The following is a 72,089-nucleotide window of genomic DNA, read 5'->3' as shown; positions in this document are numbered from 1 at the left end:
ATTTTTTCCGGCCATAGTCACTAATGTCTCCTAGGATCAAAACGTAAGCAAGCGTGGAATTAGCCATTCTGGGTCAATTTTCACCATCGAAGAATATGTCGCTCTCTCTTTTTTTCTGGCTTTTGGCCCATATTGACATTTGACCTACCATGCATTCTGTAATGTACAGCGGTCGACAATACATTTAAGAGTTGGAAAAATCAAAGATGAAAACAAACCATATCACATCAACCTACACAAGCACAGCTCTACTGCGGACAAATTAGTCTGAATGTAGACAGCAGTCCTCTTGCGGTTAGGGAAAAAACGGAAAAAACTGAAATAACCAATTATAGAACCAACACCCACAATTCAAAAATACCCAAAAAGAAAATTTAAATCCCATTTAATCGAACGTCAAACTTAGTCATTTTGATTCTACAAAGGCAAAAAACATAACCAAAACACAAAACTATAACTCAGAATTTCATAAAATCACAATTGGGAAAAAACCACTGAATGTCCTACAATTTGATGCCATAATGCATGTCGAAAAATGAAAAAAAAATTAAGATGATAATATAAAAGGCAAACAACAGGAGAGTCAAAGATTCGTACGTAATCAAACAATCCGACACGCATGTGATTCAATATTAACACCAGAACCCACCCTAATTGACCCCAATAAGGCAATAACAAAGCTTCCACACCTAGAATACTCTAAAAAGAAGAGAAAACCATAAACAGTCACGCACCTGATTCGCGAGTCCAAATCAAGATACAGTCTTCGAAAATGCGGGTATCCGATCCAAAATCTTCAAGAACAAACGATAGTACACAAACGTCAAAGGAAATGAGTAAAACAAATGGAGACGACGAAAGACAACGATTGAAGACAAGAAACTCAACAATGGAGCCAAAAATTCATTACCTTTAAGCCAAGAGTAGAAGAAAACGCTAGAAATGGAAGAAAGAGAGACGAAACGAGAGTTTGAGAGAGAGAGAGAGAGAGAGAAATGCAGAGAGCAAAATGCAGAAAAACTTGCAGAAAATGGAAGAAGAGAAGGCTACATCAGGGCTAGGGTATTTATAGAGTTTCGTTCTCCCAATGACGTGCTCAACAAGGAAACTCGGTTGTTGAATCGGGAAACACCACGGGAAACTTTCAAGGCCCCAAACTCTCTCCGGTGGAGCGTGTACTCCACCCTCCAACCTTTGGCCACGTGGACCCCGCGATTGTCTCAGGCGCGTGGAATGGCAGAGAGAATAGACCATTTTTGTTCATAATGGATGCGCCATAACGTTTCGCTCTCTTACTATTAGTTTTTTTGAATTAGAAAATGGGGATGGTTACCGGGACCACCGGGGGAGGGGAGGACACGTGTCGGGGAGGCTGTCGCGGGCCATGCGCGTGAAGACACCTGGTGATTACTCGAGGCTGACGTGGCCACGTTTTGGGCGGGACCCGCCATGTAGGGGTGGTCGAGTTTGAAGGTGATGTCGCTTTCAGTGACAGCTGGGTGGTCGTCGGTGAGTGTTGGGATTGTCCACCCGGCCACATTGGGGCCGGAGGAAGGCTGAGCCGCATGATCTGCGGACGTGGGAGGGGGCTGGGGCAGGGTGTCACGTGCGGGGGGGGAATCTGGAAAAGTTTGTCGCTGTCTTCGTATAAGGCTGTAGGAGGGGGAACACGTGCGGGTAGGAAGTGGACCGAAACGGGGTTCGTTTTTACCGGGTCAAAGACGTAGACAAGAGAAGACAAAAGGAAAATGACTCGAGAGGGGGAAAAAAAATGGTGGGGTGGGAAAAAGGAAAGTGCGATTGCCATTTAAGAGGGGGAGGTGCTTTGGGTGGGATCCAGTGACGGTTGGTGATGTTTTGGAAGTGACATACGAATCATCTTTTTCAAAGGACTTTTGTGGCCTGTTTTATTTTACTCAATTTTTTAATAAAAATGGAATGGTAAAAAAAATCCAGTGGTGTGGGAAAAGTCATAGTGAAAACTTAAAAAGTAGGATCATTGTCTCTGAGAAACTACGCCATCACTTTCCAATCATCTACTTTTTCCTTTTTGAGTACTTTCCCCCTACTTTACCAAGACTTCTTTTTGGGTTGGCTGTGTCACACCTACTACTTATTCCACTAATTAAGTACATATTAATATAGGGGTGGCTATTTTTAATAGGCCTAGTAGATGATGACACATTTAAGATCAATAGGATTGTACCAAAAGGTGTGTTGAGGTACCCATGAATGATATTTCTTATTGTCTTTAATTGACTGAAGGTGTTAGGTAGTTCTTAGAGGGAGACTTTAGGGCATGTCCCAAAAGTCATGATGGGAGTTCAATGACCTATGATTGGGTTACACTACCTCATGTTCTTCTTTTTTTAATCAAATTTTCCAAAAAGAAAAAGTAATTGATTAGACTTTGCTATGCCTATGCCCTTCTAAATTTCATTTTAAACTTGCAGATTTGATTTCTACTCCTAATAATTCTAATTATGGCTAATTTTTCTCAAATTTTGATGTTTTTTTTGCTTTCGAGTGTAAGAAAATGCTTGGAAATTTATTTTATTTAATAAACATTCAATGATTACAAAATTTGAGACATTTAAACATTTGTCAAGGTCTCATATGGAAGAGCTTTTGGTTGTGTTTTGTTCTTGAAAGTACTAAAAAAAAAGAAAAAAAAATATTAAAGAAAATAATTCTCTTATATTCGATTATCTTACGAAAAATTTCATAGAAAATCAAGAATTATAATAAATAATTTGATTTGAAGTAGCAAATAAAATTAATTTCTCAACTTTAATTCTATTTTTTATTTTTCTTCATGTTTTTTTTATATTTTTTTTCTTTATTTTTTTTCTCTTGTATTTTCCCCCAATATTTTTTTTAGAACCAAACATAACCTTTTATTTTTGTTTTGACAAACTGAAATTGAAATTAAAATCAAATATAATAAAATTTAGTTAAAAACTTATACATTTTCAAATTATTTAATCTTTATATCGATGAATTAGAATAAATAATTTGATTTGAAGTAACAAATAAAATTAATTTATCAATTTTAACTCTATTTTTTATTTTCTTTAACTTTTTTTTCTTTTAATTTTCTTCTTTATTTTCTTTCCCTTACATTTTCCCCCCCTTTTTTTTTTAGAATCAAATATATCCTTTTATTTTTGTTTTGACAAGTTGAAATTGAAATTAAAACCAAAGTGATAAATTTTGAAGAGCTAAAAATTTTGTTAAATATTGAATTCTTACAAAGTCAAAATATAAGAGAAATAATATTTTTCTAACTTTTTGTAGACCCCCATTTTGGACACATTTTCTTACCATTTCCTACAGCTCATTCTGGCCGGTTGTCACTCTTCTAGGAGGCCACGTGCCTTCTTAGGATTGGTCACTGTGGAATCACTATAGTGGAATTGATGGACCAATCAGGGAAAGACACCTCTAAAAGAAAAGAATTTTCTAGAAGGAGTCATCGAGTGGGAAACACATTGAGCCGAAAATGCGGGGTCCATACTTTTATATTGATGTTTTTTAAATAATGGGCTCTCTCAAAAAAAAAAAATAGTCAAGTAAATATAGAAATTCTTATTGAGTTTAAATATGACCTTAATTATTTTTCCTTTTTTTTTTTACACATTTTTTAGGCCATTATTGAGAGAAACTTGAGGAGGGTTAAAAGGAAAATTGGTCTACCAATTCAGATCTAGCAAATAATGTTGGATCCCACAAGTGATGGTGTGAATATGAACAAACTATTCAATAACCCAAGGGTGATTTGACTGGACCCTCCATAAATTGTGGTTGGGTGACAACTAACTCAATGTGAAATTTTTTAATAGAAAAAAAAAAAAAAAGTCAAATTTAGAATAATTCAAATAGACACATTTTTTAATGATTTTAGGTTCTAAACTTCAAAAATGAAATTGGGTTCACAATCTTCAACATTTATAGCCTGTCTCCAAAGTCATTCAAAAAGGAGAAAAAAAAAAAAAAAAGGTCTGAATTTAAATAAGGTGTTGCTTTTTCTCATATGCTACCTACTACCACATGTTGTCATCTACTTTTAAAAATGTCTTTAAGTCACTTTACAAGTTATTTTCTTTCCCCTTTTAAAGCGAGTTCTATGCGTGTCCATAACGTCTACTAACCCTAGTTTAAAACTTCCAAAGCTTTTTGAATGTATTTACAACACATTTTCTATTAACTTAGTCATTAAGTCTTCTCATATTGTCTATTCAACTATCTAACTAACCAACATAGTCGACATGACTCAATCAAATTAAGTGAATGAGACTTATGGTTGATTACGAGCCGCCCCAATTAATTATTAAAAAAGGGGGTCGTAATTCTTAACACATCATGCCAACACTAAACAAAGACGTTGACAAATAATATGGAATATAGCGTGTTAGTGTCACGAAAAGATTGATAAAATTAATTAAATTAATAAACAAACTTTAATCAAGTAATAGCATGTTGCTCGTGTTCTTCTTCTTATTATTCTTATGGTCTATTGCAACATAGTAAAGGGCAAAACAGGTATTAGTATTTGTTTTATTTTGTGAGATCATTGAAACAAATATATAAGTATTTCCAAAATCCAAGTCATTTAATATTTGAAATTAATTTTAATCATTAAATTTGAATTGTTAAGAATAAAAATGTGTTTGATAGTGATTTTAAGAAGTGTTTTTATAATATTTATAATATTTGAAAGATAAAAATTTTCAACACAACAACAGTCTCCCCGTGCACTTGGCCCTGTCTCGGCTCAAGCCCTCGAGGGAGCATGTTGCCTCGAAAAAACGTGTCAATGGCCAACATCGTGACTCACCCTAAGGGGCTCACCCATGCCTCCCGCCCAACATTGCCCATCAAAAGGCACACGGATGCCCCTCCTCGTGCACTCGACCCCGTCTCAGCTCGTCGAGAAGCTCTCAAGCCCTCAAGCGAGTATGTCAATGTCGCAGCTCACCCCGGGGGCTCACCCATGCCTTCTGCCCGACGTTGCCCATCGAAAGGCACATGGATGCCCCTCCCCCCATGCAACAAGCGCCCTTCCCATGCACTCGGCCCCATCTCGACTAGTTGAGAAGTGTTAAAACTACTAAAAACACTTCCTAAAATTATTGTCAAACGCGATGTAATTTTCAAATATCCTTTGTATATTATAAGATGACTCATCAACCGAAAAAAATATAAATTTAAAATATTCAAAAAAATATTTAAGATAAGAAGTATAATTTATTTATTTATTGGTTCTCAGTGATTTCAATAAGATATGAAATAGATTTCATAAGCTATAACTCAATTATTAGGATTAACCTAACAAGATCGTTTTACACATGCTGTCTACTCAACCCTCAATGATACAAAAATGAGTGCTTTCCACAATTTTTCTTTGTGAGTGACAAGTAGATTAGAAAGTTGATCTAATTGAATGATTGATGATGAAAAAGACATATTTAAAGTAAAAATAAAATAAATTTAATAGAATAATATTTAAATTAACCTTTGGAATATTAAATGTTGGAATCAATAATCTTGGATAAAGTCATAATTATTAATAAAGTCCATTACAATAATGAAAATAACTTTACAAAACGGAAATGATCTCAATTTAAAATTCAATCTTTATTTTCATTTTGTGAGTGGCTCCTAAGAAATGAACCAAAATACCCTTTTAAAATTCAAAGTCATTTTTATTATTTATGTTTCAACCATTTCTTTCAATTTTTATTTTTAAAGTCCATTTAAATTTTTTATTAAGAAAATACAAAAATTAGATTTTTATTAAGAAAATAAATAAATTAAAAAAAATGTTAATAAAGAAATATAATATCCCACATCACTGAAAGGGAAGAAATTTCATTATACATAGTCAACTTTTTTAATTGTATTTTGAAGAAGTAAAAGTCTATGGAGTTTAGAATAACTTATAATCTATATAGAAGGAAGGCCCATTATGAGATTTTATAATGATGTTGTATGAGAGTGATTATCTCCATGTTGTATACGAGTTATTGTGATATTGATTAGGAAAAAAAAGTTTCTATTTATATGAGAGTGAATCTTTAAGGGAATAAATTCTTATTTATATTAGAGGAAATAGATCATTAAAGAAATTTTTATTCATGTAAGAGGAGATAGGTCTTTAGGGGAAAAGGTTCCTATTTACACGGGAGGAAATCGATCTTTATAAGAAATGATATGGTTTGGAAACAAACTTGCATAAAATTAGTTATAAATGATATATTTTATCAATAATTTTAAATTGAAAGATAAAAAGGAAAGTGAGACCAAATTTCCATGCATGATGGTGAGATTGAGTTTGAAAATAGTTGATTCTAAAAATGGGTCAATTTGATATAGACATGTTTTAAAACAATCGAATACTCATTGGATCTACAATGAATAATATCTACATAGATTAAGACAATAACGGAAGAATTTGTTTTTCGAATGACTTTAATAAAAATGATTGTGATATCTAACACCCGTTAAAGGAAGATAATTCTATTTACACGAAAAATCACAATTCTTTACAAGAAATTGAAAGGCCCCGAATCTTTACAAGAAATGATATAATTTCAGAAGAAACTTGCATGAAATTACTTATAAAAGATATATTTTATCAGTGATTTTAAATGGAAGGGTGAAGAGGAAAGTGAGGAGAAGTTTCTATGCATGATAGTGAGATTGGTTGGAAGGGGTTGATTCTAAGAATGGGGGGTGGGGCAGTGGCTGGTCATGTTTCGGAAGTCACCTACGAATCTTCTTGTATTGGAAGACTTCTCACCAGTCCATTTAATACGTTTGTGGTCAAAGTCTTTGAGTTTTTAATTTCCTTTCTCATTCGGAATTTTCAGAATCGAGAACAACTTCCAAGTGGCTCACATCCTCAAATTATGTCCAATCTTCACATCCCTACCCCCAAGCCCTCTTCCTTTCAACTAGCCATAATATTCTCGTCTTTGTTAATGGAATTTGTCATTATTTTCCATTTCAAATAAATCAAATATATATAGAAATGAAAACTAATAATAATAATAAAAAAAATAGAATCCAAGAGATCCATCATCTAAAAAATCGTTCTAATTCTTTTAATTGATTTGGAGATTTTCTATTAGTAACTTTACTTTGAATCTTGATTCGAACCCAATCCAAATTAAGTTCGAATTGAAAAACTTAAACTAAATCCAACTAAAGTATTAAAAATGAGTCGATCCAAAAATCAGGTTAAATTGGAGTTGGATAGTACTGGTCCATCTAAATTGCATCTTAATTTATTATCGTAATTTTTAATTTTTAATAACAAAAAATTCATAACTTTGATATTTATGAAAATATTTTCATTAATTAGTCATATACAAAAATTATATAATTTTTGTAAATATATTTTTTCAAAAAAAAAAAAAAATCTCTCTAGTAAGGTACCAAAAAATAAGGGTTTGTCCTAAATTTTTCCTATTGTATTTTGTTTTTTTTTTTTTTAAATGAATTCTCTACGTTTATAACTCCTTTACATGCTTATAATTTTCATTATTTTAACTTCATCTTGTATATTACAAATTTTCACGTTCTCATCACAATTTCAACGTCTATTAAAATCATAAAATAGAGACAATGAAAAGAATTGACAAATTAAAATATGAGAATTTTATTTTATTTTTATAAAATTTTAAAAATATGCAACTTGGGGTGAAATGAGGACAAAAGTGAGTGGGGATTGAAGTGGAAATTGAAATAAAACGATTTTGGAAAAATCTGGGTGAATGCATGGAGCTTGTCAAAGTTATTGTAACCCCATAATAGTGATCTCTGGTGGTCCTTAGGGGACTGTCAGAGGACCACCACAAATCGACTACTAAAGAATCCTCTTCAATTGCCTCATTCCCCTCTTATTTGGTCTTGTAACTGTCTTTCTTTGTTTGTTTGTTTTTTCCTTCTTTTTTTTTTTTTTCTTTTTAAAAAAAAAAAAATATTTTGAATAAGATTGGGAAAGATTTAGCAAATTGGGAGTGTAACAGTCCATTTAAAAAGAAAAATAAGTATAGCTTTCTGCATGTGTAGACAAAAGTGGGGGAGTGGGGCCGAGCTTATAGGCCCAGAATGCATTCAAATTAGAATTTGCCTCTTTCAGACAGTTTAAAATCTCTGATTCTTAGACTCAATACTAACCAACTCAGCAATTCGGTTGGTTGGTCGGATAATCCTAAAGAATGTGTCACTATTTTCTAAAGATAAGATAAGGAACGAGTTTTTAGCCAAGAATTAGATCTGAAGTGGTAGTTCAAGCCCACAGCCCATGCACATAATTGGGCTTTGTCTATATAAAAGTTGTTGTGGGCCAAGCCCAACATATGCCAGAGTAATTAAGCACCATGTTTTTCTGTATTTGTCCTGCTTTGCTCATAGCTCCATGTTATAAGCGGCCCACCTTAATTCAAACACTCAAACTACATCTGATTTGTGTCATGCTTTGGTCATAGCTCCAGCTCTATGTTCATCCTATGCCTTTGCCCAAACCATTGCGTACTTCTAATGGTGTCTTACACTCGTCCATGCCATGCCATAGCCCACATAATGAATTTTCTCTAATTATAGAAAATCTAGAAAAATGCCCAATTACCTGGAACATTCATCTTAGACTTTTAGCAAGTGAGGAAAATTATGGAAGTGCCCAAACCTATAACTTTTGTCAAAGCCTAAGTGAAGATGCTAAAAAATTCCTAGTCTTCTTGTTTTTGAATAAAGAGTGGGTTTTTCATACGGGGAGGACTCAATCTCTTTTTGTTGCTTGTGATTTTTCCATGTAGGTGCATGTCTTTTTATGAAGGGGTTGGCTTTTCTGCAAACTTTGTCAACTTTTTGGCATACGAGGACAATAATAGTTAGGCTCATTTTGTCGGACGTAGGTCGACCGGTCAAATCAACTTGCAAGTTTGGATTCTTTGAAAGTTGTTTCTTTTCATGGTCCTTATTTTGGGAAGAGGTAAATTTGTGCATCATCGGGTCTTGAGGTAGACCACTCTCCTAGTGGCCCCATTTTTGGTAGCTCCGCTAAGCATGCCACATCACATGATGCTATATCATACACCACGCACACAAGTCATTCAACATGCGTATGCAATCTTGTGCGTAGCCGACTTTAATCCTTCAAGGCTTGCCTCACGCAAGCACTCACCGATGTGGTACCACCATACATGCCCATGTTGTGACATTGACTTCCAATAGTTAGGGTACTCATTGCATACTTTTAAGGGCTCCTAGATAGATAACGTCTTCAATGATACAGGTGAAGCACTGCAGCAAAATCCTTGAATTTCCCTATACCATTCATCCCACCAAAACCCATCTTAATCACTAATTGAATTCTTGACTGAAAATTATTCCAAATACATCTTCTGCTCCATAAGTTGCCGCTGTATAAGAGAAAAACAAAAGGCTACAAAAACTGCCTGCCTAGTTTTTTGGTCGGGGTTGAGGCAAGTTGGAACAACCCAACCTCAAGCCAAGTTGTCAGAAACAAATTAATGCAGAAATGCATTTCAGAACATACAATTTAGGATTAACTACTAATCAGATTGATTCAGGTCAACCAGGACCAAGAATAAAACCCAAAACCAGTTTAACTGCACCAGGAGGTTCACAAAGTACACAGCTCTGTTTCAAACACTACAGGCACAAAAGTAATAGCACAGTCAACAACTCTCCTAAAATCCTAACAGCGGATGGATGAATAGGAGAGATGGAACAAAATTTCCCTCCAAGAGAGAAACAAGTTAGTCTTCTACATCTTCCGCATTGATGACTAGACCTACATTTTCCTCTATAACAACATGCAGACAACAAAGAGAATCCCAGAAAGAGGTAGACTGTGTCATGTTTACCATTTTCTTACAAGCATGCCTCGAAGGCAGCACCATTCTCTTCTTGATCTAGCATTTGGACAACCTGTGCCACACCTTCAGCAAGTTCCTTCTGAATGACACGACTGGGCATATCAAACATCCTCCTCCTCATTGAAAGAGTCCTCCCAGGAGGCAGAGGGTCCACCACCTCAAGCATTGCTTCCAGCTCGTCCACTATTGACCTCTTTGCAGCTCGCACCATGAGATCAGCTCCCTAATATAGTGCAAACCAACAAAAATAAAAAATTCATATAAAGAATAAACTTCCTTTAATGGTCTGATTAGTTGCAGAAGGGTTGAAAACTCTGAATATTCCTATTGAAACGAGTTATTGTAAGATCCTTAGGTTCAGGTTTTTCTCCCACGACTTATGGCTATCAAGACAAACAGCCATAGAAAGGTATCATCAGGAAATGGTTGGAAAAACCAACCAGTCTTTGGTTGTTTGGAACACTGAAAGGTTTATATGCTTTGTTGAGAATGAAAGGTGTAATTCTTCACTATAATGAAGATGTTCCTCCACTGTGTGAAGTGAACTCTGAAAAAAGACTAGTTAGATGCAGGGTTTCATCACTACAATTATGGTACATAGGGGTATCTCATTTATTGGCTTTTTTTTTTGATAGGTAGGAATCTCATTTATTAGCATTGACACACTCTTTTTACCAATTGTATCTCCACTAAATTAGATAACAGCCAAAAATAGCAATCAAATAAAGTTAGGAAACGTAATTCAGCAGTACTGCTGGAGTACTGCATAAGCTTTGAATGATTTGTGATGGTAATCATAATTGCAGGCATATTCAGGTCATCCAAATATTTAGCTACTTCCCATCGTTCTAGAAAATTATAGATGAATCTGTTTTTAAGAACATATTGATTTTATTCCACTCTAAATGCAAAAATAGAAGCAATAACTTCAATCAAGATAAATCATTGACTCACAGACTAATAATATGTTAATCAACACCAACTAAAACTAAGAACAGATGAGCAGCCAAGAACATGTACACATCATATCATGTCCAAATACTTATACCCCAAAATACATACATACATACATATATATATATATATAAATCCTTTCATGGCCAAGCCCTTAGGACTCTCCATGGGGACCCAAACCTTAGGGTGCTAACCACGCTCACAACAACTAGCATCGAGTAAATCAAGGTATTTAACCAATGGCAGGATTCAAAGCTGGGACTGCAAGCCTCTACCACACATCCTAACATTAGCCTTAACCCCCCAATATTTTAACTAGATATACTTCTTAAAAAACAAACATCAGAGTAATTAATAAATAAGAAATTTCATGTGTGGGATGCCATATACTCCCAAAGCCCAAATCGATCTAGCTGGCTGATCAAGTACTAATCAACGGCAACTACAACAGATTTATAACAACAGATCATCTTTCACATCACTGATGGTTGAGAAGTATTACCAGCTTCATAAAATGTAATGATAAGCAAAAGAAGGTTTCTTACCTCAATATCATCTACATGTATGAGCAGGACAATGATCTTCTCAGAGATCCTCTGGCGCTCCTCTGCATCATCAGTTACACGACGGCGATAGTTGTTAAACAATACTCTGATCTCCTTCAACTTGGCCTTAGCAACTGCCAGCTCTCGAAGGGCACGAAGAGCCTGAGATCTACGTATCAGATAAGCTCTGAAGCTCATTTGGATCATAATTGCTGCATCTTGTGGCGACAATTCCTTTTTCTTTCCCTTGCTTTTCACAGCTCCAACTCTCTTGGCAAAGGCCTTCCTCCAAACCACAACAGAAAACAAGGCCTCAGCATATTGAAGTTGTAGAGTTCATCTCCTCACTCATAGTCCTCAAAAGTCTCAAATTTTGCTATGTCAGCATCAGAAGGACAAGCACCAACCATTTGATGTACCCCCATTTAATTGAGAAAAAAAAGAATTAAAAGGAGCTGCTTGACATGATTAGCTTCTAGTTCAGAAAATATAAGCTTAATTTTTAGTTTTTTCATAATTTTCCAAGCTCATGAACATATTTTACCAAAATTGAATAGCAACCCATGTAATCAATCTAATGTCTATTACATTAGTTTATATGTGAGGAAACAGTTCTTATTAACTCTTCCTAGGATGCCAAGGTAGGATTCAATGGCCACTAACTAGTGAGAATTTTCAGGAGAGGACCTTAATTCCAAATAGCTAAAGTTGAGTTTCATCTCCTCTTGTATGGTTCTTAGTTGTCAGGCTATGTTAGCAATTAATAATTTGGAGCCAGCATATGACAGGGCAACTAATCAATAGAAAGAAAGTCATCCTAATTGGATACGTTTTAGCCATTCAATTACAATCAAATTCTTATTGGTGCCGTAGAATTTTAAAAAGAAAATAAGATTATGATAAACTAACAACCAAAAGTCATTCAACCAAGCTAATACAAAGCCCACTTGAGGGTATGTGACAAACACTTAGCATGATTCTTCAAGATTCTACAGCTTGTTCTAAATATTTAACTAAAATTGAATAGCTAAAACTCATTTAATCAAGCTGATTCCTTTACAAGTAATTATATAAGTTGAACAAACATTTGTTGCAATTCTTCACGTTTTCACATTTTATGCTTCTTGGCATATATTAATTTGTATTTCAAATAAAGGAAAGACAAATGACGTATGGTCTAAATATTTAACTAAAATTGAATAGCTAAAACTCATTTAATCAAGCTGATTCTTTTACAAGTAATTATATAAGTTGAACAAACATTTGTTGCAATTCTTCACGTTTTCACATTTTATGCTTCTTCTTCTTGGCATATATTAATTTGTATTTCAAATAAAGGAAAGACAAATGACGTATGGTCACAAAAAAGCAGTAAGGAATCCACACAGCATTGGAAGTCGCCAAAAGGAACTAAATAATCTACATATCTTTGGAAGTAACACAATCATATCACCCATTATTCCATGTTGAGAGCCAAATTTAATGACCATTGAGGATTCTACACAAGAATATGAAAAATATAACCCTTTAACCAAATCAATTGTGCATTTTTATTTGCTCCCCATCCATTTTATCACCTGACAACTAATATGACATTATCACATCAACACATTACTTTGTCTTATGGAAAATACTACAGTACCAATTCAATACCCACCAAACTTTGAATATGAACCATTGAAAATATATGATGAAATCTAGTCATTGAACAAAGGTACAAATATATGGAACAAGGTACATATAAATGGGACCAATGTACAAAGGAACAAGGCCAAATACAAACTAATGGAACCAAAGTACCATTAGATGATACCAAGATACAAGATAATGGGACCTCATGTATGGCGCAAACCAAATAAGATCAGGGTATAAAACAATGAGACCTGAGTTGCACACGTGGCATTACCTGATTGATGATGCCTTTTCGATAGATACTGATATAAGCATACTCCGGGTTTGATCATACTATAGGATCGAAAGATACCCTTTTCAATATGTACCAAAAAAGCATCACCAATCAGGTGGTGTCACGTGTACAGCTTCGGGTGCCATTCCATTATACCCGAAATCCATGTTTTGTACCTTATACAATGGTTCCATTTGTTCATTAGTTTGTACTTGCAGTCACCACATACATTCAATGGTTGATTGGGAGAGTTGGGTGAAAGGGTACCATAGTATTTTCCATATTTCTTATTTAAGGATTATTTGATTGACAGGTTCATTGAAAACCCAATTTTGAAATCTAATCTTTCATCTTATTTTGACATAAATACCCTTATTATTTTCTTATAAAAAAGATTATTTCTTTAAAACATAGTGTAAATACTTGAAATAGTTAAAAACATTTATGTCAAAAAAAGATTACCCTTCAAATAAAAGGGTGGGAAAGGATAAATTCACAAATATGGGAAGTATTTTAAGGGTCTCCAACGGGCGGGCCAGACCGTAAATAGGAGGCCCGTGGCCCAACTCGGGCCGGGCCATGCTAAAATGCTAGGCCCGCAGCCCGACCTATGAGCCCGCGGGCCGGGCCGACGAGCTTTTTGAATTAAGCCAAAATATGACTTTCAAAAAAGTCAAGGGAAGGGAGAGGGGGGGATTTGAACCCCTCCCCTCATGTTTAAACTTTAAGCTTCTAACTACATTCTTTTTATATTTATTAATTGAGTTAATTATATATATATATATATATATATATATATATAAATAAAGTATATTATTTTTTTAAAAAAAAGTAAAGGCTCCAACGGTCATGTGACCATTGGAGCCTAGCTCCAGCCCATGTGACCGTTGGAGCTAAGCCTCCAACGGTCACATGGCCAATTATTTTGAATTTTGAATTTTTTTTAACCTTCCTATAAATACATTTTCTTCCTTTTCATCAAATTCTCTATCTATTTCTCTCACATTCTACAATATTTCAAATTCTTTTATTTTTCCCTCAAATTATACAATATTATTGGTGGTGCAAAATAAGCATTGGTGGCTCCAAGAGTTCAAATTTGCTAGGAATTTCTGCATCGGTTCTCTAATTGAGTAACATACTTCACCCCTACTACTTTAATTTTTTGTTACATTTTTTTTTATATTTATTACTTTATTATTTTTGGCATAATATTTTATCAACAATTATAATATGGCAAGTGCTTCTTCATCTAATCCATGTGATGAAATATCATCAAACAAAAAATTTACTTCAAATATATGAAATTTTTTTGATAGAATAGAAATAATTTTAGAAAATAATAAAAAAGAAATAAAAGCAAAATGTAAAATTTCTTACTGGTGGCTCAAATGCAGGCATAAGTCATTTAAAAAGACATCATGAAAATTGTAAAACTAAAAATAATGTAGATATTAGAAATTATATGCAATTAGGTAAAAATGAAAGTAGAAATTTAAAAACATTTTCTTATGATGAATCTAACTGTCGTGAAGAAATGATTGATTATATAATAAGAGTAGAACAACTTTTCAACATGATGGAAACTCATGATTTTGCAGGAACAATTCAACGAGGTATTAATCCTCAATTTAAAGGTTGGTTTGGAAATACAGTTAAAAGAGATATTATGAAAAAATTTTATACACAAAAAGAAATTTTAAAATTTTTTTTTGCAAATTTTGAAGGAAATATTTGTTTAACATCTGATATTTGGACATTTTTAACTCACACTGGTTTTTTATGTATAACTGCTCACTACATTGATAATGAATGGAAATTAAATAAAAGAATAATTTCATTTAAATTAATAAATGTTCCACATAGTTTAACATCATTTATTAAAGATGTTATATTTTTACCACTATGTGGAGCATTTATTAATTTAAATGAAATTATTTTTTTATTTAATTTCCATTCATTATCAATGTAGTGAGCAGTTATATATAAAAAACCAGTGTGAGTTAAAGATGTCCAAATATCAGATGTTAAACAAATATTTCCTTCAAAATTTGCAAAAAAAATTTTTAAAATTTCTTTTTGTGTATAAATTTTTTTCATAATATCTCTTTTAACCGTATTTCCAGACCAACCTTTAAATTGAGGATTAATACCTCGTTGAATTGTTCCTACAAAATCATGAGTTTCTATCATGTTGAAAGGTTGTTCTGCTCTTATTATATAATCAATCATTTCTTCACGACAGTTAGATTCATCATAAGAAAATGTTTTTAAATTTTCACTTTCATTTTTACCTAATTGCATATAATTTCTAATATCTACATTATTTTTAGTTTTACAATTTTCACGACGTTTTTTTAAATGACTTGTACCTGCATTTGAGCTACCAGTAAGAAATTTATTACAAATTTTACATTTTGCTTTTATTTCTTTTTTATTATTTTCTAAAATTATTTCTATTATGTCAAAAAATTTCATATATTTGAAGTAAATTTTTTGTTTGATGATATTTCATCACATGGACCAGACGAAGAAGCACTTTTCATATTATAATTATTTAAAATATTATGTCAAAAATAATAAAGTAATAAATATAAAAAAAAAATGTAACAAAAAAATATAGTAGGAGTGAAGTATGTTACTTAATTAGAGAACCGATACAGAAATTCCTAGCAAATTTGAACTCTTGGAGCCACCAATGCTTGTTTTGCACCACCAACAATATTGTATAATTTGAGGAAAAAATAAAAGAATTTGAAATATTACAATGAGAGAGAAATAGAGAGAATTTGATGAAAAAATGAAAAGGAAGAAAATGTATTTATAGGAAGGTTAAAAAAAAAAAAATCAAAATTCAAAATAATTGGTCATGTGACCGTTGGAAGCTTAGCTCCACCAGTCACATGGGCTGGAGCCTTTAATTTTTTTTTAAAAAAATAATATACTTTATTTTTATATATATATAACTAACTCAATTAATAAACATAAAAAAAATATAGTTTAACGGGTTAGAAGCTTAAAGTTTAAACATGAGGGAAGGGGTTCGAATCCCCCCTTCCCTTGGCTTTTTTGAAAGCCATTTTGGCTTAATTCAAAAAGCCCATGGGCCCGGCCCGGCTCGTTGACTAGTCAATGGGCCCATAGGCCCGGCCTGAGCTGGGCCGCGGGCCTCCTATTTACGGCCCGGCCCGGCCCACCCGTTGGAGACCCCTAATACCACATTACTACTTACCACATTGCTAAATAGGTCACTATGTGAGACTATGAAATATTAACTCAGAATTGGTCTCTGATTCAGATGACAAGTAATGAAATGAAAAAGAACTACGTACTAGGACCATAAACCTGCACCAAGATGGCATTTAGAATGAATAGAGAGCGAGGATCAAATCCAGCCTATACACTAACGAACCTGTCTTAAAACCACAGCCCCATTATCAGCAGCCTCTTCAATCTCCACCACACGCGTCCTTCCCAGCTCTTTCTTACATTTCTCCTTTTTCTTCTCTTTCACAACTCCACTGCACTCCCCTGCCGCGCCACTCGATACTTTCCACGTGTACGTCCGCAGGATCGGAGCCTCATCTCCTTTCCCCTTAATCTCAGCCGTCCATTTGTAGTTCTTTTCCACTACCTTCTCCTCTCTTTTCTTTTTAGCTTTCCCTTCTTTGATCTCCGCCATCCATTTGTACTTCCTATCAAAACCGTTCTTCGCCGGACTGTTGATCTCCGCCGTCCAGGTGTACTTGCGATCTCCTCCACAAGTTCGGGCTTTTAGGAGGCGATCGAAGCTGAGCTCCAGCGCAGAGACGCGGTCAGTGAGGCTCTGCAAGTAGAGTTCACTCCCGACTCGGCGGTGAATCCTCTTGTAGGAGGAGCAGAAAGGCGTCGTTTTCTTGATCTGAATCAGATCAGTGACGGTGTCAAAGAGTTCATAGGGGTCGGGGCCAGGTTTGAAGAGATCGAGACCGTAGAAAAGGTCGTCATCATCTTCAGCAAAGAACAAGGGTTTAGGGGCGAAAATGGAGGTTTCCCAGCGGGAAATACTTGGATAGGGCTCGAAGAACTCGATTCGACTGAACCTGCTCATGATGGTCTAAAACGCCGCGTTTAGGAGAGAATATGGACAGGGAATGAAATATAGGGTTTGTGAGGTAGAAGAAGAGGAAGAAGGGAGGATTAAAAGAGGAGTGGGATCCGAGGAGGGTCAAAAAGATAGCTGACAGGGGTAAATTTAGGAATTCACGTGATGAAATCGCCAGCTAGGAGAAGGAATATTAGGAATATTGGGTTTGGTGAGTCTTGGATAAGGGATCGCCGCGTCCGTGATGTGGAGAAGCGGATGAGGTTATTGACAGAAATAACCCACATTAAAGCAGAAATTACAGGGACAGGGATCCAGCTGGTACGATTTTGGATGATCGACAGAGTGGAGGAGAGTGGAGTGCAGAGCATGTGGGGGAGTGGGTTTTCAGACTTTTTGACTGTACAGCCGCACAACGGGACAAATTAGCCGAAAGGCAATGGTGTTTGCGGGAACGATTTTTTTTTTGTTAGAAATATTATTGCACTTTTGTCAAAAGGCCTATCATTACTTTTATTATAAATATAATATTAAAATATTATTTTAATATTATAAAAACATAACATAAGGGTAATTTTAATATTATAAAAATATTATTAAACATAAAAAGTTTATAAATTAAAATAAATTTTTACAAAAAATAATATTTTTCTACCTTTAATATTAAACTTTTTTCAAAATCATAAACTCTTTAAAAACAAAAAATCAAACAATCACAAACTTTTATTTTCAAATTTAATAATTTCTTCAGATATATATTGAATTAGTTTATTGAAAACATCCCAAAGTGGCATAAAATATAATTGTTTAAAAAACAAAGGGCATTTCAAGTGCCACGTAAACATCTGAAGTGAGCTATTTCTCTTAGTTAATATATAAATAAATTTTTTTTTAAAAATGCCAACCCATATCCATGTTGTCATGACAAGTAGACAAAGATGAATGGGAATTGGATTTCCTAATTTTAATTTTTGGAATTAAAAATAATTTATTAAAAGAAATCAGATATTGACTTCCTTGTCTGTACGTGTTTAAAGTTACAGCTGGGCTGTTTACTTTCTCTCCAAAGTATTTACTCCTCGAAATAAAGAATCCGACATTGGTAATTTATAAGGGCCCGCATGGTAGAAAGTTAAACAAAACAAATGGTGTGGGCCCACGTGCTTATGGCTGCTAGTCCATGAAGAGTTTTGGACCAATATGATATCAACTTAAATTCAGAATCGGTGTTATCAACTTAAGCTTAAAACTATAATTAGTAACCATGATTTATACTTTAAGCTCAAAATCATTGACAATATTATAATTTTATCAAATAATTTGATCACATGGACGCCCACATGGTTGAGAGACAGTTTAATTTTTTTATGTATAAAAATTTATTTTTTCGATAAATTCGATCAATGAATCTAAATTCATATATTACTTGAATTATATTATTGCAACTTGAATGGGTTGATTGTGTTGATGGTTAATCCGACTTCACTCGAATTAAAAAACAACAAATCAGAATCCACTCAACTCAACCCGACTTCTAACATGAGGTACTTGACCTAAGTTCAACTCAACCTCATTTTTATAAGTTTAGGTTGAAATTAGACTGATTGGATTAAACTTAAGTTGATTGGGTTGATTGAGTTATATAATTCAAACTTTGTAATAGTTTTTTTAAAAAAATATTTTTTTTCTACATATTTATAGAAAAAAGTTTAAATAGTAAAATGGGATAAAATTTTAAAATAATAACAAAAAAGTAAAAACAAATTTATATATTTTTATAATAGATGATATAATATAATTTAATAATTTTTAAAACAAAATTAAAAAGAAAATAGATACTCTTATACATTATAAATATTAAATCGAGTTCAAATTGGGCTCAACTTGTTAAACCTTAATTTGAACCCAACCCAAATTAAGAATGCGTTTGACAGTGATTTTAGAAAGTATTTATAGTATTTTTTACAATTGAAAATTTTTATCTTTCAATTTTAGAAATACCAAAAACATTTCCTAGAATTACCATCAAACATACTCTAAGTTTGAATTGAAAAAACTTAATCCAAGTCAAACCCAAGCCTTAAAAATGATTACCCAAATCCTATCCAAATGTTAGATTAGGTTCAAATTGAGTCGGGTCAACCCAACCATGTTTCACCCTTAATGAATTTATATTTTTGTATGATCCATATCAATATGTTTTTAGATAGTATTTTATTCAAAATATTTTGATTTAATAGAAGCTTCAATATTAAGTTTTCAAGTACAAAAGTAAGAGTAAAAAAGCTTGATGTAATTGGGAGCTTAAATTTTGTCTCTTGAACATGTTATTTTATTAAGCATTTACTTAGCCAGTAATCATACATTGGAGTTAAATGGTAATGGCAATAGCGACATACTAAGAAACGTGTTTTAGATTGACTTGCTATACATTGGAGTTTATCTCCCAATGGGAAAGAGGGTTGATAAAAAATGACTTTTCTTTTCATGCATTTATTTTTTACCTTAATAACATTTTTTTTAAAATTCGATGATTTTATTTTTACACAATTCATTTTATTTATATCTAAATTACATTTTTCATACCTAAATTACATTATTTGTATATTAGTACTTAGGTTACTTTTTTCATACCTTAAGTCATTTTTTTTTGTACCTTAATATCTAAATCACATTTTTTGAACTTACTATTTAGGTCATATTTTTCGTACCTAAGTCATATTCTTTATACTGAAGTCACATTATATGTACCTTATTACCTAAGTTATCTTTTTTGTATCTTAGTATTTAAGTCACTTTTTTCATTCCTTAATACTTAGTCGATTTTTTTTATACCTTAGTATCTAGGTCATTTTTTCATACCTAAGTACTAACATTTTTTTTTTTATACCTTAGTGTTTAGGTCATATTTTTCATACTTTATACTGGGTCATATTATTCGCAATTTAGTATCTTAGCTTAAGTTACATTATTCGTACCCTAGTATTTAGGTTATTTTTTCACATCTTAATACTTCAATCATTTTTTTCATATCTTATTATCTATGTTATTTTTTTGATACCTTAATATGTAGTTCACGTTATTTGTATCTTAATACTAGATCATATTATTTATATTATCATTTGTACCTTATTTAGGCAGCATTTATTGTACTTTAATACCTATGTGATATATCACAAATTTTTTTCACATGATCATATTAGTGAACCAATCATATGCCCAGTAAAATGAAATAAAATTTGAAATTAATCCAACTTACACTATATTCCCAAAAGAAAATAAAACTTAAAGGAATAGGAAAGAAAGAAACCGATAATTTTAGGCTATGTGATTCCCAACAAGTTTTAAAAAAAGAAAAAAATATTAAAAAAAATGATTTTCTTATGTTTGATGTTATTGTGAAAAATACGAAGAAAAGTTAAATATAATTAAAATTATTAAAAAATTAATATATTTTTAAATTATTTAATTTTTATATAAAAGAGTTAAATAAGTGGAAAAAAAAGTTGAAGGGGTACATAAAAATAATTTATTGACTTTTAAATTTATTTTTTATTTTTTTCACCTTTTCTTTTCTTTTAATTTTCCTCTCAATTTTTTTCCCTCTTATTTTCCTTCAAACATTTATGGGAACCAAACAAAGCTTTAATTGTTGATTTAATATTTTAATTATTTCAACAATGAAACAAATAATGCATTTTTAAATCAAACTAAGGTTTTAATTTAAAAATGGTAATATCAATATTAAAAATATTTTAATATCCTAGTTTGGTTCTCCTCTTAGGCATCCATAGTCTTCTTACCTTTGTTTCCCAACTCTATTTTTCCCCAATTCCATAGAGTCCTTATCATTAGAGATTAAAATCTCCAAATCCAAGGGTTGATAGTAAAAAACATGATATGTGTATGCAAATTTTTAATTATATTGCTTTTTATCATAAATGTTATTTTAAAAAATAAAACTATAATACATTTTTCAGACCAAATACAACCTAAATGGTTCAAGATGTATGAAATCACATTTTATACTTGTGGTATAAAATGACATTAAGTATGTACCATGGACCCCGCATTTCAGCTCATGCATTTTCCACTTGATGACGAGCTCGATTTTTGTTTGAAAATGATTTTCTTTACTAAAAGAAATGACTTGGAGTCGCCACTTATTTTTGTTTTACTTTAAAAAGGGTAAACAAAATAAGAAAGAAAACCCTAAATGTGACTCCTTATTTTGGAAAAGGTGGTCTGTGAAAAACCGGATCAGACTCGAGGGTCAGGTTACTCATCGAGAAGGTACGGTAAAGATCGTAACACCCCTCTAAGTCCCTAAAATCGGGTCTCTACTAATAAAATGAAGCTGACGTGGCGATCAATAGGAAAATCAACGGATACTCAAATCGACCATGCACACATGGGAATCAAAACATGCATAGAGAATGACCAGAATGGGAATGGATGCGTACTTGGGCCACGAACGAGCAATGCGCTACCATAAAAATGGGGTCAGTGTATAATAAAGAGTACAAAACATATCACATGTGTCACCAAATAGAAATTAAAACTGTTCAAAGGAAAACTGAATTTTTAAAATTTATTTGAAAATTGGAGTCTTAAAGATTATTTGAAAATTTGAGTTTTAGAGATTATTTGAAAATTGGATTTTTAGAAATTAAATATAAGAATGAGAATTTTAGAAATTAAATTAAAATTGTAGCTTTGAGAAATCAAATTGAAATTGGAGTTTACAATTAAAATTTTGAAAATGAAGTCTTTGGCATTAAAAGTTGGAGAGAACTAAGAAAATAAAAGAAGAAATGGCCTTAGCATGGCGAAACGTGTAAAGCATGTCACTTAAGGAATAAACAAATAAAATAAAAGGCACCACAAAGTTTTTTTTTTTTTTTAAAGGACAATATAATGCAGATTTGAAACCTTTTAATATTGAGGCGCAGACATCTCCCTCACATGTAACTTACCTACAACCATCACAACCATGTCTTTGACAAACAACAAATACCAAACATTAAAAGCCTTGAAATCACTTCTAATATAAGCACAGTTAGCTATATATTGATTGACAGGAAGCATAAACAACTATACAGTGAAAATGTATCATGATTGGAAATTAAATTTTAATGTTAAAACTACCATTCTGACCTAAAAGCCTATAATCAATAAACAATGTATATATCAAGCCAACCAACAATTAGGCTAATATCCTAACATTTTTTTACACGTAGCATCCTATCACACATGAAGGCTTTAATACCAAAATTAAACTACCATTTTAATCCAAAAGCTTTAGCTATTAGGTAGCTAGCTTCCACTAAAAGCCTCAAGATATAACTCAACTAGTACTCCACGTTTCTGATAGCTCCATCACCTCCTGGAGCACATCCACACCAATGTGTTTAAATAACCTATAATATACCTTTTGTAAGTCAATAAAGACCATTGCTTCCTTGAAGATCCACTAAACTAAAAATTTGGAATAGCATGTACATGCCAGCAATTTCTAGAGAGAAGAAAGCCAAACTGTTTCAATGGTTAAGATATGCTATTTTAGAGGAGTAACAAAGTGAATTAGAAAATCTAGTCTTCCTATTTCTTCTTGACTGCCTCACCTCGCATTGTTGCTTGAGAAAATCAAGAGGAAGCAATTGGCAGTATGAATTTGACAATAGACATGGCAAAAAATAAAAAATAAAAAATAGCGGGTAATACATTTCATTCAACCAGCCAGAGAAAGAACCATCATGATTACATAAGGATGAATATTTCACAGAAAATAGCTCAAGGAAAACAGTTAGGGTACTTATGGATAATTGTCAAATACCGTATCAAGAGAATCAGCTCTAAGCGTTGCAAATTTTTGATTCACTAGTAATTGCAGAGTCCTCTGGTAATGCAAGCTGTTTCTTGACAATGGCACACCTTCTCCACCGTCTCTGGTTTCGCAACACAAGAAACCTTTAAGCGTAGTGGCAAACGCTATGACGTAAGCCTTCCCCTTCGATCAGAAAGCAAAAGTGATTTCAAATTAGAGATATTTGTTGTTGCCTGAGTAATTCCCTTCGAGCAAAAGTGGCTTGGCTTCCAGCAAACTGTCATATGTTCCTCGTTCTCTCTGTAAAAGCTCTCCCCTCTGGTCCAATCCCCTTAGGCTCCTCACTCGCTTCTTTACTCGTTTTTTCCTCTTCCTCTCTTTTCCCCCAGCCACCTCTCTGATTCTCCCTCTCAGTCATAAAAAATCCCAACAACCTCACCCCCTCTAGTAATCTCTCCACAATAATGAATACCCCCCTTCTCCAAAAAGTCCTGAACGTTTTTTTTCCTACTCTCTCCATCTTTCCCTATTCTTCTCCAACTCTCAATATCTCTTGCCCCCCCTCCCCCACCAGAAACTCCCCCTCCGAAAAAATATCTTTCTCCTGGCAGCCCTCTACCTGCTTTCCTATGCACCCCTCATCAATCTCCATCCTCAACCACCATCATGGGTCAGCTGCTGAAGGATCACCACATGTCCATGCATGGAGCTCTATGGGAGGTCCCCCCACCCTCACTGAAAATGCTCCCTGGCTTCTTAATGAAAGCCAACAAAACAATAATAAAAAAAACTAAAACCCTTTGGTTTATAAAAAAAAAAAAGGGTCTACAGTACCTATAGTATGGTACAAAAAAAACAACATATGGATTGTAGGATACTTCAGTACAAGTAATGGAGATGTAGGATGCTTTAATATTACTGCATTTTGTTTCTTCCAAAAAGGGCTCATCCTGCACTCCAACATGAGATACTGATATTTTCTAAAATGATTTTCTAAATAATAAATAATATTAAAAATAATAAAAATAATTTTATTTGAATTTTTAATACAATAAAATAATATGATAAAAATTAAAATTTAACATTTTTCTTATGGTTGCTCCACATTGGCTTATGGAGATGATGACAATTGGGATATATGATGCTTTAGGACAAGTAGTTGTTGCATTGTGACCCGTGGAAATGATAGTAATGGAGATCATGTCTATTTATTAGCAAATGTTTGGTTTGTATTGGCATTTTTTTAAAATATAATTCATTTAGGAGGAAGTTAACAAATTAATGACAGGAAAACATGTAAAATTATTTTTATAATAATATATATATATATATATATATATATATATATATATATATATATATATTGACTAAATTTGAAAAGTTGAATGAAATTAAAGAAAATGAAAATATATCTACATTATTTTTCTAATTATGGTCAATAATATTTTAAAACATAAAAAGAAAAATATAATTATATTAATTAGTGTATAGGAAAACATGGGCTACAAAGACTACTTGGTAATAGATTAGTTTATAAGAAATATTTGAGTTATGTGAAACTAATTATATTAAACATTTTTTCATGTAGAATGATCTATTACACTGTAGTACATATGGTCGCATGCTTAATATAATTTAATTGGTAACGTATTAATCTATAAAAAAATTGTTGAGTTATGTAGAGTTAATTATACTACACATTTTTACCTATAAATCAACTTATTGAATTGTAGTGCACATGAATCGCACACCTAATCCAATTTTATTTAATTAATGGTTCTATGTTGAGCCAAAATCCAAAACATTTTGAAATGTCATGAAGATTCATATCCACTAATTTAATTTAAAAGAAAATAAGATTAAAATACAATAAATAGTTAACTAATAAAACTATTTTACAACAATATTTATTTTAGCATAAAACTAGTTTAACATGAAATAACTTATATAATATAAACTTTAACCTTAATAAATATAAAATGAAATATGACTCTTGATTTAAAAATAAAATAAAATCAAAGTTGAAATAATTACAAAGAGTTGTGAGCTTTGAAATAAAGCGATTAGTGGACAAGACACCCTATTCGATGATATGTTCATTGTGTTGATTCCTTCTCTCACCAAAACTATTTTTTTTTTCTTTTGTGATAACGTTTTTTGTATTAATATATAAAAAGACAATTCATTATCACTAGGTGTTGCATCATTTACTACAATGATAATGCGAACGAGGATGAACACATCTCTTTCTATGGGGCTCGATGCATTACCTTCCTTGGGAGAGTGGTGCACCAAATGCCTACATCATTTTTATGTTATACGTGAATGTCCCAACTAATAATAGATAAGATCCCTATTCCTAGTATCATGAATATAATTTACCATATACTAACCAAAACTTTAGCAGTATAAGATAGATGAATGATGATGGTGGAGGTGGCTCCAATTGAAGTTGATGCAAATACAACTGATCTAATGGAGGTGATAGCTACATTGTGGCTGTGGAGATGATGACAACAGGGATGTAGGATGCTTCAGTATAAGTAATAGGGATGAAAAATGCTTTCATATTACAACACTTTTGCAAAAAAAGACCTCGATCCCACACTCCAACACAAGATATTGATATTTTTAAAAATGATTTTCTAAATAATTAATAATACTAAAAAAATAATAAAAATAATTTTATTTGGATTTCTAACACAATAAAATAATATGCTAAAAATTAAAATTTAACATTTTTCTTAAAATTTAAAGGTGGTTGCATCACATTGGTCAGTGAAAGATTATGACAATGGGGATACGTGATGCTCTAGGATAAGTGGTTGTTGCACTATGACCTGTAGAGATGATAGTCATGAGCATCTTGTCTACTTATTAACAAATGTCTAGTAGAATTCCAAGACATTTTATTAGCATTTTTTTAGAATTATTCATTTAGGAGGAAATTAATGAATTAATGTCGGGGAAGGATGTAAAGTTATTTTTATAATAACATATTTTTGTTTAAATTTGAAAAGTTGAATGAAATTAAAGAAAATGAAAATATACCTATGCTCTTTTTCTAATTATGGTCAATAATATTTTAAAACATAAAAAAAAAATCAAATAATTATATTAGTTAGTCTATAGGAAAACATGCACTATAAAGACTATTAAGTAATAGATTAGTTTATAAGAAATATTTGAGTTTTGTGGAGCTAATCTTATACATTTTTCCTAGTAGATTGATTTATTGCATTATAGCATATGTGATTACATCTTAATATAATTTAATCGGTAACATATTAATCTATAAACAAAATGTTGAGTTATGTAGAGCTCATTATACTATACTGTAGACCCCTCTTTTCAAGCCAAGTGTTAATGGCTTGTTGTTATTGTTCTATTATTACTATTTTTATAAGTTGAAACAAAAGGCATTTCATGACCACCCGAGAGAGTGGAATTTTTTCCATTTTTTAAGTAGGGTGGGGAGGAGGGGTCTTTTTGGAGAAAGACCAGCTGCATGGACACGACCAAGAGCATGGCTCACCCATGGTGGTGGGTGAAGATGACACACTTGCTAAGTAATGCACAGTGGGAGTGGGTAATGGCTTACGGGAAAAGAGAGGAATAGGGGAGAAGATATTTAACTGAGATTTTTTTCCTTTAGCTAGGGGGTGAGAGCAGATGTTTTTTTTTTTTGGGAGTTAGTTTTGAGAGGAAAAACAGAAGCAAAGTAGAAGAGGAAGGGGTTTTTTGATCTAGGGAAGAAGAGAAAATACGGGAAGCTGAGTAAGCATTGCTTGAGAAGTTCAGGTATAGCCACTATGGATTTCTTTACTTTGGATTTCTCCGCTTTCCTTCTTTGTTATTGTTGATTTTGAGTATAATTTGTTGTTGGTTTGGGTGTGGATGATCATAGGCCACAGACTTGTTGTTGATCTCTTGGTTGCTGTGATTTTAGTTATAGTTGATTCATGTCTCATTTCCTTTAGTTCTATTTGAGCATGATTTGTCTATGCTGTAACTCTCCTATAAAATGTTTGAATAATACTTGTGTTCTTGTTTAAAATCTGTTGATTTCACTCACCTTCATCTGAGCTCAGTGATTGGTGCATGACATGAGGCTTGTATGGGTTCACTTTGTTTCAATTATCTGTACTCTGTTTTGCCATTTTCCCCTGCTCTTGGTATTCATACATGGTATGCATTGGATGTGGTATTTGCGTCAAGAAATGCCCATTTGAAGCACTTCAGATCATCAATCTTCCAAAATATTTGGATAAAGATACCACTCACCGTTATGGACCAAGCGCTTTTAAATTGCAGGGACTACCAGTGCCCAGGTCAGGTCAAGTTCTAGGTTTGGTTGGAACTAATGGTATTGGAAAATCTACTACCCCGGTGTTCCGAAGTGGACCAGAGATTGAGCTTGTCTTCCTTCATGGTGGATTTTGGAAATGCAAACCCACACCCAAGCTCATTGCCTACCTTCTCATACCTATTTCCATACTTGTCTTTCATAACCTCCCATGCATATCACCTTTCTTTTTAACACCACGTGCCCTTCATACCTATACTCCAACCATCTCACTAACCTATTTCTAGTCTCGCACCTCCATCCTTCATGCATATTGTTTCACCTTTATACCTATCCTTCCCACCCTGAGACCTCATCTCTTCCCGTCCATTGGCTTAACAGTCACTCCTTCATCCATAGACGTAGTTGTTGCTGAAGATGATTTGATTTCTCCATATGTGGTCAAGAATCTGACCACAGAAAGCTTTCACATTGATGGGGGTGGGTTCTATTCAATATGGGGCACCACTTCTTCTCTACCAAGGCTTTGCAGCCTTGAATACGGGCGAATGGTTCACATCCAAGGGAGATTCTACTGCATGAACTACAACCCATTCAGTGTTTTGGCATATGACATAGCAGCCAACAATTGGTGGAGGATTCAAGCTCCAATGAGAAGATTTATCCGGTCCCCAAGCTTGGTGGAGAGTAGAGGGAGACTCATTATAGTTGCAACAGTGGAGAATAGCAAGCTTAATGTGCCCAAAAAGCTTGAGGATTTGGGGTTTGCAAGCTTTTGGAACAACATGGGTGGAGATTGAGAGAATGCCACAACAACTCTACCTTCAATTTGCAGAGGTTGAAAGCAGCTAAGGGTTTGACTATGTAGGTCATGGAGAGCTTGTTGCCATTATGATTTGAGGTTCAGACAATGCATTGTTGTTTAACATCTATGGAAAGACTTGGCAATGGATTCCTCCATGTCCTTTCCTTAGTGGGAGCAGCGGCAGTAGCAGTAGCAATGGAGTAGGTTGTGAATTGCACGACTTTGCATATGAGCCTAGGTTTGCCACGCCAGTGACCACCTTCCTTGATTAGCTCACACTTCCCTTTCAACCTTTTAATGGATAGTAGGATCTTACAATTTTTGATGGGAAGCCTTCACAATCAACCCGGGGCCCACACTTCGCATGGCCACCTTGGCATGCAGTCCATCACCACTCATCATTTTATTTATTTATTCATTTGCGCTTTCATATTATGATATTAAAATCCAATTCTCCAACTTTCCAATTTCCGAACTTGATTTCCAATTTCAAAAATTCTGTTATTCACTTTCATTTGTTTAAATATAATTTTTGTTAATTATTAATATTATTTCATATTTATTTATTTATTTATTTATTTATTTCTTTTAAAAATCTCGATCATTAAAGTTCAATTCTTCAAAAATCCAACTTCTAAATTTAATTTTCAATCTCAAAAAATTCTACTATTCACTTTCATTCGTTTAAATATCATTTTTGTTAATTATTAATAATTATTCCATATTTATTTATTTATTTCTTTTAAAAATCTCGATCATTAAAGTTCAATTCTTCAAAAATCCGGCTTCCAAATTTAATTTTTCAATCTAAAAAATTTCACTATTCATTTTCATTCGTTTAAACATCATTTTTATTAATCATTATTATTATTCCACATTTATTTATTTATTTCTTTTAAAAATCTCAATCATTAAAGTTCAATTCTTCAAAAATCCAACTTCTAAATTTAATTTTCAATCTCAAAAAATTCTACTATTCACTTTCATTCGTTTAAATATCATTTTTGTTAATTATTAATAATTATTCCATATTTATTTATTTATTTCTTTTAAAAATCTCGATCATTAAAGTTCAATTCTTCAAAAATCCGGCTTCCAAATTTAATTTTTCAATCTAAAAAATTTCACTATTCATTTTCATTTGTTTAAACATAATTTTTGTTAATTATTATTATTATTCCACATTTATTTATTTATTTCTTTTAAAAATCTCAATCATTAAAGTTCAATTATTCAAAAATCTGACTTCCAAATTTAATTTTCAATATAAAAAATTCCACTATTCACTTTCATTCATTTAAATATCATTTTTGTTAATTATTATTATTATTCCATATTTATTTAAAAAAATCTCAATCGTTAAAGTTTAGTTCTTCAAAAATCCGACTTCCAAATTTAATTCCCAATATAAAAAATTCCACTATTCACATTCAGTTGCTTAATGATTATTTTCGTTATTATTATTATCATCCCATTCATTCATTTATTCACTTATTCATATATTTAAAATTCCATCTCTAAATAATTTTTTAAATTTCCAATCCCTAAGTTCAATTTTCAATTTCCGAAATCCTAACTTCCGCAATTATTTATCCAATCGTTTTATTTCGTCATTATTATTATTTCATTCATTTATTTATTCATTTATCCCTTTATTTAAAATCACCAAACTCTCAAATAGTTTTCAAAATTCCATTTTCTTTCAAATTTAATTTCTAAAATTCTCATTTTTACATTGAATTTCTAAAAATCCAATTTTCAAATAGTCTTTAAAGCTCCAATTTTCAAATAATCCATAAGACTCCAATTTTCAAACGAATTTCAAAAATTTAGTTTTCTTTTGAATAGTTTTAATTTCTGTTTGGTGATGCATGTGATATGTTTTGTGCTCTTTATTGTACACTGACCGCATTTTTATGATAGCAAATTGCTCATTGTGGCCCAGGTACGCATCCATTCCCATTTTGGTCATTTTATGTGCATGTTTCGATTCCTATATGTGCATGATTGATTTGAGTATTCATCGATTTTCTTATTGATTGCCACGTTAGCTTCATTTTAATTAGTAGAGACCCGACTTTAGAGACTTAGAGGGGTGCTACGGTCTTTACTGTACCTTCTCGATAAGTAACCTGACCCTCGAGCCCGATCCGATTTTTCATAGACCACATTTTCCAAAATAAGGAGTCACACTTAGGGTTTTCTTTCTTATTTTGTTTACCCTTTTAAAAATGAAACAAAAATAAGTGGCGACTCCAAGTCATTTTTTTTAATAAATAAAATCATTTTCAAATCAAAATCGAGCTCGTCATCAAGTGGAAAACGCATGAGCCAAAATGCGGGGTCCACAAAATGACGACTCCACTGGGGATCGAAAGAGGGTCAAACTTGAACCTAAGATGAAGCAAATGTGGCGTTTGATGAGTCGATCAATGGGTACTTGTCTTTTGATTGCATATTGAGAGCTCCTGAGTTTTCACTTTGGACATTAACATGTTGATCGTGTTTGTTGATCGTCTTGATTGAGGATTCTAATATAGTATTTCTTTTTGCGCTTCATTGATATATTTGTTTAAGATACTTGACATGCTGATTACATCGTTTGCTTATCTTGCTTTGCTTAGCGTAGTGATTCTGGTTTTTGCCATGATTGTTCTGATCGTCTTGCATGTATAGATTAATTTTTATATACCGTTTGATTCGACATATTGATTCCCTTGCTCGTATATTATCTCGATCATCTTCGAGCATGATGTCTGTATCACTTTTCATCTGATTGTCATAGTTTGTATGTGGACCTGAGTGATATATCCTATACTCTGCTTGACTGCATGTTGCATGACTGTCCTCCTTCTACATGATTGCATGTTGCCTGTCCATGTGAGCCGCACATCTATCCACTTACCTCCAACTCTCTTGGTCTTGGTCATTCCTTTCATTCCGGTTCTCACTATTGCAAGTGTGAGGCCTTTTGTGTGCTTGTTATTATGACCGAGCTAGAGATTAGGAGTAGGGTCTAGCGACGGGCTATACCGATGTTTGGGAGCATTCTGGAGGTGACCGACACTTTGATGTCGATTGGAGTCCGATCATTGAAAACCTGTATAGTCTTAAGCTAGGTTTCGTGGATATTTGTGTGGTCGGTGTGTTTCCTTTTTTGTTTTAGTTTCCTAGGGTTTTCGGATGCACCCACACCGTTCACTATGCACTCTAATTGACCATTGAGCATTGAGAGTTCGAGAGGTTTCACCATAGGAAACCCCCTGGGATGTCGAGGTAGTGCATGTGTGGAGGTGAGGACCACCTTGCATGGAAGCGCTTCATCTCTTCGGAGGCATGCAGGAGGTTGCGTACCACCGGAGGCTATGATCGCTTCTGCTAGGGATCTTTTAAAGTCCACCCTTATCCTTTTAGAGCCACCTTGACCTTGTAGGTTGAGCCGTAGATCCTTCGATTAGGACTCGCTTTCTACACGTGGGTGCATCCGAGGGCTTTCAGAGCCTCTATAGTCACAATTTGGATTCCGATACTCCTTCTTTAGTCTCCAATTGAGAGTGCACGAAAATCAGTATGAGTTTGAATACGGTCAGACAGTCCGTCTTCACTTGGATACCTTGCTTGTTTCCGTTTAGGTTATCATTTCTTCCATGTTTTCCCCAGGCCATATCCTTATTCATTTCTTCATGCTTTGTAGGATCAGATCTTTGTTCTCAGTCTGGATTTACCTTCTTGGATCAGAGTAAAGGGGAGATTGGTTCGATTTTTAGAGAGATCGAGTATGGATCAGCAGGTCATTACATTTGATTAGTTTACGGCCACCATGGCTTCTATCCAGGAGGCTCTGGTTAGTCTCAGGCAGGAGATTGGCAACCAGCAGAGCAGATCGCTAGTAGTTCAGGATGAGACACTTCATGATTCGTTACCACCTCTACCGCCACCACCTGTTTCGACAGTGCCTCAAGCCTCACCTTATGTATTGCATGGGCATTATGAGGTTACTCCACCTGTAGTCGTTCAAACCACAGTCGTTGATGACGCTCATGCACGTATGGACCGTATTGAGCAGCCCATGAGACAGTTGAGAGTATCTAATTGCTCCGCTGTTTGAGATGATCTCGAGGGTATGCCGGTGGCCAGTTTGTCGGCTAAGTTCATGATGCCCAACATTGAGAGGTACACGGGCATTGGTTGTCCTCACATCCACCTTAGACTCTACAGCACAGTGATGAGAGCACACGAATTAGATGAGTCACAGATGATCACTTTATTCCCACTATCTCTGAGTGGGACGACCCAACACTGGTTTGCATCCTTGGAGTCCTCATGACTCCGGACATAGGACGACTTGGCCCAGGAGTTCTTACGATAGTTTTCATTTAACACTATCGTAGATGTATCGAGGAAAGAGCTCGAGGCTCTGAGACAAAGGATAGATGAGTCCATTTCGTCATTCATTTCCCGCTGACGCGGGAAGATTGCTGAGATCATTGATAGGCCTTCAGAGAGATCAGATACAGATGGTTTTGAGGAGCCTACAGCTTAGGATTTCCAGGCATGTGGTTGGGGTACCATTCACAAATTTCGGTTCTCTGGTTTTGGCTTTATATGATGTCGAGGACGACATCTCGAGAGGATTGTGGTCAGATTCTTCCCCTAGTGATGTTAAGGGGAAGAAACCATTCGGAGGACAGAGGTCAGTTGATGTGAGCGCCATCAGTTCTTCCAATCAGAGGCCTCCTAGGTGCCATAAGCTAGTTCCACAGCTTCCCGGGACTCATCCTTCTTATGTGCCTCATCAGTACAGGTCACGAGCACCTCGTCCGACTTATGATCAAACTTACATGCCTCAGACACTAGCTTTGCCTTACTATGCCATCCAGGGCATTGAGAGACCACTTGTCTCATATACGGCCATGGGACAACCATGCTATGCTGCTCAGTTCGTCGCGAGACCTACGACGCCCTATCCTAGACCTAGAGCTCAGCAGACTTCTGCTCCATTCGCTTTGAGGACATAGAGACAATTCTCACGGTTGGGCATGCTGTTGAGTCAGGCTCTTCGGAAGCTTATAGAGGCCGAGTAATTGACTGCTCTCACTCCTAAGTCACCACCCCAGCCTATTTCACCTCAGTTCAGGATGGATTTGGACTGTGCATACCATCAGGGGCCTAGACATGAGACCGATCGTTGTACCGCTCTCACGCATGCCATCCAGGATCTGATCGACTAGGGTTTGGTTCACTTGGGTCATCCAAGTGTAACCATGAACCCATTACCGGCTCATACTACTCATGCGGTTCCCCTTCCGGCCAATAGCATGCACTCCATCGATTTTGTTGAGTTTGATGATCATATTCGTATCCTTAGCTGGGATGATTCTGAGGCAGAGCCCATAGTGTCAGATGGGATTTGTGAGATGAGCGGAGTGACTTTGGGGCCTCGGATGCTCGTTCATTTCAGATTAGTTCTCAAGGCGGCATTAGTACAGACGACCACTGTTGAGCCACTGACTTTCCCGCATTATAATGTTCAGCTTTCCCGCATTACAGTGTTCAGACGCCTTTTGTTTTTTGCTTCCAGATGTCGATGAGGTTCAGGTTCCGCATGTTGATGATGTTCACACTTCTAATGTACAGTATGTTATCCGCGGGGGCAGGGTGGTACAACAGCAGCCCCCCACAGCCGTTAGACCCTTGGAGGTGACGTCATCCCAAGAGAAGGTCAGGAGGGAGGATGATGAGATTTTGAGGCAGTTATAAAGCACTCAAGCTCGCATTTCTATCTGGAGTTTGTTGGCATCTTTTAGTACTCACCGAGATGCATTGATTTGAGTCTTGAGCAAGATTAGAGTTGAGACCACTACTACTCTTGAGGGATTGATTCATATGGTGACAGTTGGTAGAGCCACATGCATCGTATTCTCTGATGACGACTTGCCATCGGAGGGCTCGAGCCACACTCGTCCCCTTTATATATCTATTGGTTGTTCAGGTCGTTGAGTCCCATCTGTCCTTTTGGACAATGGCTCGGCCCTGAACGTTTGTCCTCTGGCCACTACCATCGCCCTTAGCTATGCACCTTCTGATTTTGGTCCCTCTACTCAGACCGTTTGAGCATACGACAGTACATGGAGGGAGGTTATGGGCACCTTGGAGATTGAGCTACTGATAGGTCCAGCTACATTTGTTGCTATATTCCATGTTTTGAGGATTCCTGCATCCTTTAACCTACTTTTGGGTTGACCTTGGATCCACAGAGCTGGGACCATTCCTTATTCCCTTCATTAGAAGGTGAAGTTCATTCATGATGGCTAGGTCGTCGTAGTGCAGTCCGTGGGAGACATGTATATTTCTGCCGAGCCGATACTTTAGATCAGTCACAGTGATGACGACCTACTCTTGACCGGATTCACATTCGACGAGGTGCAGACCCTAGAGATAGAGGATTTATGTCGAGACTTTGTGGCCATGTCATTTGATCAGCACAGTAGCACGGTGGTGCTCGACATGATGATGGGCATGTATTATCTTCCCGGCATAGGTTTGGGGCGACATTAGCACGGGCCTAGTGAGTTCATGGCTTTCCCGGATCACGATGTACCATTCAGACTCTGATTCATTCCCACTGAGGCCGATTATCGATATATGGTGCGATTGCGCAAGGAGAGGGTGAGGGTTCGGCTAACTCACACATCGTTTGATTATCCTGTTCGCCCGTACACCTTGAGCTTGACAGGTTACTTCGTGAGGGCATTGGAGCCACAAGCACCATCGGATGGTATCATTGGGGGACTCAGTATTACTCAAGAGACTGAGCTTCAACGCCTCGTCCAATAGTAAATATTGAGTGACGAGCCCCTGACACTTCAACTTCTGCGTTGATCGCCCTTCCCTCTCGATCATTGCTTGTGATGTACTTCGTGAGGGCATCGGAGCCACAAGCACCATCGGATGTACTTCTGCGTTGATCACTCCTCCCTCTCAATCATTGCTTTTGATGTACTTCAAAAAGCGGGTCAAACCCAAATCATTACAGATAGGTGACTTGGTTCTAAAGGTCATCAAGGGATTGATCAAAGATCCTAGAGGGAAATTCAGACCCAACTGGAGCGGGCCTTATTTCATCAAGGAGTTGACCCGAGAGGGCGCTTCATGGTTGATGGATTTAGATGGAAACCAAGTCTCGGAGCCGACCAATGTGGATCAACTAAAGAGGTACTATGTTTGAGACCATGGTTGCAGGATGGGTGACCATCGTTTTGGTTAGCCATACACCCTTTCACCATTTTGATGTATAGTCTGTTGCTAGCCCATTGAGCCTCGTGCGCGCGTTATAGTCTTTCTTTCTTATCGCTTTGCTCACATTTTCACACCGGGATAGGGGCCCTTTAGTGTATGCATTCATTGTTTAGAAGTTCCATGAGCCTTGGACCTAGGGGCGCATTCTTCTCATTATCTTTTCTCATCACTGCATCCTTGCATTTCATCTCATCTCATTGGTTGTGTTATTCGTCTCTTTTTCTTTATTCTATCTGCTAATTGTCTAGCATCATGTTCTCCCACACCGAGTGGTGATCCTCCTCAGTTCATTACATTGAGGGTAGTCATGTCATTTCCACTATTTATCCCACGAACATTGATCTAGGGTTCCTCAGTTTGAGAAGGTTATCTCATCAGAGATAGTTTTTATTACCTTAGCACTTGACAGTGTGTTTATCCATTATTGATATCATCTTTGGGGCTTATTTGGTTCATGTTTGGGGTGTGTACATTTGTATATATGTAAAAAAAAAAAAAATGATGAAAATGAAAATGAAAAGAAAAATAAGCACATGTGTGTGTGCATAGTATTCTCGATCATTGAGTGTGTATATTGATATCCAAATTATCGAGTATGTTTGTTGTTGAGAGTTCGTATGTGAGCTCTCTGAAATCTTATGTTATTTGTATTTGCTTTGTCATATCTCTTTGAGAGTGAGATGAATGACCTTCTCCTAGGGACTCCGGGTCATTGTCATTTCCATCATTACATTCATTATTGATGTGACTTCACTTCATGTTTGATTTGAGTTAATCACCACATTTCTTCATATATTTATTGTTTCGCTGTCATCTTCGTCATTGCTTGTGATTCATCCCATTCGCTTCACCTCCCTTGTCTTTTCTTACACTGACCTATTCCAGATTTGATATTTCTCTTCCATCGTTCCTGCATATCTCATTATCAGTTTGATTTGCCTCATTATCTTATTATTGATATTATGTTCGTGTTGGGCACCCTCAGGTCTATGGCTCACGGACTTTTCTATACATGTTGTGTTTCATACATGAGGGCATGAGTTTTTTATCATTGGGTATTTGGGCCTAGTTTCCTTTCATTTCTATTACCCTATCACCCTAGCCTATGTTACGTCCCGTATCTTAAGACCACCCTGAGGCCATGGGATCAGATGTCGTATTCGACAACCTCTACTTGGACAGATGTTTGAGATCTGGTTGATATTTAGATATCGTTATGCTTCTTCTTTTGGGAGTCGCCTCTTTGATGTTTAGATCTGATTCAATTGTGTTTGGATTACCGGGATCGCGCGTTTGATGAGGGATGATTCAATGTCGCTTGTTTTTTTTACCTGTCGTACATCTGATGCCATACTAGGGCATATTCCGTTTCGGATGATGTTTATGGATCTTCATGGAGTCATCTGATCATTTTTACTTGTGAGATGTGCATCAGGACGATGACCTATTCACCATTTTTATGATGATTCCTAAGTAGAGACTCTTGGTAGCCATCCGGTTAGGCCCGCACTTCTCGGCATTCCAATGTCACCATGCTTTCCTCTGTGAGATGCCTTTTGGACGCTTGGACCCGATTTTGTCATGGATTTGGATGACCAGGATCATGCGTTTGATGAGAGATGGTTTCATGTCACCTGTTCTTCCGACCTGTTACATATCCGATGCCATACTAGGGCATATTTCCATTACGGATAAGATTTATGGATCTTCACAGTGGTCACATGTTCGACGATAGATGATTTCATGTCACTTGTTCTTCTGACCTGTCACATATCCGATGTCGTACTGGGGCATATTTCCATTTCGGATGAGATTTACGGATCTTCACGAAGGTCACATGTTCGACGATAGATGATTTCATGTCACCTATTCTTCTAACTTGTCGTACATCCGATGCCATACTAGGGCATATTTCCATTTCAGATGAGATTTATGGATCTTCACGAAGGTCACATGTTCGATGATAGATGATTTCATGTCGCCCGATCTCCGACCTATCATACATTCGATGCCACACTGGGGCATATTACCGTTCTGGATGAGATTTACAGATCTTGGTGGAGTTGCTCGCTTATCCCCATTTGCGAGACGTATGTTGAGACGATGATCTATTCGCTATCTTTACGATGATTCCTAAGTGGAGCCTCTCGGGAGTTGCCTAATTAGGCCTGCACTTCTAGACACTTAGATGTCATTATGCTTTCTTCCGGGAGACGCCCTTTAATCTATGGGTCTGATTCAGTTGTAGACATGGATGACTTGGATCGTGCATTCGATGATGGATGATTTGAGCTCATCTGATTTTCCGACCTGTCACATTTTTTATGCTACACTGGGGCGTATTCCCCATTTCAGTCGAGATTTGTAGATTCCCCACTGATTTGCATGATCATCCTCAGTTTTGAGATACACATCAGGTTGATGATTTGATTTCATTGTGTCCTGATACTCCGTGGAGCCTCTCTTGAGTCTTTAAGCCAGATTCACATTTTCTGATATAGTCGTGATTCTTGGACAGAGTTATCTCAGGTGCGTGGATTCCCACATCACCATTTCAGCGGAGTACATCTTAGATCCTTTATATGTCCCCCATGGAATTATTCTCGACTTATCAGGACTGACCTGATATATTTGACTTTATACTGGGGCATATTTCCCTCATTCAGTTGCGGAGACGATCGTTCTCTCACAAATTTGTTATAGTTTTTCATCACTCGGCCGAGAGATATTGTATTTGCTTTGCTGGTCACTATTCTCATGTTTTTTATCGAGACGGGTTTTCAGCGGAGCATGACATTTAGATTATTCTCTTGAGACTCTGTCGAATTATTCGTTTCAAATGACGATGGACTCCGACAGTAGGGTATTTCGAGTTAGAGTTGTCTGACTCATCATGACATCTCGTCAGGCATCGTGATCAAGTCGGATGGGTTATGAGACTATGTTCGCAGTCGATTTGATCATTCTGACTTGCTAGTAGAGCATATTTCGAGACTCGTGGAGTCCTTTTCCACCATTTCCATTGGATTAAGAGTTACAGCAGCATGCTACACTAGGGCATATTCCACTCCTTCATTATTTCCTTGTAGTTTGGCATTCAGAACCACTATTCATTCTCGGTTTACGACATTCAAAGTCACCCCTTTCCAGCTTAGCGTTAAGAGCCACCATGTCTTTTCAGTCACGATGTTCAGAGTCATATTTCTCAGCTTGACATTCCTAGTTACTAGTTTAGTTGGACATTCAGAGCTTTTGTTTTAGCTTGGCATTCATCGATGTTTCTTTTAGTTTGGCGTTCAGAGTGTTCATTTTCATTTTGGTGTTTAGAGTCGTTGATCATTTTTTCAGCTTGGCATTCAAAGCCACCATGTCTTCTCGTTTATGACGCTCAGAGTCATCTTTCTTAGCTTGACCCTTATAGCTATTAGTTTTAGTTTGGTGTTCAGAGCCACGCCTTTAGTTTCAGCGTTCAGAGCCACCATCATCTCGGTTTCAGCGTTTGAAGTCATCATCGTTTCACAGTTTCGGCGTTCAGTACTGCATCTCTAGTTTCAGCGTTCGAAGCCACCATCCTTTCTCATTTTGGCGTTCAGAGGCACCATTTATGCTTAGTTTAGCGTTTAGAGTCACCATCCCTTTCTAGTTTGGCATTCAGAGCCACCGTTTCTTTTCAGTTTGGTGTTTAGAGCCACACCTTCATTTCAGCATTTAGAGCCATTACTTGTCTTCTAGTTTGATGTTCAGAGCCATATCATTCCTTTCGACGTTTAAAGCCATTACTTGTCTTTTATTTGGCACTCAAAGCCATGTTTTCAGTACGACACTTGGAGTCCTCATGTATATCTTTCATTCGATACATCACCATTTTCCTCCATTACAGCGTTCAGAGCCATTAGACACACTCCTTCGGGCCTTTTTAAGTCATTTCATTTATTTAGTTTTGGTGTTCTGAGCCGTTTTTTTTTCATACCCATTCATGCATCTTAAGTCATTTCTTTTCTTTAGTTTTGGCGTTTAGAGCCACTATTCTATTTGACGTTCAGTGCCACTATCACATTTTTCTTTTAGTTTGGCGTTCAAAGCCGTTATACATATCCATGCATGCATTGTAAGTCACCATTTTCTTTTCTCCCGTTGACGTTTAAAGTCATTCCTCCTTACCCATATCATTCAGAGTCACAGTCCTTGGCATTCATATCCACTGACATTACACATTTGACCTTCAGGGTCTTATATTCACCCTCATTGTCCTCACCTCATCACCCTGTGCTTATCGCTTATTCATCATTGCTCGTCCAGATTCCTCCTTTCACTGCACATGTCATGGTCCTTCGAGGTCATGCCACTTATATTGGTCATGTTGTTGGGCACCCTACACTTGGTACTTTCATGTCGTTCCATTGGGGCAGTCTTCTTAGGACACGCTCTTTATTGTACTCCAGAGTGGTTTTACCATTACTCATCTTTGATACGGTCTTTCAAGTCACTTTTGGAGACGTCTTAGAGGGAATTTAGACCCTCAATGTGGCTTCAGAGACATTTTGAGACACCCACCTTTTCTTTTAGGATCAGAGCCTTTGTGTTTGTCTGTTGGTCTGAGTGAGTTTGTGTTTCACTGGTGTCCTTGTGGGGGTCTCCTTGGTTCTTCGGTAGAGTTCACTTCATTCTACTCATCCTTCACACTCTCATTTCATTTCGATGTTCATATTCTTTACACTTGTGAACTCTACCGAAGAGGGGCATATTTGTAGACCCCTCTTTTCAAGCCAAGTGTTAATGGGTTGTTGTTATTGTTCTATTATTACTATTTTTATAAGTTGAAACAAAAGACATTTCATGACCATCCGAGAGAATGAAATTTTTTCCATTTTTTAAGTAGAGGGGAAACCCCTTTTTGGAGGAAGACCAACTGCATGGACACAACCAAGAGCATGGCTCGCCCATGGTGGTAGGTGAAGATGACACACTTTCTGAGTGATGCATAGTGGGAGTGGGTAATGGCTTGCGGAAGAAGACAGGAACATGGAAGGAGACATTTAGTTGAGATTTTTATCCTTTGGCTGGGGAGTGAGAGTAAACGTTTTTTTTTTTGGGAAGTTAGTTTTGAGAGGAAAAATAGAAGCAAGGTAGAAGAGGAGGGGGTTTTTTTATCTGGGGAGGAAGGGAAAATACGGAAAGCTGAGTAAGCACTGCTTGAGAAGTTCCGGTAAGGTATGGCCACTATGGATTTTTTTACTTTGGATTTCTCCGTTTTCCTTCTCTGTTATTGTTGATTTTGAGTATAATTTGTTGTTGGTTTGGGTGTGGATGATCATAGGCCATAGACTTGTTGTTGATCTCTTGGTTGCTGTGATTTTAGTTATAGTTGATTTCTGTCTCATTTCCTTTAGTTCTGTTTAAGCATAATTTGTCTCTACTGTAACTCTCCTATAAAATGTCTTAATAATACTTGTGTTCTTGTTTAAAATCCTTTGATTTCACTCACCTTCATCTGAGCTCAGTGATTGGTGCATGACATGAGGCTTGTATGGGTTCACTTTGTTTCAATTATCTGTACTCTATTTTGCCATTTTCCCCTGCTCTTGGTATTCATCCATGGTATGCATTGGATGTGGTATTTGCATCAAGAAATGCCCATTTGAAGCACTTCAGATCATCAATCTTCCAAAAGATTTGGATAAAGATACCACTCACCGTTATGGACCAAGCGCTTTTAAATTGCTGGGACTACCAGTGCCCAAGTCAGGCCAAGTTCTGGGTTTGGTTGGAACTAATGGTATTAGAAAATCTACTGCCCCGGTGTTCCGAAGTGGACTAGAGATTGAGCTTGTCTTCCTTCATGGTGGATTTTGGAAATACAACACCACACCTTATAATATTTTTCCTTTAAGTGAGGATATCATGGATGCCAAGAATGAAGAAGAACTCACCATTTAAGATGATATTGTTGTTGCTGGACAAGATTTTGCTGCAGGTCTAGTTAGGATGGGAATCCTTCCTAGGATTTGTTATCTGTTGGAGACCGATCCTACAGTAGCTTTGGAAGAATGCATGATTTCTGTACTTATTGCAACAACCAGACATTCCCCAACATGTGCAAATGCAATCATAAAGTGTGAAAGGCTTGTTCAGTCGGTTGTTGGCAGATTTGCTGAAAAGGACAACATAGAAGTCTCAGGGAAGTAGATTAAAGCATTGGTTGGTTTAAAGAAATTAGAAAAGTCAAAAGTCTTCTGAGAATGATGAAAATAGAACAACAACGAGTAGCAAATTTTGGCACAGGAGAAAGCATTATGTTGAGATTAATATTGATTTACTTCAAGTTGAGTTATATCAGAATGTTGCTCTGCTAGTGGAAGATGCCCATCTCAATTCAGTCCCCGATCTTGCTGATTCCTTTTCTGGTTCAAATCAAGGGTAAGATGTAGCTCAAGTTCAGCAAAATATGAGCCCAAGCCAATCACTTAACATTAGTAGCCTGAACCATCAGTTTGTGTCCCATACCCATCAAGCCAAACCTTTGCAAAACCTATTACCCTTCCTACCCAACAGCTTTGTCCCATGCAAACCCGCCTAACTCATCCTATATACCCATCACCACCTTTTCTCTCTCTATATTACCGCTCATACCCACGCCCAAGCTCATTGCCGACCTTCTCATACCCATTTCCATACTTGTCTTTCATAACCTCCCATGCATATCACCTTTCTTTTTAACACCACGTGCCCTTTATACCTATACTCCAACCATCTCACTAACCTATTTCTAGTCCTGCATGTCCATCCTTCATGCATATTGTTTCACTTTTATACCTATCCTTCCCACCCTGAGACCTCGTCTCTTCCCATCCATCGGCTTAACAGTCACTTCCTCATCCATAGACGTAGTTATTGTTGGAGATGATTTGATTTCCTCATATGTGATCAAGAATCTGACCATAAAAAGCTTTCACATTGATGGGGGTGGGTTCTATTTAATATGGGGCACCACTTCTTCTCTACCAAGGCTTTGCAACCTTGAATCCGGGCGAATGATTCACGTCCAAGGGAGATTCTACTACATGAACTACAACCCATTCGGTGTTTTGGCATATGACATTGCAACCAACAATTGGTGGAGGATTCAAGCTCTAATGAGAAGATTTCTCTGGTCCCTAAGCTTGGTGGAGAGTAGAGGGAGACTCATTCTAGTTGCAACAGTGGAGAAGAGCAAGCTTAACGTGCCCAAAAAGCTTGAGGATTTGGGGTTTACAAGCTTGTGGAACAACATGGGTGGAGATTGAGAGAATGCCACAACAACTCTACCTTCAATTTGCAGAGGTTGAAAACAACTAAGGGTTTGATTGTGTAGGTCATGGAGAGCTCGTTGCCATTATGATTTGAGGTTCAGACAATGCATTATTGTTTAACATCTATGGAAAGATCTGACAATGGATTCCTCCATGTCCTTTCCTTAGTGGGAGCGGCGGCAGCAACAGTAGCAGTGGAGTAGGTTGTGAGTTGCACGACTTTGCATATGAGCCTAGGTTTGCCACGCCAGTGACCACCTTCCTTGATTAGCTCACACTTCCCTTTCAACCTTTTAATGGATAGTAGGATCTTACAATTTTTTATGGGAAGCCTTCACAATCAACCAAGGGCCCACACTTCGCATGGCCACCTTGGCATACAGTCCATCACCACTCATCATTTTATTTATTTATTCATTTGCGCCTTCATATTCTAATATTAAAATCCAATTCTCCAACTTTCCAATTTCCGAACTCGATTTCCAATTTCAAAAATTCCGTTATTCACTTTCATTCGTTTAAATATTTTTTTTTTAATTATTAATATTATTCCATATTTATTTATTTATTTCTTTTAAAAATCTCGATCATTAAAATTCAATTCTTCAAAAATCCGACTTCCAAATTTAATTTTTCAATATAAAAAATTTCACTATTCACTTTCATTTGTTTAAACATCATTTTTGTTAATTATTATTATTATTATTCCACATTTATTTATTTATTTCTTTTAAAAATCTCGATCATTAAAGTTAATTCTTCAAAAATCCGACTTCCAAATTTAAGTTTCCAATCTAAAAAATTTCACTATTCACTTTCATTCATTTAAACATCATTTTTGTGAATTATTATTATTATTATTCCACATTTATTTATTTATTTCTTTTAAAAATCTCAATCATTAAAGTTCAATTCTTCAAAAATCCAACTTCTAAATTTAATTTTCAATCTCAAAAAATTCTACAATTCACTTTCATTCATTTAAATATCATTTTTGTTAATTATTAATAATTATTCCATATTTATTTATTTATTTCTTTTAAAAATCTCGATAATTAAAGTTCAATTCTTCAAAAATCCGGCTTCCAAATTTAATTTTTCAATCTAAAAAATTTCACTATTCACTTTCATTCATTTAAATATCATTTTTGTTAATTATTATTATTATTATTCCACATTTATTTATTTATTTCTTTTAAAAATCTCAATCATTAAAGTTCAATTCTTCAAAAATCTGACTTCCAAATTTAATTTTCAATATAAAAAATTCCACTATTCACTTTCATTCATTTAAATATCATTTTTTTTAATTATTATTATTATTCCATATTTATTTATTTATTTATTTAAAAAAATCTCAATCGTTAAAGTTTAGTTCTTCAAAAATCCGACTTCCAAATTTAATTCCCAATATAAAAAATTCCACTATTCACATTCAGTTGCTTAGTGATTATTTTCGTTATTATTATTATCATCTCATTTATTCATTTATTCACTTATTCATATATTTAAAATTCCATCTCTAAATAATTCTTTAAATTTCCAATCTCTAAGTTCAATTTCCAATTTCCGAAATCCTAACTTCCGCAATTATTTATCCAATCGTTTTTATTTCGTCATTATTATTATTTCATTGGTTTATTTATTCACTTATCCCTTTATTTAAAATCCCCAAACTCTCAAATAGTTTTCAAAATTCCAATTTCTTTCAAATTTAATTTCTAAAATTCTCATTCTTACATTTAATTTCTTAAAATCCAATTTTCAAATAATCCCTAAGACTCAAATTTTCAAACGAATTTCAAAAATCCAGTTTTCTTTCGAATAGTTTTAATTTCTGTTTGGTGATGCATGTGATATGTTTTGTGCTCTTTATTGTACACTGACCCCATTTTTATGGTAGCACATTGCTCATTTGTGGTCCAGGTATGCATCCACTCCCATTTTGGTCATTCTATGTGCATGCTTCGATTCCCATATGTGCATGATTGATTTGAGTATCCATTGATTTTCTTATTGATTGTCATGTCAGCTTCATTTTAATTAGTAGAGACCCGACTTTAGGGACTTAGAGGGGTGCTACGGTCTTTACCGTACCTTTCGGATAAGTAACCTAACCCCAAGCCCGATTCGATTTTTCACAGACCACCTTTTTCAAAATAAGGAGTCACATTTAGGGTTTTCTTTCTTATTTTGTTTACCCTTTTAAAAATGAAACAAAAATAAGTGGCGACTCCAAGTCATTTTTTTTTAATAAATAAAATCATTTTCAAATCAAAATCGAGCTCGCCATTGAGTGAAAAACGCATGAGCCGAAATGCAGGGTCCACATATACATTTTTACATATAGATCTACTTATTGAATTGAAGTGCACTTGAATTGTATGTCTAATCCATTTTAATTTAATTAGTGGTTCTATGTTGAGCCAAAATCCAAAAGATTTTAAAATGCCATAAAGCTTCAAATCTGCTAATTTAATTTAAAAGAATTAAAGGATTAAAATATAATAAATAATTAACAAATAAAAATGTTTTACAACAATATTTTTTTAGCCATAATACTACTTTAACATGAAATAACTTACAAAATATAGACTTTAACTTTAACAAATATAAAATAAAATATTACCTTTAATTTAAAAATAAAATAAAATCAAAGTTGAAATATTTACAATGAGTTGTGAGTTATGAAATAAAACAATTAGTGGACAAGATACCCTATTCGATTATATGTTCGTTTTGTTGATTCATTCCCTCACCAAAACTTTTTTTTTTATATTTCTTTCTATCACTATTCTTTCGTGATAAACGTTTTTATGTATTAATATACATAAAGATAATTCATTATCATTAGGTGTCGTATCAACTGCTATCATGATGATGCGAAATATGATGGGGGCATCTCCATTGGTGGGGCTCGGTGCATTTATCTTCTTTGAGGGAATGGTGCACCAAATGTCTACATAATTTTTATGTCATTTGTGAATGTTCCATCTAATAATATATATGATCACTATCTCTGGTATCATGAATATATTTGACTATCTCCAAAGCCAAAACTTCGACAATATAGGGTGGATGAACAGAACGATATACATGAGTTTTCATATTAGCACTATTAGGTTCAACACTATTTACAAACAAGAAGGGTACACACATCCATAAGTGTTATCTCCCATTGCTTAGAGACTTGACTCAAACATCTATGTATAGTTGGGGCAGTGCAATCATAGCATTCCTATAGAGGGGGTTATGTCCAACAAGTTTGGATGGTGCCATAAATATTGTTGGATGTGTCACACTATTGCAAGTATAATTAATTGTTCATATTATATAACAATTTCTAGTTGCTTCAAGTTTATAATTTAAGTAACATTATTAATGTTATATTTTATCCAATTGTGGTCTTAGGAGAGACTCTAAGTGAGTTGCCTTATGGGCTAATCGTGTGGAGCATATTGCAATGACACCACTTATGATGAGTACTAAGTAGTTCCATGATCCATATATGGAATGGTATCGACGCATTACATGACATTTAATCACATCTCCTTTTTATAGGGATCAAATGAGGTACTACAACAACAACCACTTAGTTGTTGGTAAGATTTTTTGACTTATAAATGGTTTCTTAAATTATAATTAATAGACAATCATCTTTAAATGTTTACTTTTTTATTATTGTATATTGAAATGAAATTATGATAAATTTTAAACTTAAATTGAACTTGTATATATGTGATATTATATATCACTTACATTATAGTATAATATATATATATTTGCAAATATGATTTCATATTTTATTGGTTTTAAATAAATATAATTTTTTATATTTAATTTTTAATTAAATAATTATAATTTATATTAAATATAATGTCAAATGTTTTAGTAAAATTAAACAAAAATATTTTTATATCAAATTAAAAATACTAATTATTTATTTTAAATAATCATGTAAGTTTATTAACCACTTACATATTTTTAATAAATATAAAATAAAAATAATATAATAAATTTACTTAAAAAACAAAGTTAAATATTTCAAGTGAATATATATATAATTTAAGTCAACACCATAGTTGGCCACTACGACTTTAAAATCAAGTTCAAAACCATAATCACTAACCGTGGATTTAACTTTAAACTTAAAAACATAGTTAGTGACTAAGGTTTTAAATTTTCTTTAAAATGGTCATTGTCACCAACTACCGTTTGCTTAACGTTAAAGTAGTAGTTGGTAATTATGGTTTTGACCACTTCAAAAAAAAAAAACCCAAAATTCTAGTCATTAACTACGGTTTTATGGTTTTATGATGTGGATACTTACATGGTAAAGACACACTAAATTGAACATTATTTTACACTCAGATTTAGTTTGTAACTTTTTTTTTTTTCTAAAATGGGTTATTTTTGGTCAAAACTCCACTTGGCCTCTCATTGCACTCATGCACATCACACATAACACTTGGATACACAGCTACTTCCCAAATCCCATTGCATTTTCACTTTCTTTTAAAGGGTCTTTTTAGGTATAAAAATTTATATACTAATTCAAACTCATTTAGCTTATTTTAACTTCTCAATTTTAAAAATTATAAGTTTCTAATTAATTTTAATCATATTTTATTTTTTCATAATTTTTTACAATACAATCAAACATGTTCTTAATATAACCTAAAAGAAAAGGTATATATGGCAGTGATAATCTTGTCAAACAAAGTCTATTTAATTAGATTATATTCATCACCATGTTTGTTAATTAAATAATATAAATATTATATTATATTAAATATCATTATATTAATTATGATTAATTAATTTTTTAAAAAATAAAAAATTTAGATATAAAATAAAAAGTAATTAATTACTTTTTATTTTATATCTAAATTTTTTATTGCAGTGTAACCATATGTATGTATAGAGTTTTTATGATATTACAATATATTTTTAAACACATATATTTAAAAGTTTTAAAATTTTGTTTTATTTTTCACTAAATAATTTTTTTATAATTGTTATTAAATAATTAGAAAATATGTAATATTGTATCTAGATTTTTTTATTACAGAGTAAATATATGTATACAATTTCTATGATGCTGCACTATATTTTTAACCACAAATACTAAAAAGTTGTAAAAATGAAAAATAAACTGACGGGCATTCTGGTAATTGTGCTTCTAATGTCCAAAGTAGATAAGGTTTTGTGAGTAAATATCATAACCAGGCGTTTGGAAAGTTCTGCAAAGAGCGACAATGGAATGCTGCTCATTTTCAACAACCACGCCGCTAATATCCCCACCTTCATCGACTCCAGCACTCTACATCTCCCAATTCCCAATCTCAACCCCTAAATTATACTCAAAAAACCGTTTGTTACACTCAACGCCGCCCTGTGCAAGCTTGAACCGGCCTAAAGGGTTTGGGCCTTCACCCAGGAAAACAGAGAAGAGGAAGAAGCTAAAGAAAAATTACAGTGATGATGAAGACGAGGAGGAAGAAGAAGAAGAAGGCGCAGAAGCAGAGGAGGGCGTAATTCCTGAGATAGTGACGAACAGGATGATAAGCAGAATGGGGTTTTCAGTGGGGATTCCACTGATGATAGGGCTGTTGTTCTTCCCTTTCTTTTATTATTTGAAGGTGGGGTTGAAAATTGATGTGCCGACATGGGTGCCCTTCATTGTCTCCTTCTTCTTCTTTGGGTCGGCACTGTTGGGAGTGAGTTATGGGATTGTGTCCTCCAGTTGGGATCCATTGAGGGAAGGCTCCTTTCTGGGTTGGACTGAGGCTCAGAACAATTGGCCTGTTTTCTGGCAGTCTCTTTGGGGCAGATCTGGTAAGAAATAGTATGATTTTGTTTTTAATTTCATGTAATTTTTTATTTATATGAAAAATTAAGAATCATAATGCTTCCATCATTGAGATCTTCCTTGCGAATTATTGTATTTAAATATCAAAATTGGTATACAGAATTCATCCCAGAAATCATTAACTGGCCATCTACTTTCAAGTAGGGGCAAGAAAAAATTCATGTCTGTAATCAAAACTAGAAAATTGCAGAATCACCAAACTCACCAGAGCCACCCCAACTACCAGAACCCCACACCCTCCCCCAATCAAAACTCTCTCCCCTTCCTCCCTCCTCACATCCCTCTCATCCCTCTCGGCCTCTCTGGCCACCGCCTCCGTCGCCTCCTTCTTCTCTTCACCCGCTCCTTCGAAAAAGCCTTCCGGGTCTTCATAAACAAGCGACCCCATCTCCCAACAGCCATCTCCTGCATCATCATTGAGACACGATTCGGTGCAAGAACATGCTGACCCCGTTTCCACATGGTCCGGCGCCGAGGTTCTGAACTCGTCCCAGGCATGAAAGGCGGACTCGAGTTCGGTGAGTCTCTGCGCAATGTGGCGCAAGTGGTGAGGCCTTTTGGGGTGCGAAACGGTTTCTGCAGACAAAAGGTTGTTGAAGAAGAGGAATCTTTGTTGGATGCTCTCCGCCAGGAGTTGGTGGCAGGGTGTCTCTGAGGGAAGAGAGATGACTTGGTTGAGTTGTGATTCGAGTTCTTGAAGTTTTTTCTGCAAAATTGCGTATCTCTTCGCCATGTTGGAACTCCGCATCACAGTTTCAGTTATTTCTGATTTTCAGAGAGTCGCGTTGAGTTCGTTCAAGGGATTTTGACGGTTCAGTATCAGCCTCAACCGTCTCACAAAAATAAAAATAAATTAAAATTAAAGCGAGGAATTAATTTGACATATAGCCAATAGCCAATGAAATCATTAACCAACTTTGATGTGTGTGATGGGTTGCGGATTTTAAGGCATTAAGAGTGTGTTTGACGGTGATTATAGGAAGTATTTTTAATTTATATTTTAAGTATTAAAAAAAATAAAAATAGTTCATAAAATCACTATCAAATGTATTTTAATAATACTTTGATATCTCATAATACTTCAATGTTTCTTTTAAAAACATCTCATTTTCTTAACTTTTCTTTTTTACCATTAAATCATATCTCATATATATATAAAAGGCATTTTTTTAGTTTTTACTTTATCAGCTCCCAATCTCCCACCCGGAGTCTCCTTCCTTCCTCAAATACTCATTTTAAATGTTTTCATCCTTCTTTATTTATTTCCTAATTTATTTCTCTCAATTTTTAATTTATATCTTATTGCTCATATCAAATTTTTTTCTCTCCGCTTAGGTTTACTATTTCTTTTTCTAATATCATACTTTTTCTAATTAAATGAAAATTAAGTTCTTGATATATGAATTGGTATAAATAAAACTTAATTATAGTATAGTTTAAATTACCATTATTATAGAGAATTGGAGGTCTAATAACCTATTTCCTTATCAAACAAAATTTTGAACTGTACAAGCATGAGTTTGCTTACAAGTGGGGGGTTTATAGCGGCAGGGGGTGGCTTGTCGGCTTACAACGACACAGCGGGAAAGAGGCGACTTAGGCGAAGGTGTTATGGTCGGTGGAAAAAGATTTTGCACAGTGAAACGGTTGACGGTGGGAGCCTATCACAGCACGTTGGGAACAGGTCGGGAGTGCGGGCGTCGACAGCTGTAGTTTGAAGAGGGAGGGTTTGTAATGAGGTTTTATATCCTTCAAAACAGCGTCGTTTTGATGCTAAAAAAAGAAAAAAAATTAATCGAACCGTTCGGTTCACTGATCGAATCGTCGGTTCAACCAATCCGATCCCGGTTCAACCTCTGGTCTAATTGATCGGATCCAATCGGAATAGTGACCAGTCAATGATCGGACCGATCCATCCAATTCGGTTTTTAAAACCATGAAAAATTATGTTAATTGTCAAAATAAAAATAATTTAAAAAGGATTAAAATTTAAAAATTTAAAAGTCAAAATATTGGATTTTCTTCCTAAAATAAAAACATATTGATTCGTGGATGAAATAAGTTTTGTGACAAACAAGAATTTAGAAGAGATGTAGTTGAAAATAATCTACTTCGCATATTTCAAATTATCAATTCTACTTCCAAAATATTTGGGGATAATATTTACTAAGTATTAGGAAAAAGTATTATGAAGATAAAGTATATTTACTAAGGAAAAAGTGTACCAACTAAAGTACATCTAGAACCCTGATAGAAGTGCAAGAAGAAATTGAATCTTAGTGTCGAATGTTGTCCAACAGGTCGGACCGTCTTTGTAAAAACGGTCAAGACCAAAACATTCAATGGGCTTACCTTTCATGCAGCCGAAAATTGGACCGACTGCCAAGCCCCTCACCATCAACTGGGCTACCTTAGTATTGGATATGTTATATATATGTTGCAAGATAATTTATGAAATCCTGATGTGGGATTTGGTTGAATAATAAAAATCACAAAAAAAGCTAGAAACCTGCGTGGTAGTCACCCGTTTTCATATGATATTGTAACGTTTATATATTAATGCTCTTTTCAAAATTCTATCATATAAAATATTTAAACAAATATAATTATTTAGTTATTTACGTTAAAGTTGATTTGTATAATAATTGTTAATAATAAGATGAAAATACCATAATTAATTAATATAATAATTTTAAAATTTTAAAATAATAAAATACATAGATAAACTTAAATATTATAATTTTTTTGCATCTTAAATATATCTTCATATTTAAATATTTACATATTTTATTTTATATATTAATATATTCAACTTTATCTTTAGAATTTAATTTGGAATATCAATTTTTAAAAATAAAATATTATAAAAATATTAATTATATATATTTTATTTTTTAAAATTAATTTTAATTTTAATAAAATATAAATTATATATTTATGATGTCACCGATTTGATCAAGGTTCAACTACTAGTCCGACCATTGAATTATGAATTAGTATCTTTTTCAATTTAATGACCAATCCGATTTTGAAAATATTACTTTTAACTCTTATTTCCTATTCATAATAAAAATAAAATAAGTAACCTGAATATCAATACGATCCCCTTGAAACAGATTATCTATATTAAGTCAAATGGTTACTACATCAGCTGGCCTAATTTCTTATACTCTAATCAACTATGTGTTTGCATGTGCTTGTCATTATGAATTTAATAAGACAAATGATGTCTGATTTTCTAAGGTCTAAAAACTTTTAAATTCTAATCTCAATACTTTAGGTGGCAAAGCTTATCTACTCTACTAAAATATGGACAGTTCTTTGACTTGTTAATCAGTTCCTCAACTTTTCTCATCCATGAAATCTTTTTCAATTCTTCTCTGGAAAATGAGTTTCCATGCAATTTATTCATCTCCCAAGTCTTCTCTAGAAAACAACATTTTCTTGCAAGACAAGAAATCTGACAGTATAAGGTGAAATCTAGTGTGTCTTTGGTCACTCCAAAGGTGAATCAATGATGGGGAGATTTTCGGTTTCTAGTTTGGTTGTAGCAATTCTCTGTTTAGTGACAAGAGAATTTGTTTGCAAAGGTGAAACTCAGTTGGTAATTTGTCTAGAGTATGATCGAGAGGCTCTCATCGATCTCAAAAGGGGTCTCAAAGATCCCGAGGACCGGCTTTCATCGTGGAGTGGGAGCAATTGCTGCCAATGGCGAGGAATCGCTTGTGAAAATAGTACTGGAGCTGTTATTGGAATTGATCTGCACAACCCATATCCATTGAATTTTGCTGATTCCACTAGCAGGTACGGATATTGGAACTTAAGTGGAGATATTAGACCTTCTTTATTAAAACTCAAGTCCTTGAGACATTTAGATTTGAGCTTCAACAAATTTCAAAGCATCCCAGTTCCAAAATTCTTTGGATCATTGAAGAGTTTGCAGTATCTGAACCTATCCAATGCTGGGTTTAGTGGTGCAATTCCTTCAAATTTGGGAAATCTCTCTAACTTACAGTATCTTGATGTTTCTTCTGGAAGTTTAACCGCTGATGATCTTGAATGGATGGCTGGTCTTGGTTCCTTGAAGCATCTTGAGATGAACCAAGTTGACCTTTCAATGATAGGGTCAAACTGGCTTCAGATATTAAACAAGCTTCCCTTCTTAACTGATCTGCATCTATCAGGATGTGGTCTATCTGGTTCCATTTCATCTCTTGACTATGTAAACTTTACATCACTTGCTGTTATAGCCATTGGTGGTAACAACTTTAACTCAAAGTTCCCTGTGTGGCTTGTGAACATTAGTAGCCTTGTATCCATCGATATAAGCAGCAGCAGCTTATATGGAAGGGTTCCTCTTGGTCTCAGTCAGCTACCTAATTTGAAGTACTTGGATCTTTCCATGAACAATGATCTTACAGCTAGTTGCTTTCAGCTGTTCAGAGGAAACTGGAAAAAAATAGAGTTTCTCGAGTTGGGTTCAAATAAATTACATGGGAAACTTCCTGCTTCCATAGGAAACATGACATTCCTTACTCATCTTGGTCTGTTCGAAAATAATGTTGAAGGAGGGATTCCAGGCTCCATTGGAAAACTTTGCAATCTGATGTATTTAGATATCTCGGGAAATAACTTGACAGGAAGTTTACCGGAGATTTTGGAAGGAACTGAAAACTGTCCTTCTAAGAGACCTTTGCCTGGTCTGATGTATTTGAGATTGAGCAATAACAGGTTAGCCAGTAAATTGCCAGAATGGTTGGGTCAGCTTGAAAATCTGTTGGAACTCAGTCTCAACTACAACTTACTTCAAGGTCCCATCCCTGCTTCTTTGGGGACATTGCAACATCTAGAAATGTTTGGACTTGGAGGGAATGAACTAAGTGGAACTCTTCCAGAAAGTTTGGGGCAGCTCCATGAACTGGATACCTTTGATGTGTCGTTTAATCATATGGAAGGAGCTGTCTCGGAAGCCCATTTTTCAAAACTCAGTAAGCTGAAGCTTTTGCACTTGGCCTCCAATTCTTTTACTTTGAATGTCAGTTCCAATTGGGTTCCTCCTTTCCAGGTCCGGTATCTTGATATGGGATCATGCCATTTAGGTCCTACATTTCCAGTTTGGTTAAAGTCTCAGAAGGAGGTCATGTATCTTGATTTCTCAAATGCTAGCATTTCAGGTCCCCTACCAAACTGGTTTTGGGATATTTCTTCTAATCTGTCACTGTTAAATGTTTCTCTCAATCAGTTGCAGGGCCAGCTACCAGATCCATTAGATGTTGCCTCTTTTGCTGATATTGATTTCAGCTTCAACCTCTTTGAAGGACCTATTCCCATTCCAACAGTTGAGATCGAGTTACTAGATCTAACCAACAATTATTTCTCGGGTCCTATCCCCTTGAAAATTGCTGAATCCATGCCAAACTTGATCTTCCTTTCTCTTTCAGCTAACCAGCTAACTGGAGAAATCCCAGCCTCTATAGGAGATATGTTGTTTCTTCAAGTCATTGATCTTTCAAACAACAATTTGGAAGGAAGCATCCCTTCAACAATAGGGAATTGCTCTTACCTAAAGGTTCTAGACCTTGGAAACAACAACTTGACAGGTTTGATTCCTGGAGCTTTGGGTCAGTTGGAACAGCTTCAATCACTACACCTGAACAATAACAGTCTTTCAGGAATGATCCCCCCGACCTTCCAAAATTTATCAAGTTTGGAAACTTTGGATCTCGGAAACAACAGATTATCAGGAAACATTCCACCATGGTTTGGAGATGGTTTTGTGGGACTTAGAATTCTTAACTTGAGGTCCAATGCATTTTCTGGAGGGCTTCCCTCTAAGCTTTCAAATTTAAATCCACTGCAAGTCTTGGTCCTTGCTGAAAACAATTTTACTGGCAGCATTCCATCTAGTTTTGGTAACTTTAAAGCCATGGCTCAACAGCAAAAAGTAAACCAGTATCTATTGTATGGGACATACAGAAGTCGATACTATGAGGAGAGCTTGCTTGTGAATATGAAAGGCCAATCTCTAAAATATACCAAGACTCTTTCCCTGGTTACTAGCATGGATCTTTCGGGCAACAGTTTATATGGTACAATTCCTGGGGAGATAACGAATTTGTTTGGCTTGATAGTCCTGAATTTGTCAAGAAACTACATGACTGGCCAAATTCCAGAAGGCATTTCGAAGTTACGTGAGTTGTTATCTTTTGATCTTTCAAATAATATGCTCTCAGGTGCTATTCCTACAAGCATGTCTTCATTAACATTTTTGGCTTCTCTAAATCTGTCAAATAATAACTTCTCGGGTGAAATCCCTACTGGGGGACAATGGGATACTCTCCCTGAGTCATCTTTTGCTGGAAATCCAGGTCTCTGTGGAGCTCCACTCCTTGTAAAATGCCAAGATGCGAATTCAGACAAAGGAGGCCCAGTTGAAGATGAAGAAAATGGCAATGGTTTCATTGATGGGTGGTTTTATTTGAGCATGGGACTGGGATTTGCAGTGGGTATTTTAGTTCCTTTTCTTATTTTTGCTATAAAGAAACCTTGGGGTGATGTCTACTTCCTTTTTGTAGACAAAATTGTCGATAGATCATTGTGGGTGAAAAGAAAGAGTAGACATTGAGGACAATCAATGTTGTTTCTTTTTCATCATATTGTGTACAATGTTTACCACCCGGAGCCGAAGTGAAATTCATCATATTTGGCCATTGGTCTTGATATATGCAATACTTGTTTGATTGATCAATATCAATTTCGTAAATGTGACATGTTTAATTGGGATTTCACCAATTTGCAAATAATTCCTAAGGTTAATTTTACTCTTTCAGAAGTTTTCAGAGTACTATAGCAATGTCCTTAGTAGCTCATAAGATTATTTTTAGCCATGACTTAGGTGCCAAAACTTGAACTGGTCTATGTTCCTTTGGATGTGCAGAAGGTTTCTGCTGGGATCAGAACTTAACCATACAAAAGATGAATCTCAAAATACTGTCCAATTTTTTTTGTTGACAAATAAGTTTTGTTGTTTTGTTGAATGATGATATAGCAATGCATTCTATTCATGGTTTTCTTATATTTGGCTCTGGCTAGGATTTATTCTATAACATCAAATGCTAAGATCATGGTACTGAATGCATGACCCTGGTTGCTCTATTTCCCCTTCCTTCAACAAGGAATGATAGCGCATGAAACTTGGTAGAGGAGGATAAGGAGGATGAGGAAGAATATTGTCAAACTAGGGATCAAATTCAATTTGTTTCTGCCTCCAAGTTGAAAGCAAATATGACAACAGAATCCAATCCTTATGGTATGGAAAGTTCCACTAGTTGCTTAGAACAATGCAATGCGATGGGGGAGGCCGAAGATAATTCTTTTGATCGGGATAGTTTGGGGGGATTTTATTTCAATACAGGGTGAAAAAGTAGAGAATCCATGATGCAAAGGATTCACTTGATTGGGAGGCAGTTAGACATGCAAATGTTACCCATATAGCCAAGGCTATTTCAGCAAGATGAATGAATAATGTATTTCTTGTGTAAGAATCAAGGTATATAATTGAAGTACTCGTTAAGACATTTAAGTGAAATTATCACTCTAGTGGAAGCTAATTAGAGTTGTTTTTGCAGGATTTCCTTGATCCCCGGTATGAGATCATGGTAGGCTTCACTTGGAATTAGGGATGACAATGGGACGGGTTCAGGACGAGATCACCTCCATCCCAATTTTGTCCCGTTTATTAAAAATAATTCTCATTTTTGTCTCATTTAAAAAATTAAACGGGGTGGGACGGATATCTCATACCGCCCTGCCCCCGCCCCGTTTAACTTTTTTTTTTAAATTACTTTAAAAATTTTTAATTACATTAAAATAAATATAATTTATAAATAATTAAATTATTATATTTTATTATTATCTACATATTAAAAACAATAAAGTAAAAATTAATTTTATATATAATTGGAGCGGGTAGGATAAGGCAATATTCGAACCTATCCCAAGTTTTAAAAAAAAAATTCAAACTCGTTTAGTTAAAATTAAAACTCGTCTCATTAGGAGTGGGGATGGGATATCGTCTCATTAGGAGTGGGGATGGGCGGGTATCCGAAAAAAACTCGTCCCATTGCCATCTATACTTGGAATGGCTAAGAGATGTTCTACCTGAGAAGGCAAAGTAAGTATGGCATAAGGAAATTTTCATGTTATAAAGTTTAGAAAGTTTCATTATACAAATTTTTATTTGTAGGGGTTACTTGATGAGCATATGGGAATTGGGATTAAAAAGCCTAGTTGACACTCGGAAGATTTAAGATTTAATTTCGGAAGTTCTATTATATGTTATTTACTTTAAGAAGTTGAATTATATGGTGAATGAAGTATAACAATGCACTCGGCATTCTATTTTTATTGCTGTGAAAATGTTGACACAAATGTTGGCCGGCCGGATAACCGTCCGTCTCAGTTGGGTTCCCCGAGTTCCCCTTCAACCACTGCCTTTAAATGTTTATTTAAATGGTCTAGATCGGTAAGTACTAATACTATTTATCAATAATCCATTTTCAGTCAAATGAGACATTCTAAATGTTGTTTTATAATGGTATCCACCCATCGAAACCATACAAAAATATTTAAATGTTTGCGTGTATTTTTAATTTACTTTCTTATTTTATAACAATAAATTGACCACCATTCCTTCAGCTTACCTTTTTAATTAAAAGGCAGATTGTCATTAATAAAAAATGGAGGTAATGGACAACTTGCCCTAATATCCTAATAAAAAATCAATTTGTTACCACGAAGGAAAAGGTATACCTAACTACATGGGTCCTAATTAAGTGCCGGATAATCATATTCCACCTCTATCGATATCAATTATCAAGGATGGTCTAACCAACCAATTAGAAGGGACATATAAGAATTGTGAACCTATTATTTAAATGTTCACATGTCCTAAACCCAAATATGAACCTATAGAAATAGAGAAAAAGAATATCGAAGTTTTTTGTAATGAAGATTCAATGAGAGTCCTGCAATCAGACTTGATGAAGAGTTTGGAGATGGTGTACAGGATTGTCCATACATGTATCCCACCATTTAAGACGATCACGCTTCACGAGTTTTAATTAGTATAGCCCTGCATGCAAATTGAAGAATATAAGCTATTTAAGACAAAGAATAATGTATAAGTAAACATTATAATTTAGTAGTGACAATGGAGAAAACCCTACTAATTATATACTAACAAATTTTTCTGCCCTTGTGTAGCTATGAACTCCAAGACTCACACCATCTTCTAACTAAGGTAAGTTTGTATTACCAATCTAATTCAAAATGGGGTATGAATTAAAACTGTAATTGATATATTTATTTATTTATTTTTGTTAATTTTGCAGCGTGGCATGAGACAAGAATCACGTGATCCATGACCATTCCTTCTTGCTGTATCATAGAAAGCTTGATGTGGAATTGATGAGCTAATTATTGGAATCAAATAGATTATTAGAATAAGATGCCTGTTTTTGCGAATGTTTGATACCGGGTGAGACAATTGATTCTTTTGAACAACCATAAAAAAGATGTAATTTGGAGAGGTCGGAAGGACTTTGCAAGCACGAGACATGCTCTTTCTGCAATGCTACCCGAGAACAAGATTTTGAAGGAGTAAGGCAAGAGCAGAAGATGAAGAGTAAACTTCACATTCCCTAATCCACCTATGGGAGAGGAGAGCATGGAGATATACGGATTTTTAATATGTTGTAATTAATTGTAGATTTAACTAATTAGCAACTTATTTATTTATACATAGGGACATCTCATTTTAGTAATTAATTATCAATTCATAATCTTTTCAACCAATAATAAGTTTGTGTTAAATAAATTAACAAGATTAATTTTTAATTAATAGATTATTAACAACATAAAAATATCTCAATTAATAAACATACTTTTAACTTTGTAAATGATGCATGAAATAAAATAAATTAACTAAACAAGAATAAGATATTCGACATTAAATATATACACAAAATTTCTTACTTGTATGATAACTTTCTTTCCTTTCATATATTAATGGATCATGATAGGAACGAGCTGACCACGCTAATCATAACTATTTTGGGAAGGTATTATGTTAGAGTATCAAACAGCCTACCACAATGATTTTGAAGAGGTGTTAGCACTTATTTATAGTCTTTGTTAGAGGATTCAAGAGCATTGATAAAGGACTTTTGTAGAGAGTTCCGGCCATTTATTTCTCTATGATTCTAAATTGTTCCGCACATGCAAAAAGGTTTCTCGGCTTTTGCAGAGGGTTCAATTGCTTCTCTACGCTTCTAAAATGTTGGCCGACCTTCCGGATTATTTTGTACAACGAGCCAAATTCTGTCTATTCATAAAATATTAATAATTATTTTTAAATAGGAAAGTAGATTAATGGAAGGAAATTTTGAAGCAAAATTGTAAAAAGCTTAAATAATTGAACATAGATTTTTCCATAATGGACTAGAGGAGTGTGCATTTTTTCGAAATGACTATATATTCAAATGAAATTAATAAAATAACCTTAAAACTAAAAATTCATTAAATATTAAATTATACTAAGGTAAATAAATTAAATTACATGCTTAAGCAATTAAGAATTTGTTTCGTAACTGTTTTCTTTGAAAATAAGTTTGTCAATTTTTTTGCTAGAAAATAATTTTTTTGAAAACTTATTCTAAATGTTTTAAATATATTTAATTTAATTGTTTTCACTTATTTGTTTGATAATGTTTAAAAAAATAATTGAATAAATACGGAGAATAATTAAAAATAAAATATTATAAAATTTAATTCTTAATAACATTTGAAACACACATAAAACATAACATTCCAAATTACCAATAAATACTTTTGTTTTTTGAAGACATTAGAGAGTTGTTTTTGAAAATATTTTCAAGTAGATCCTAACTTTCGTTTACACCAAATATCTTTATACTATAAAAGTTGTGATGACATTTTTTTTGGTAAGGTTTTTACCTTTTTTATCCTTATTTTCTTTAAATATTTATCAAATTTTCATTAATGCAACACAATCATTAAAGCATTGCTCACTCATTTGTAATTTCATCCCAACTCCATTCTTTTGCCCACTCCTTTGTCGTGATGCGTGGCAAGCCAGATTCTTGCCATTACACCTTCTATCCTAACTTGATTTCTCACGTCAACTCTTGTACATCCTTAATTTCTCTTCATTTATGGTTAATAAATAAGCCTCATTTACTCTCACACCATCTTCATCTTCATTGTATTCTCTTCTTCTTCTTTCAAGGTTTTTTTTTTCTCCTTCTCATTTTGTTGATATATATATATATATATATATATATATATATATATATATATATATGGTATAATAGGAGTTTGAAAAAATATATATAATTATTATTGATGAAAGGGATGACAAACCCATAATTTTTACTATTCATGGAGAAATCAAAATGCATTTAACTCACTCAAAATTGAAAAAAAAAGAAAAAAATCCCTTGTAAAAAGCATAATTAGGGATTAGGTTTAGGATTGCAAATTTCAACATTTTTTTTCCTTACATTTTCTTGGGAACCAAACAAAGAAAAAACATAAGAGAAGATAATCCTAGTTATTGAAAAATCACTTGATAATGATAGGGTTTCAAAAAAAAAAATTGTGTTGATGTTGTTCACCACCTTGACACATTCCCTTCTCTCCCAGGCCCTTTTTGACCCACAAAGTGGGTTTGCATATCCATATTCAACCAGATTTTCTTCCAAACTGTTTATTTCAATTTCCAAGAAACATACTTAAACGGGTTTTGTCTAAAACAAGATAAAGAAATATATATATATATATATATATATATATATATATATATATATAAAGCACATCTTAAGTTACCCTAAGGGAACCAACACTTTGGTTTATGTTATTTCTCTACCAGTTCAATATTTCTTTATTGGTATAGTAATACTAATTGAACAGGTTATCCCATTACAAGGAGCATCACAATGTATCATACTTTTATTAAAGCAAACTTCATCTTTTGGTATTCAAAGAAGTAACAAACAATTGCTCGTGCGAGCATCAAGACAAAGTATCTATCACTCTTTAGCCTTCTTTGTCTTCACTTTTATTTTCCTTTTCTACTTTTTCCCCAATAGCTAAAGCTTTAAGAGTTATGATCTTCTTCTTTTTGCCCTCAACCTTTTGATGGCGCTTCATAGTAATTATCTCATGAGTTATCAATGACCCAATCAATTCCTCCAAAGGTAGCTTAGTCAAGTTTTTTGCTTCTTAGACTGTAGTGACCTTAGCTTCCCACTTCTTAGAAAGAGACCTTAATATCTTCTTCACTTTTTCAAATTCTTTATAGGTTTTCCCCAATGCTTGAAGTTCATTGACAATGTCAGTGAACTTTGTAAACATCTCAACAATAGATTCATTATCATTCATAGAAAATAATTCATAGCTATGACTAAGAATATTGATTTTAGACTCTTTCACTTGATTTGTTCCCTCATAAGTTACTTCAAGTAACCTCTAAATATCTTTTGTCAACTCACATTGGCATACACAAGTATATTCATCTCTATTAATAACACAATGCATGTAAGAAATAAATGGCTTTCGTATTCAATTAAGCTTTCTTTTTATCAAGTTTATCCTATTCTTTCCTTGGGTTGAAACAACCATTCCATTCTCTAATTTTATTGGAACATGACCATTTTCATGGACATCCCAAAGATCAAAATCGGTTGACTTTAAAAATCATGTCATTCTTGTTTTGTAATAAGCATAATTGGTTCCCATAAAAAATGAAGGTCGGGTAGTAAAAAATCCTTATGGGATAAGTTTGATAAATTAGTCATGTCCTCTTAGATGGTTAAATCTAAAACAAGAGGTCTAACTATGATACTAATTATGAAATAAGGTTAAAGTCATTAAGAAAAATACCCAAGAGGTGGGGGGTGGGGGGTGGGGGGTGAATTGGGTGATTGAAACTTTTTCAAAAACTAATCAAATTAAGAAATAATTGAAACAAATAAATAAATAGAAGATGGAAAAGAGATGAAAACTCTTTTTATAGTTGTTCATCGATTCTACCTACGTCCACTCTCCTAAAACTCCTTTCTGAATAAAGACCCCACTATCCAAGCCTTCAAACTTGTACACTTGGATTCAAGACTCCAATGGCACTGCTATTCTTTTCAAGTTTAAAATCAACTTGAAGCTTTAAAACACTCAATTTCTCACCAAAAATAGACTTTTAACAACACTTAACCTAGCACAAGTATGACTCAATACAAAGAAAAGTTAGGATGAATTTAATGGGGTACGCTAAATGGATTTGCAAGTGAAGTGAATAAATAAGCAAGTTAATGCGGATATTCTCTTTTCAATAAATTCATAAGAGCTCTTAGTTTATTAGAAAATAGAATCAAACATCTCATTCTTCAAAAAATAAGTCTTGATCGATTAAGCTCTAATTCGATTGGTTAGATAGTTATTGGGTATTAAATACACTTAAGGATGAAAATATCAATTTCGACAAATATATTGGTAACTTGGGTTTAACGGATATAACAAGATATATTGATGGATATTTTGACACAAGATATCAATGGGCCAAAAATTGATCAAAACTCATGGAAATGTAAGAAAAAACTCTTAGAAATGAAATTAGAAGTATAATAGACATTTTAAAGTTGTTTTATTAAATAAATTGATATATGTATGATATGATTGGGGATATTAAATTTAATGATATCGTATCAGTTAATAAGAAATATGAATTTTGTAAGTGTACACTCATTATTAAGTTACATGAAAGATTTCATTTCATTAAATATTAATAATTTGTACATATTGTGGATCTCGCATTTTTAGCTCGATGCGTTCCCACTCGATGGTGCGACTCGTTTTTTGTTTATTTGGTGAAAAATATGATTTTTAGAAAAGACTTGGAGTTGCCACTTATTTTTGTTTTATTTTTAAGGGAAAACAAAATAAGAAAGAAAATCTTAAGTGTGACTCCTTATTTGGAAAAAACAGTCTATAGAAAACCAAAGTTGGGTTTGAGGGTCAGGTTACTTATTGGAAAGGTACAGTAAAAAGGTCGTAACACCCCTTTAAGTCCCTAAAAATGGGTCTCTACTAAATAAGGTGAAGCAAATGTGATAATTGACAAGGAAATCAATGGATACCAAAATGATCACAGATAAAAAACAAGTCATGATAATGAATAAACAAAGTGAGAGTGAGATCATACATTGGCAGTAGCTAATAAAACACTATCATGAAACAAAGTTAGTGCACAACAATCAGTGTAAAATATCTCACACAAAACCAAGCAAAATCAAACAATATAAACCATACAATTTACTCGAATTATTTTTGAAAGAAAATGTTATGAATATGAGGTCCCCACCAAAGTCCAATTTATTCTTTTCTATGAATTAATTCTCATAAACTCCATTATTTTGGAATTATGAAAACTTATTCATTTTTATACTTAAAAAATTTGAAAATGGGAGTTTCGAAAATTAAATTTGGAATTTTGGAAAATCATTTGAGAATGGTATTTTAAAAATTAAATTTGGAATTTTGGAAAATTATTTGAGAATGGCATTTTAAAAATTAAATTTGGAACTTTGGAAAAATGGAAAATTATTTGAAAATGGTACTTTAAAAATTAAATTTGGAATTTTGGAAATTTTGGAAAATTGTATTTCTAATTTGGAATTTTGGAAATTATTTGAGAATAGTATTTTAAAAATTAAATTTGGTTTTTTTTTTAATTTTGGAAAATATTTAAGAACGGTATTTTAAAGATTAAATTTGGAACTTTGGAAAAATGGAAAATTATTTGAAAATCGAAGTTTTGAAAATTAAATTTAAAAATTGGAACTTTGAAGAATATTTGAGAATGGAATTAAAAAAATAAATTTGAAAGCACGAATGGAGAATTAAAAAAGAAATGAAGGCATTGAGTTAAAAAAAAATAGGCCCACTAAAAGATGGCCATGCAGGGCTGCAATAGTAAATGTCATAGCTGTCTTAGGCATCAATATGGACTTCTTAAGCGTGGCTATGAAATGAACAAGCGTGGACAACTACAGACCAGGAATGTGAGAATTTTTCTGTGTTCCCTCCATATTCTTAAAGAAACACTTGTTGTCATGCCTAATACACCAATAACAAGCATTTTCGCAGGTAAGGGCTGTGGGCGGAGGTTCTTCACAATATCAGTCCGTGCTAGTGTTGCTCGGGCAACAACAACTACTGGAAGACACCTGAATTTCATGCTAGGAGGGGGTTGAAGAGCCTTGGCAGTAATTGGGATGACATGGCTCACAACCCAGTACGACTTCAATTTGGGAATTTTCTAGTTTCCAGCCATTCATTGTTCATTGCTTCATGTTTTGAATCACCTCTCTGAAAAGAAAGCTTTTATTAGATGATTTTGATTCCCTTTTCTAATTCTTCCACTTATTAGAGAATGAATCAAAACTAAAGGGTCCTCCATGACCAAAGCCTGACAAACTAATTGTGGTTGCCTTTGAAGCTACAGGATTAAATTGAGGTAGGCCCTGTTTAGGTTCTAAATTCTCAAAACGCAAGAATACTCTTCCATAAAGTGGAACAACCCCGTCACGGCCATGGAAAACCCTGAATGTCATATCAAAATTGGGACCATCTTCAAAAATTGGACATTTTGCTCCATGCATAGGCATTAGGGAAGCCAGGGGTGAGACAAAGGAGAAATGTGCGGGTTCATTGATGTTCCTCAAAAATGAACATCTAAGTATGTCCTGCTGAGAAGTCAGACAGTCAGAAGTCAGGAAGCCTTCATTTAAGTCTCTGAAAAAATATCCAATTTCAAAATGCAAAACAATCTACTTTGACAAATAAAATTGGGTGGAACTGGTATTCCAAGTTTGGTGTTTGCAATACCTAGCCCCCTCAGATAAGGATATGCCAACTGATGTGCAACAAGGTATGATACCTAAAAACAGGGGAATATATAAATAAATAAATAAAAAAAAAAAAAAAAAAAAAACAGAGCACAAATGAATGAAGCAAATATAAAGCAACCAAAGCCACGTTACATGTTCCAATCAACGGGCTTAGATGCAGGGGTGGGTCAGAATGGATCTCAAATGGGTTTCAAAGAAAAATCAAGACATGACTGGCAATATCTCGTATAAAAACTCAAAACAGAGCATAGAAAAACATATTAGAAATCAAGCATAAAAATGGTACAAGCAAACTCAGATTTTATAAAAATGTGCAAAGACCTCCAATGTTCACATCCAATCATCAAAATATAATCCCATTATACACAGAAGGCATAATAAAATGATATGAAAATGAAGGGTTCGACAGCTTATAGAAATCATACAAGTGTTGATCCCCTTCAAGACTCTTTTCCTCTATTTTTTCTTCTTTCTCCACCCAACACTCTCATTTTCCTTGATTTTTTCTCAACCTTCCTCCCACCTTTTTTTTTTTTTTTCTTTTTCACCTTTTTTTTTTCTTTTTCACCTTTTTTTCCAAACCTCTCTCTCCTCAAAATGTCTCCCCTCTTCTTTGCTTTTCTCTCGAGACTCCCCACTGTTAAAAACCTCAATTTCTTCATCATTGTTCATTTTCTCTCCAACAACCCACTCTCATTGTTTTTAACCTCCTGAAGGTTCCCTTTTTCTCAAGGCTTTTACTCTTCCCCTTTGGAAAACCCCCAACCTTCATTCTTTTCCAAAACTCCTCTTTCCCATGCAACCTTTTTTTCACCATTGGTTTTTTTTCCAAAACTCGGTTTTTCCATGCAATCCTAGTTCCCATGATGCCACTCAAATTCTCATGGTATAGTTAACCTCATTTTCTCTTCTCTCCTTGGCAACCTCCTTGTTTCCTTCCAAAATGGTCTGGGTCTATTTTTAGAAAGTCTCCTCTCTTTCCTTTGTTTTCTTTTCATGTGACACCGGTGTGTGTGAAGATCTCTTTGTTGAAAAATCTCATATATATAAAAAAAATATAAAAAAATCCAAGAAATAGGAGCTAGAAACTTGTAACATAATAAAATAAAACAAAACAAAACAAATAGAAATCATGCAAATTTAAAAAAGGAAAATATTTCATTGCAAATTAAAAATAAAGTCACCAATCTCATGTAATTTTTTTGAAAATAAATAAGTAGATTAATAAATAAATAAAACAAAAAAATAAATAAATATCAAATGCATATAATCAATAATCTAAATATTAAACTAAAATACAATAAAAAATGAAAAAAAAAACAAAATACCAAACTAACACAATTAAATATCGAAAATTCATCGTAAGCAATCAAAAATAAAAAATCAAACCCAAATACTCACCTAATCTCAAAAATCAAGCAATCAAAAAATCAATCTAAGGGAATTAAGCCAAAAAAACATCTAAGCGACCTAGGTGAAAAGTGCTTAAGTGACCTAAGTGGAAAGTGTCAAGGTGAACTAGGTGGAAATTAAACTAAGGAGGTGTCTAAGTGAGCTAAGTGGGAACACAACTAAGTGAAATCTAACCTAAGCTCGAACGGTGGCCAAGGTCACAGTGAGAGTCCAAATGAGCCTAAATGGATTAGGTGTACCTAAATGGATTAAGAGTACCTAAATGAGCCTAAGTGATCAAAAATGTGTTAAGTGACCTAGAAGGTTTAGAAAAGTACCTAAGTGACGTAGGGTGATCAAAAATGTGTCAAGTGACCTAGGGTGATTAGAAATGTGTCAAGTGACCTAGGAGTGTACCTAATGGGCCAAGTGCAACTAAATGGGCCTAAGGTGCCAAAGTGGGTCTAAGGTGGTGCCTAATGGGCCAAGTGCATCTAAATGGGCCTAGTGTGCCTAATGGGCCAGGTGTGTCTAATTGAGCCTAAATTAAGCTCAAAGGTAGCCAAGAGATGACTACAAGTCCAAAGAGAAGTATGGGAAGACACCTAGTGTCACATCTATTAAAAGGGCAAAATGGAGGGTTTACACCTACGTTCTCTGATATTTCTGATTTTTGTGTATTAGAGTTTTCTAAATAGAGAAGACAATAAAAAAACTAATTCATACCTAGGGTTTTTAATTGCAAAAAGACCTTTCCACCCTCATTAAAAGTATTTAATTACTTTTTCTAATTTACTATTTTACCCCCAAAAATTAATTTGGGGTGTTACAACAAATAAGACAAATATTTATTTAAACAAGATTTCCAAATCATCTAAAATAAAAACTTACCATTCGTTGCCTATATTATGCCTCTAGATTTCTAAGATCTTTACAAATTTTCAAGAATAAAGTCATCGCACACCTAGCTTCATACCTGAGCTAGCTAGGAATTTTTCTAGTAGGATATATCGCGTGGCTCCTCTATCCTTCAATGTCTCATGTAATTTTTTGCAACTATAATTTTAAATCTGAATATTAATCTTTATCTATAATATAGTTATATATCTATATACATATTAGAAAAAAAAAAAAAAAACTAGAGCCTTAATGCACACTTTTTTCGAGAATTGAAGAGTTCTGTTGATGATGTTTTTACTACTTAAATCATGATCTCAACTAATATTTCAATTGGAAGACACTGAAAAGTGTGACAAATGTAACAATTCTTCGTTTCCAGCATACAGAGAGATGACTTGGTGCAATTTCCATATGAAATCAGCTGCAACTTCCTCACCCCTCCTGAAGAGAAGAGGATAAGTGGGTAATGCTGACTCACCGAGAAGCAGACAATTTAAAGATAATTAGGTGCATGAATGAGACACTTTATATACAAGAAATAAATGGAGAAATGATTAGATGTAATCAATTTATCTTGATTAGATGAAATCACTTTATCTCCTTATTGACATAAATGGGGAGATGATAGCACTCTTGCCATATCAACAAAAATGACCTTTGAGATTTCTAGTATTAGACTGGAAGTTATATTTTGGGAAAATTAAATTTTATGTTTCTAAAATGTTTTGAAAGATTTGGAATGAAACTTACAGCTTAACTTCTGAAAAAGATTTCTTTGCTTAACTCTGAGCTTTAGTTTCATTATTTTCATTATTTGAGTTTGAAGCTTTGTCACAAAACAATTTAAATTAGATTTAAAGGTGATTTTGATGGGATGCCCTATGAATTGTTGAACAATCAAATCATGCTTGAATTGTTATTTTCTTTGGTTCATTCTTTTGGATAAAAAATTTGTAAATTTTGCAACCAGTGTTGTATAAATTGAGCAAATAGTTACAGGGTTTTCATATTGACGAGTCTTATTAGGCTTTGTTTGTTCTAATTGATTACAAAATCAGGGAAAGAACTTGGTTGTGTCATTGGATAAAGATGTCTATGATTCAAATTGTAAGATTGCTAACCTATATCAATGATGGCATTACAATACATGAGCTAAATGAAGTTGGTATTTCTAGTTCTTAGAGAATTGCATCCCAAAAATATTCTCACGTGTTTTTTTTTACTGTAACTTATAAAATAATAAAAAAAAAAACCCTAATGGAAACTAGAAAGTAAAATTGGAATGGGTAGGGAAAAAAACTAGAGACTACTACCTATAAAGACTAGTTGCACTATGCCAAATTTATTAATTGGGATGTCAAATTTATGGCTATAAACTAATTTTGAATTCATTTCTTAATTATCTTCCTTAAATGTTATGTCACATATATAAAAAAATTATTTTACCTTTCTTCTCCTATCTCTAGGAAAATTTGGGATTTTCCATATTCTCCCAAGATGACAATGAAATCTTTTACCTTTCTTCTCCTACCTCTAGTAGAAAATTATTTAATTTTCCCAAAATAATAAGAAAATTTTAAATTAATTCTTTTAAAGCTTTTTCTCTCAACTTAATAGAAAATACTATAATTTTTAATAAAATTAAAGATTAATTTAAGAAAAAATGGCAATAAAAATGATTTTGTCATGTTTGATTTATTTTTAAAATATAAAAAGAAAATCAAATGTAATTGAAATTAATTATTTTAAATTTTTTATAATAAACCAAATGTAAAATTATAATAAAAACAATTTTTTTATGTTTGATTTATTATTAAAAATGTATAAAAAATTCTTTTTATTTTAAAATTAATCAAATTCTTTTTCTTTTTATTTACTTTTCTTTCATTTTTTCCTTGTATTTACTTTCAAATTTTATAAAAACTAAAAAATATATATATCTATGATCTAATTAATATCAAATCTATTTTTATTTTTATTTAATTTTCTTTCATTTTTTTCTTTCATTTTTTTATATTCTACTTCAACAATTTTAATTCCTATTCAAACAAACCCTTAAATTTCGTTGATGATTTTAAAAGTTGTCTCTTTGTACAGTTCTTATTTGTGTTGGGATTGTACAAATGACAACTGAGATAACAAATGTTGAGGATGTAAGAATGTAGAGAAGTAATATGGAGAAAATCTTTATTAACATCATTTTAAATAAAGTTAATAAAGGTAACATGGATAGTGATACATTTAATACCAACACATGGAGGAGGATGTTACTTGAGGTCAATAGTCAATAGAAAAGAAATTTCAATTTGAAGCAATTTAAACAAAAGTTTAACAGATTACGTGCAATATACCATGAGTTCTCTGATCTTTTAAAGCATACTGGATTTGGTTGGGATGCTGAAACTAACACGATGCATGCTCTAGATGGAACTTAGAAAAATTGCATTTAAGTAAAAACAACTTATAAACTATTCATTTTTTAATTTAAATATTTGGTTTATACTAAGAGTGGACTTTTTTTCCTCTATTAGGCACACCCAAATGCAAAAAAATTCCGCTCAAATGGATGCCCAAACTACAACTTGCTAGGATTGATCTTTAATTCGTCAACAACAAAACAATGATGATAAGAATGAGATGGATGACAATTTGGAACATGGTGGAGTGCATGGGATGTAGATATTGGGATCCCCGATGATCCTCTACGACCAGAGTTGGTGAGAGGAGTGGTCATTTGTTTTGGAAAGCGTGCAACTAATTCTCTATTAGAGCGTAGTGGTAAGAAAGAGTCCAGATTAAGTCAAATGGGAGATGCTTTGAAAGGTTGGGCTAAGACATCAAAGGTTAGAACAAAGACATCTCAAGTTAGAATTGAAGCATTGTTGGCTAGAGTGGAAAAATATAAGAGGGGAACTAGTAGTAAAGCTACAAGTGCAGGTACTAATGATTTTAGCATAACATAGTGTATGACAACCTAACAAACCATTAACTTGTTGGATTATGACAAATATTTAAAAGTTGTTGAGAAATTCACAACATCAAAGTGGAGAGAGATTTTTAAGAATATGCCTGATGGGAGGAAAATGGCATGGCTTGATAAGCTTTAAATGTGAGTGTTTGGATGAATAACTATTATGATGACAATGTAATATGTACTATTTCTCTTCTGGTTAGAATCTTTTACCGTATTCTTTAGCTTTTCATTGTATGGATGTTATTTATGGTTATAAAACTTATATTATATCTATTTTTAATGTTCATTTGATGTTATTTTATATTTTGAGTTAATTTATTTTGTGTAATGATAATAGCACAAGTAGTGGTTCACTATATGAGTCAACTTTATCTTATAAAGAGGATGATAATTTAGATAAAAAATTTATTCCTCGCATAATGAATGAGCATGAGGAAATACTTTTATGCAAGACACCTCAAAGGACATCAATATTAAGTGGTGCACAATTTATAAGAGATATGATAGATGGTCATCATCATACATGCTATGAACTATTTCGGATGGATAAAGAAACATTTTTTTAACCTTTGTGATCATCTTAAGAGACATGAAAGCTTTTAGGATACATAATTAGTCACAGTTGAAGAGACAATTGTTATGTTCTTACTAATAGTAGGACATAATGTGAAAATGAGGGTTGTAGCAAACCGTTTTCAACACTCCACAAAGATTTTTCGCTCGACACTTTAAAGAAGTTAGATGTACATTATGTCAATTAGGCAAAACTCTCATACGTCCTAGCAATATGACCAATGAGGTGTCTTCATATGTTGCTAGTAATCCTAAATATTTTCCATCATTTAAGGTAAGATTTTATAAAAAAAAATAATAAATGTAAATTTCATGTACATAAATAGTTTTTGTGGCCATTGTTATAATTCCTTGATAATGATAAATGTTTGTTGTTATAGGACTGCATCAGTGCAATTGATGGCACCCATATTAGTGCGTAGTCCCAACTAATAGACAAATCAGTTTTAAGGGTAGAAAAACGATTATAACACAAAATATTATGTGCATGTGATTTTGACATGATGTTCACATTTGTTTATATTGGTTAGGAAGGAACAACAAATGATGCACATATCTTTTTGGATGCATTGACTAGACCAGAAGTCAATTTTCCTTGGCCAAGTGAAGGAAAATATTACTGAGTTGATTTTGGTTATCCTTGCAATTCTGGATTTTTGTCACCATATCGAGGTAAGTGATATCATTTACAAGAATATCGAGATAGATGTAATCAACCTGTCAGGTATAAAGAACTTTTTAATTATAAACATTCATCCATTCAGAATATTATTGAAAAGTGTTTTGGTGTTTTGAAGACACGATTTCTAATAGGATAATGCCTTGTTATAAGCCAAGTAGGCAACCATCAATTATTGTTGCATGTTGTACCCTTCATAATTGGATTCATCTATCGATCCGAAATGATCAGTTGTTTAGAGAATATGAGGTAGAAGACATTTCAGTCCAAGGTGAAAAAAAGAGCACAGGGAACACAAGTCATTCAATTGATTTATCAAATGAAAGTGTAGTAGCTATGACAGCTTGTAAAGATCAAATTGCTCAAGTAACTTAGGCAAATTATATTAATGTCAATCTATGACTTATATTGTTTTTTGATTCTAAATATTTATCAATACTTCAATAATATGTTAGAATTTATATATATTGTTAACTTAACTAGTTCTCATTAGTGTTATGTGATGTATGGTGTAAATTCTAATAATTAAATATTGCTTATAAATTTGATTTATAATCATAAAGTATAATGGACAAAAGAGCCATGTGTTATTGTGGGTATGAACGAATGCGTATTTTCATGTTGAAAGAACAATGGTTATTGGTTTTATCATTGATCATTATATCATGTAAGTATATTTAATTATTACATGAAAACATATTGATATTAGTGAAATACACACATCATATATTTTTTTTTTTTAACAATTTATGTATTGTAGGAACATCCTCACTGTTTTATATGGATTGAC

At 34.0% G+C, this 72,089-nt stretch overlaps 4 protein-coding genes, 1 non-coding gene and 3 pseudogenes across 9 annotated transcripts in view; 4 read left to right on the top strand and 4 right to left on the bottom strand.

Annotated features, from left to right (window-relative positions):
- Positions 1-1,056, bottom strand: part of LOC100251837 (uncharacterized) — a 6,851-nt gene extending 5,795 nt beyond the window's left edge. For all 5 annotated transcript variants that reach the window (XM_059733609.1, XM_010664111.3, XM_010664112.3 and 2 more), the window contains exons 1-2: positions 911-1,056; positions 735-794 (exon numbers count right to left, since the gene is read on the bottom strand). The gene's annotated coding sequence lies outside the window, so the exon portion shown is untranslated. The remainder of the gene's footprint in view (positions 1-734; positions 795-910) is intronic.
- An 8,511-nt stretch (positions 1,057-9,567) lies between these two features.
- Positions 9,568-17,939, bottom strand: LOC100246705 (BAG family molecular chaperone regulator 7). Its single transcript, XM_002265938.4, has 3 exons — positions 16,726-17,939; positions 11,408-11,689; positions 9,568-10,131 (listed from the first exon to the last, which is right to left on the bottom strand). Exons 1-3 carry the CDS (start codon positions 17,401-17,403, stop codon positions 9,904-9,906), a joined length of 1,188 nt encoding a protein of 395 aa, XP_002265974.1. The 5' UTR covers positions 17,404-17,939; the 3' UTR covers positions 9,568-9,903.
- MIR3640 (microRNA MIR3640) lies at positions 13,272-13,471 on the bottom strand. The gene has a single exon (NR_127893.1). It is a non-coding gene; the product is annotated as a microRNA MIR3640 (primary transcript).
- Positions 17,940-27,409: 9,470 nt separating the features above from the next.
- Positions 27,410-28,640, top strand: LOC100250054 (protein UNUSUAL FLORAL ORGANS-like; annotated as a pseudogene).
- Positions 28,641-42,410: 13,770 nt separating this feature from the next.
- LOC100258682 (protein UNUSUAL FLORAL ORGANS-like) lies at positions 42,411-43,227 on the top strand (annotated as a pseudogene).
- A 4,954-nt stretch (positions 43,228-48,181) lies between these two features.
- On the top strand, positions 48,182-48,843 carry LOC100253536 (protein PAM68, chloroplastic-like). The gene has a single exon (XM_002266138.5). The coding sequence runs from the start codon at positions 48,182-48,184 to the stop codon at positions 48,770-48,772; it is 591 nt and encodes a 196-aa protein (XP_002266174.1). The 3' UTR covers positions 48,773-48,843.
- Positions 48,844-52,312: 3,469 nt separating this feature from the next.
- On the top strand, positions 52,313-55,487 carry LOC100265616 (receptor-like protein EIX1). Its single transcript, XM_002265714.4, has one exon. The coding sequence runs from the start codon at positions 52,313-52,315 to the stop codon at positions 55,418-55,420; it is 3,108 nt and encodes a 1,035-aa protein (XP_002265750.3). The 3' UTR covers positions 55,421-55,487.
- Positions 55,488-63,770: 8,283 nt separating this feature from the next.
- LOC100260400 (uncharacterized) lies at positions 63,771-65,446 on the bottom strand (annotated as a pseudogene).
- Positions 65,447-72,089: the final 6,643 nt, after the last annotated feature.

Source organism: Vitis vinifera, chromosome 16 (genome assembly GCF_030704535.1).
Source record: "Vitis vinifera cultivar Pinot Noir 40024 chromosome 16, ASM3070453v1".
In the NCBI taxonomy this organism is placed as follows: Eukaryota; Viridiplantae; Streptophyta; class Magnoliopsida; order Vitales; family Vitaceae; genus Vitis; species Vitis vinifera.
Note: the sequence above shows the minus strand (reverse complement) of the source record. Positions and strands in the feature narration are given on the sequence as shown.

Excerpts from the sequence above, each read along its gene's own strand:
- LOC100246705 (XM_002265938.4), bottom strand. The coding sequence starts at position 17,403 with ATGAGCAGGTTCAGTCGAATCGAGTTCTTCGAGCCCTATCCAAGTATT. Across the intron at positions 11,690-16,725 it reads GGGCTGTGGTTTTAAGACAG|GCCTTTGCCAAGAGAGTTGG; the intron begins GTTCGTTAGTGT and ends GTTTGGAGGAAG. Across the intron at positions 10,132-11,407 it reads TACATGTAGATGATATTGAG|GGAGCTGATCTCATGGTGCG; the intron begins GTAAGAAACCTT and ends GCACTATATTAG.
- LOC100253536 (XM_002266138.5), top strand. The coding sequence starts at position 48,182 with ATGGAATGCTGCTCATTTTCAACAACCACGCCGCTAATATCCCCACCT.
- LOC100265616 (XM_002265714.4), top strand. The coding sequence starts at position 52,313 with ATGGGGAGATTTTCGGTTTCTAGTTTGGTTGTAGCAATTCTCTGTTTA.